Source organism: Aegilops tauschii, chromosome 7 (assembly GCF_002575655.3).
Source record: "Aegilops tauschii subsp. strangulata cultivar AL8/78 chromosome 7, Aet v6.0, whole genome shotgun sequence".
In the NCBI taxonomy this organism is placed as follows: domain Eukaryota; kingdom Viridiplantae; phylum Streptophyta; class Magnoliopsida; order Poales; family Poaceae; genus Aegilops; species Aegilops tauschii.
Genome location: NC_053041.3, coordinates 295,293,447 through 295,365,535, shown reverse-complemented (window position 1 = coordinate 295,365,535; position 72,089 = coordinate 295,293,447). Strand labels below are relative to the sequence as shown.

Below are 72,089 nucleotides of genomic sequence, written 5' to 3'. Positions count from 1 at the left end.
TGATCATGTTTTTGTAGAAGTTATCAGCAACTGGTCGGAGCCTTATGGTTGTCGCTTTATTGTATGAAATGCAATCGCCATGAAATTGCTTTACTTTATCACCATGCAATAGCGATAGTCGTAGAAGCAATAGTTGGCGTGACGACAATGACGCTGCGATGGAGATCAAGGTGTCAAGCCAGTGACGATGGAGATCATGACGGTGCTTTGGAGATGGAGATCAAAGGCATAAGATGATGATGGCCATATCATGTCACATATTTTGATTGCATGTGATGTTTATCTTTTATGCACCTTATTTTGCTTAGTACGGCGGTAGCATTATAAGATGATCCCTCACTAAATTTCAAGGTATAAGTGTTCTCCCTCAGTATGCACCGTTGCTACAGTTCGTCGTGCCGAGACACCACGTGATGATCGGGTGTGATAAGCTCTACGTTCACATACAACGGGTGCAAGCCAGTTTTGCACATGCAGAATACTTGGGTTAAACTTGACTAGCCTAGCATATGCAGATATGGCCTCGGAACACTGAGACCGAAAGGTCGAACGTGAATCATATAGTAGATATGATCAACATAGAGATGTTCACCATTGAAAACTACTCCATCTCACGTGATGATCGGACATGGTTTAGTTGATTTGGATCACGTATCATTTAGATGACTTGAGGGATGTCTATCTAAGTGGGAGTTCTTAAGTAATATGATTAATTGAACTTAATTTATCATGAACATAGTCCTGATAGTATTTGCATATCTATGTTGTAGATCAATAGCTTGCGATGTATCTCCCCGTTTATTTTTGATATGTTCCTAGAGAAAAATAAAAATATGATAGTAGCAATGATGCGGAGTGGGTCTGTGATCTGAGGATTATACTCATTGCTGCACAGAAGAATTATGTCCTTGATGCACCGCTAGGTGACAGACCTATTGCAGGAGCAGATGCAGACGTTATGAACATTTGGCAAGCTCGGTATGATGACTACTTGATAGTTTAGTGCGCCATGCTTTACGGCTCAGAACCGGGACTTCAAAACAAATTTGAACGCCACGGAGCATATGAGATGTTCCGAGAGTTGAAATTGGTATTTCAGGCTCATGTCCATGTCGAGAGGTATGAGACCTCTGACAAGTACTTTGCCTACAAGATGGAGGAGAATAGCTCAACCAGTGAGCATGTGCTCAAAATGTCTGAGTACTACAATCGCTTGAATCAAGTGGGAGTTAATCTTCCACTTAAGATAGTGATTGACAGAGTTCTCTAGTCACTATCACCAAGTTACTGGAACTTCGTGATGAACTATAATATGCAAGGGATGACAAAAACGATTCCTGAGCTCTTCGCGATGCTAAAATCGGCGAAGGTAGAAATCAAGAAAGAGTATCAAGTGTTGATGGTTAACAAGACCACTAGTTTCAAGAAAAGGGGCAAAAGGAAAGAAAGAGAACTTCAAGAAAGAATGGCAGGTAAGTTGCCACTCCCGTGAAGAAACCCAAAGCTAGACCTAAGCCTGAAACTGAGTGCTTCTACTGCAAAGGGAATGGTCACTGGAAGCGGAACTACCCCAAATACTTGGAAGATAAGAAGGATGGCAAAGTGAACAAAGGTATATGTGATATACATGTTATTGATGTGTACTTTACTAGTGTTCATAGTAACCCCAGGGTATTTGATACCGGTTCAGTAGCTAAGATTAGTAACTCGAAATAGGAGTTGCAAAATGAACAGAGACTAATTAAGGGCGAGGTGACGATGTGTATTGGTAATGATTCCAAGGTTGGTAAGATCGCCATCGCATACTCCCTCTACCTTCGTAGATACATCCCACACAGTTGATAAAATCATTTCCAGACGTAAGTATATCCCACACAGTCAGTCACCGCTAAATGTTTTCATTCGTATATACATCCCATACAGTCGCTCCAAGGAAAACGTTTCTGTTCGGAAGTACATCACACACAATTTTCCCCGTTAAATCGTTTGTGATAGTGTTTCCATTGCACACGGTATTAACAATTTTATCTTTTGTGTTATTGAATGCATCACACACGGTGCGTAGAAGAAACTGTGTGACAAGGGTTGTCCATCACACATAGTTTTTATGTGGTAAACATTTGCGCCAGGTGGCCTAACACAAACAGTTTTCAAGAGGATGTCGTGTGTGATTGTTCATTAATCTAACATGGTTTATTCCTAGAAACTATGTGCGTTATTGAATGCATCGCACACGGTGTTTTCTCAATAACCGTTTGCAATAGAAAAACCTAATTAGTAGGCTAATTATCTAATTATTAATAATCCATTAATTAATCTAATTGACATTTCATATTAAGCACACAATATATTTCATTTTCATTACTGAAATACATCAGAGTACAACATCATATAGCTTCAACACTCAGCTACCCCATTACAAACTACACCAACACCAAGTTTCACATGCAACATATGTAACCTTTCGAAATTAGCATCATAGACGGTACATAGACAGATGTATCTCATCTGGAAAACTGCTGAAGCAGAAGGCGAATATTGAGCGTTCATTGATGTTGAAGGTCTTTGTAACTTTAGGCCAGTGCCTGTGGATGATTGACTGTCCATCCTTCATCACCTCCTGACCATATAGGTGGTTTGAGAGGTAATCATCAGTGAACTGCTTTGGAAAGGCCTGAAAACAAGGATGTGCATAAATATCTTCTCTATATTGGAAATGGGGCAAACGACTAAAAAGGCAAGGTATAATAGTTAGTACCATCCTGTAGTGAACTGATGTCTTCTTCATTGTGCAGACAAAGATCTTGTTGTTTTTTGTCACTAATTTCTTTATCCTAACAATCTTTCTGAGTTTCTTGACTTGACTAATATTCATGGACAACTCATTTCCCCATATGCAAAAAGGGTGGAACAGTAGGTCAAAACCTCTTACAGCAGGACCTACATGTGCAAGACCAAATTGTTAAAAACCTAAATATTAGAATGGTTCCTGCAATTACACAATAATGTGCTATTAGACAAAGGACCATGCACGTGCTAACCTAGATTGTAAACCTCGGTGCTTCCCATTGTTTCCCTGCAACACATATAAGGTGGTTTGTCATCAAGTTAAGTAAGGGTTCGCATGCTATCAATAAAATATGTTGTGAAAAAAAAGCATATTGCAGATTCATCAGATTAACTCAAGCCACATGGAAACCCCATTTATCCAAACCAAGCATGATTAAGAACTAGGAAATATAGCACTTGTATATGTTTCTCATGTATTAAGTGCAGCCAAATTCGAGTTATTCCTCACATGCACAACAATATGAAATTCTACCCACGACAATTGGACATCGCATTGCAGAATTGAACCAAGCAGTTAACTAAACACCATAACAAATGAACCAAACATTAACTGAGCACCACATTGCACAATATAACATACTCCTAATAGAAGATCAGACAGTCCAAACCAAGCATGCTTAACAACTTGGAAATATAGCAATTGTATTTGTTTCTCATGTATTTACTACAGCCAAATTCAATTTATTCCTCACATGGTATACAATAACAGAATGCACCCACAACTATTGAACATCACATTGCAGAATTGAACCAAACAGTTAACTAAGCACCACAACACAAATGAACCAAACGTTAATTGAGCACCACATTGCACAATGTATGACCAAACCAAGCATGCTTGACAACTTGGAAATATAGCAATTGTATTCGTTTCTCATGTATTTTGTAAAGATAAATTCGATTTATTTCTCACATGGAAGACAATACAAAATTGCAGCCTGAAGAATTGAACATCACATTTGCAGAATTGAACCAAACAGTTAACTCAAGACGACAACTAATTAACAAAATAGTTAATAAGTGAGCACTACACTGCACGACATATAGAACATATACACTAGAGCAACAGATTGCATGGTAAAATTAGATAGCACAATTCACTAGAATTTGTGAAGGAAAGGCAGCAGCAGCACACGCAACGGGTAAACCGAGCATGCTTAACCAGCGTAGCTAGCAAATGGCAAGGTGCTCCTCCAAGATCTGGGGTTGGCACGAATGGCAGCCATCGCGACCTCATCCATGCGTGCGGCCGCAATTTGCTTATTCGCTGCCAAATGCTCCTTGAGATCCTGGCTATACTGCGTGCACCATGGCTTAGGGCGGCGCTTATTTGTTGGAGGGGTCGGTGATTTGGGTCGAAGGTGTCGCACTCGCACCGGCGGTCGGGGCATGTGGGATGTGGAAGGAGGAGGATGGGGGTCGGGTGTGGATTACCTGCCTGGATAGGCGAGGCCGGGCAGCGTGAAGGAGGGTCACCGGCGAGGAGGTGGCGCTGCAAGCAAGGAGTGAAGGTTTCAACTTGGAAAGGAAGGCAAAAACAGGGGAAATGTGGCTTTTGGTAAGGGGGAGGGGGCGGGGAGGTAGATATTTCCGCGGAAGCCGAAAATTTGGAATCGCTTCAGCGAAAAAACTGGTGCGCAAAGTGTCATCAGACACGGTCCCTTATTCAGAACTGTGTACGATATGTGAACATCACAAATGATTCAGATAGCTTAACCCGTGTGTGATGAGTTTGAACGTCAAAAATTTTGGTTCGAAGTGGTCATCCACGTCATTGCATAATTTGGGTACACAAAGGAGACTACAGCACACCCACACTTCTTAATCGAGCAAGTTCAGCAATTACACAGAGCTAGCTGACCTAAACATTACTCTACCAAATTAAAGACCGGCGCTCTTAATTAAACAAAACAAAGAGTACTACTATGGCTGGTGCTCGTCGATCACCGCCGCTGCCTCCATGTCCAGCTCGCGCCCGACGGTCTCCTGGGGAAGGGGCTCCATGGCATCAATTGCACCATACTCCACAAGCATCTCGCCATCCGCGTCCGCCATATTTTTGGAATAGACCGCCACGAGCTGGGCATGGGCGGCTACGATTGGGGCTTTGGCGGGCTCCGTCGTGGCAAGGTATGCCGCGCAGGAACGGACGGCTGATCGAACTCTCTCGGTGATTGCCAACTCTTCGGTCGTGGGTTGTCGACCGTTGTCAGAGAAGCTTCGTTCGATTTGTGTGGTGACCGCCACGAGCTGGGCATGGATGGCCTCGACATGGTCATGCGCGGCCTCCATCAGGGCTAAGGTCGCCGCTGTGGAACGGACAGCTGTTGTGCCACTCTCGCCAGTTGCTATCCCCGAGGCAGATGCTGCTGCAGCCGCCTGAGAAGCAACAGCGGCCGTTTGGGCTGCCTTTGACGCGCGGACGCAGATTGCGGTCGCCCTCACGAAACTTGTTCACACGCGCCTGGCGGCTGCGGCCACGCTCTCGCCAGAGTGGGCCGCCGAATTTGCCCTCACGATGCGGGTCCACATCCCCATCTTTCACCGGCGACGATTGAACAGTGAAATGATATTTTGAGGAGCGGGCTAGTGTGCTTGACACTCCGACGGTGCTCCAAGATATTTTGTGCTGCATCTCACACGGTTGGTGATAATAAACTGTCTGCGATCTTCTTGATTTTTTGTCTTGATTTGAATTACGTAATGGGGTCACAACTGCAAAGGATAGTGTTTGAATTGCTAGAACTTTTATCTGCAGTGAACATGCAACTATAGGTGTGCCATCAAAAAAATTGGAATTATTCAGGGTTCGTTTGGACGTTTTTATACATTAACTTGGTTTTGTAGGCATTTCAGGTGCATAATTCAAATTTGAACTACATGCACATGCTCCAGTGCATATAAACTGGTTGAAAAATCAAATATGTGTCCTTGGTTGCATGCTTAGGTCCCATGCAAGAAATGGGAATGAATGTCAAACACCCTGCCATCGTCACTCGGCCGCAAACATTGAGATACTTGGTTTTTAAATTCTAGTAAATCCAGAACTCCTCAGAAATTCATGAAATTTGGCATGCTATCATGGAGCGGCATCAACATGCCGTGGTAAAAAATTTGTCCCATTTGGGGCAGGTTTGGGTATTACCTTCTCCCAAACCAGAGCTTCTCACAACAACTGTGATGGTTTCGGTAGGGAACGTGCCACCTTTGGGGACGAAACAATATCTGTTGCCTCTTATTGCTTCCAAAAAATTTCTAGTGTCAACATAGAACAACAGGAGTGTTGTGTTTAATTTTGGAATTTTTCGGGGTTCGTTTGGACATTTTTATAAATTAATTGGGTTTTCTAGGCATTTTATGTGCACAATTCAAATTTGAACTACATGCACATGCTCCAGTGCATATAAATTGGTTGAAAAATCAAATCTGTGTCCTTCGATGCATGCTTAGGTCCCATGCAAGAAATGGGAATGAATTTCAAACACCCTGCCACCGTCACTCGGCCGCAAACATTGAGATTCTTGCTTTTTAAATTCTAGTAAATCCAAAACTCGTCCGAAATTCATGAAACTTGGCATGCTATCATGGAGCAGCATCAACATGCCATGGTAAATTTTTTGTCCCATTTGGGGCAGGTTTGGGTATAAGCGTCTCACAAACCAGAGCTTGTTAGAACAAGCGTGATGGTTTCGGTAGGGAACGTGCCACCTTTGGGGACGAAACGATATCCATTGCCTCTTATTGCTTTCAAAAAAAATCTAGTGTCAACATAGAACAACAGGAATGTTGTGTTTAATTTTTGAATTTTTCGGGGTTCGTTGGGACATTTTTATACATTAACTTGGTTTTGTAGGCATTTCAGGTGCATAATTCAAATTTGAACTACATGCACATGCTCCAGTGCATATAAACTGGTTGACAAATCAAATATGTGTCCTTGGTTGCATGCTTTGGTCCCATGCAAGAAATGGGAATGAATTTCAAACACCCTGCCACCGTCACTTGGCTACAAATATTGAGATACCTGATTTTTAAATTCTAGTAAATCCAAAACTCGTCTAAAATTCATGAAACTTGGCATGCTATCATGGAGCGGCATCAACATGCCGTGGTAAAAAAAATTGTCCCATTTGGGGCAGGTTTGGGTATAAGCGTCTCACAAACCAGAGCTTCTCACAATAAGCGTGATGGTTTTGGTAGGGAACGTGCCACCTTTGGGGACAAAACAATATATGTTGCCTCTTATTGCTTTCAAAAAATTTCTAGTGTCAACATAGAACAACAGGAGTGTTGTGTTTAATTTTTGAATTTTTCGGGGTTCTTTGGACATTTTTATACATTAACTTGGTTTTGTAGGCATTTCAGGTGCATAATTCAAATTTGAACTACACGCACATGCTCCAGTGCATATAAACTGGTTGAAAAATCAAATCTGTGTCCTTGGTTCCATGCTTAGGTCCCATGCAGGAAATGGGAATGAATTTCAAACACCCTGCCACGGTCACTCGGCCGCAAACATTGAGATACCTGGTTTTTAAATTCTAGTAAATCCAAAACTCGTCTAAAATTCATGAAACTTGGCATGCTATCATGGAGCGTCATCAACATGCTGTGGTAAAAATTTTGTCCCATTTGGGGCAGGTTTGGGTATAAGCGTCTCACAAACCAGAGCTTCTCACAAGAAGCGTGATGGTTTCGGTAGGGAACGTGCCACCTTTGGGGACGAAAAGATATCCCGTGCCTCTTATTGCTTTGAAACTTTTTGTAGTGTCAACATAGAATAACAGGAGTGTTGTGTTTAATTTTGGAGTTTTTCGGGGTTCGTTTGGACATTTTTATACATTAACTTGGTTTTGTAGGCATTTCAGGTGCATAATTCAAATTTGAACTACATGCACATGCTCCAGTGCATATAAATTGGTTAAAAAATCAAATATGTGTCCTTGGTTGCATTCTTAGGTCCCATGCAAGAAATGGGAATGAATTTCAAACACCCTGTCACCGTCACTCGACCGCAAACATTGAGATACTTGGTTTTTAAATTCTAGTAAGTCCAAAACTCGTCTGAAATTCATGAAACTTGGCATGCTATCATGGAGCGGCATCAACATGCCGTGGTTAAAGTTTTGTCCCATTTGGGGCAGGTTTGGCAATAAGCGTCTCACAAACCAGAGCTTCTCACAACAAGCGTGATGGTTTCGGTAGGGAACGTGCCACCTTTGGGGACGAAACGATATCCATTGCCTCTTATTGCTTTCAAAAAAAATCTAGTATCAACATAGAACAACAGGAGTGTTTTGTTTAATTTTGGAATTTTTCAGGGTTTGTTTGGACATTTTTATACATTAACTGGGTTTTCTAGGCATTTTATGTGCATAATTCAAATATGAACTACATGCGCATGCTCCAGTGCATATAAATTGTGTGCGTGTGTTAACCATTCACGTGACACCACACCTCACTCTTTTAATGGCTAGGAGGTGTCGTGCGGACAGGTGCTTGAGTGCTTGACTAAACGGGAGGCGTGCGAGCTGTACTCCAATGCGGAGGCTCACCGGGAAGCGTGCGAGCTGTACGCCACTTAGGCTCACCGGAAAGTGAGCCCTTTGACTCCCATGGCCGCCCACCTTGCTCGCATCCTCTCCATTAATGGCGCCCAAGCCGCAGTTTAATTCGGTTTTTAAATATAAAACACTCATCGCAAACATTTTAGTTAGAACACCCGTATGCAAAACCGACAACTTCCCCAGGAAGCCAAGTGAAAATGTGCCTAGCGGGATTTGTGCAGCTCTTGATCGCAAACGTTTTAGTTAGAACACCTGTATGCAAACCGACAGCTTCCCCAAGAAAATGTGCCGAGCAGGATTTCTGCAGCTCTTGATCACAAATGTTTTAGATAGAGCACCCGTATGTAAAGTGAGAGCTATGGTCTTCCCCCTTAAGTCGAGGGAAGATTCACAGCGCAGGATTTGTGCATCCCTTCAATGCAAACGGTTGTTTTGGATGACCCGTGTGCAACCACGTACAAACAATTTGGTAAGATTTGCATCTGTCATATTGGGTATGTTGCCATTTGTCAAACTGGAAAGATTGGCATTTGTTGATCTAGTAACATTGTCATTTGGCAATCCTTGTAACACTGCGATTTGTCAAAATATGCAGCTAAAATCACTAGCACTATCTAATTTTTGCAACTAAAATTCAGTAATTAAGCATAGATTACATTCATAGATTAAGGAGTCGTTCTTAATTTATACAAACAGTTCAACTCGACAGTTGAACCGACCAAAATTTTCCCCAATTGTTGCCAACCACGTACTGAAATAGCTAGTTCAACTATATATACTAGTTAATTTTAAGTACGTTGTACAGTTCCACCACACATCTATAGTCAGATAAACTGAACAAAATAGCCCCTAAATACTACTACTACGGAGGGGCTTTGTGCTACTTCCAGCGGCCTCTCCTCTTCTGAGCGCGCTGAGTAAGAGGCAGAGGAGGAGGAGGAGCCTACCGATGAGCTGGACAAATGCAATACGGTGCCTGCCACTGCTGCACGTTCAGCGACGCACGCCAGCTCGAACGCCCACTGCCGCTCCAGACGATCCCTCTCGAAGCGGCCTTACTGCTCGTAGATTTCCTGATTCCTCACCTCTGCGTCGGCGTGTGCTGCAGCCACGGCTGCGGTAAGGGTCTTTGCATGCTTGACGAGGTGCTCCTCCTACTCCCGCAGGAACTTGATGTAGCGTGCAAGGTCATTGACGCACGTGTGGGCCTCCACCTCCGCCTCCCTCCTTCGGGCGGTGGTGGCGGAGCGGGTGATGATCCCGGCGGTCGACGGTGGGCCGACGGTCGACGATGGGGTGGCGGCCACGACCACCACCTCCCGCCTTCGGGTCGCGGTGGCGGAGCGGCTGATGGCCACGGTGGCCGGCAGTGGGGTGGCGGCCACGACGGCCCCCTCCCGCCTTCGGTTCGTGATACGTCTCCAATGTATCTATAATTTTTTATTGTTCCATGCTATTATATTATCAATCTTGGATGTTTTATAATCACTTTATATTCATTTTATATCATTTTTTGGTACTAACCTATTGACATAGTGCCAAGTGCCAGCTGTTTTTTCCATGTTTTTTACATCGCGGAAAATCAATATCAGACGGAGTCCAAATGCCACAAAACTCCACAGAGAATTTTTATGGGCCAGAAGGAACACAACGGGCCCTGGCTGCGCCTGGGGGTGCCCCGAGGGGGCACAACCCACCAGGGCACGCCAGGAGGCCCAGGCGCGCCCTGGTGGATTGTGCCCACCTCAGGTGCCCCCCGGACCGCCTCTTTGCTCTATAAATACCCCAATATTCCAGAAACCCTAGGGGAGTCGACGAAATATTCATCCAACAGCCACATAGTCCCGAACCACCAGATCTAATCTAGACACCATCTCAGATTGGGTTCACCACCTCCATTGGCGCCTCTCCGATGATGCGTGAGTAGTTCTTTGTAGACCTTCGGGTCTGTAGTTAGTAGCTAGATGGCTTCCTCTCTCTCGCTGAATTCTCAATACAATGGTCTCTTGGAGATCCATATGATGTAACTCTTTTGCGGTGCGTTTGTTGGGATCGATGAACTTTGAGTTTATGATCAGATCTATCTTTTTATATCCATGAAAGTTATTTGAGTTTCTTTGATCTCTTATATGCATGATTACTTATAGCCTCGTATTTCTTCTCCGATATTTGGATTTTGTTTGGCCAACTTGATCTATTTATCTTGCAATGGGAAGAGGTGCTTTGTAGTGGGTTCGATCTTACGGTGCTTCATCCCAGTGACAAAAAGGGAAACGACACGTGTGTATAGTTGCTACTAAGGATAAAACGATTGGTTCTATCTCTACATAGATAGATCTTGTCTACGTCATGTCATCGTTCTTATAGCATTACTCCATTTTTCCATGAACTTAATACCCTAGATGCATGCTGGATAGCGGTCGATGTGTGGAGTAATAGTAGTAGATGCAGGCAGGAGTCGGTCTACTAATCTTGGACGTGATGCCTATATAATGATCATTGCCTGGATATCGTCATGATTATTTGAAGTTCTATCAATTGCCCAACAGTAATTTGTTCACCCACCATTTTCTATTTTTCTCGAGAGAAGCCACTAGTGAAACCTACGGCCCCGGGGTCTTCTTTCTCATATATTTGCCTTTGTGATCTACTTTTTCCTTTGCATTTATTTTCAGATCTATTAAACCAAAAATACAAAAATACCTTGCTGCGTATTATTTCTATTTATTTTATTTGGCGTTCGATCTATCAATCTACTACAAATTTACCTCACGTCCTTTGCCTATCTTGAGGCGCCGTACCCCAGAAGGGATTGACAACCCCTTTAACACGTCGGGTTGCGAGGATTTGTTATCTGTGTGCAGGGGCTGTTTACGTTGTGTTGCTTGGTTCTCCTACCGGTTTGATAAACTTGGTTTCATATCTGAGGGAAATACCTACCGCCGCTGTGCTGCATCATCCCTTCCTCTTTGGGAAAATACCGACGTAGCTTCAAGCGACATCAAAAGGAATTTCTGGCGCCATTGCCAGGGAGGATCTTCAACGTATACCAGGTTCCTAATCACAAATCTCATCTCCTTGCAATTTACATTATTTGCCATCTGCCTCTCATTTTCCTCTCCCCCACTTCACAAATATTTGCCGTTTTATTCGCCTCTCTTTTCCGTTCGCCATTTTCTTGCCGGATCTGTTTTTGAGTGCAATCTTGTTGTGTGGTCATCATGACTCAAGAGAACACCAAGTTACGTGATTTCTCAAATACCAACAACAATGATTTTATTGGCACTCCGCTTGCTCCTCCCGCCACTAGTGCGGAGTCTTGTGGTATTAATATCGCTTTGCTGAATCTTGTTATGAAAGATCAATTTTCTGGTACTCCTAATGAGGATGCCGCGTCCCATCTTAATACATTCATGGAATTATGCGATATGCAAAAGAAAAAAGATGTGGACAATGATGTGGTGAAGATGAAATTATTTCCGTTTTCTTTGTGTGATTCTGCAAAAATTTGGTTCTCTTCTTTGCCTCGCAATAGTATCAATTCTTGGAATAAGTGCAAAGATGCTTTTATCACTAAGTATTTTCCTCCTGCAAAAATTATTTCCCTTAAAACCCAGATCATGAATTTCAAGCAAATTGAACATGAGCATGTTGCACAATCTTGGGAAAGGATGAAAATGATTCTAAGGAATTGCCCAACTCACGGGTTCAATCTTTGGATGATCATACAAAAATTTTATGCGGTGTTGAATTTTGTTTCTCGTAATATTTTAGGTTCCGCCGCGGGTGGTACTTTTATGGAAATTACTTTTGGTGAAGCCACCAAATTGCTTGGTAATATCATGGCAAATTATTCACAATGGCATACCGAAAGAGCTCCTACTAGTAAAAGAGTTAATTCGGTTGAAGAAATTTCTTCTTTCAGTGAAAAAGTTGATGCTCTTATGAAATTGGTTGCTAGTAAAAATTCTTCTATTTATTTTAATGATATGCCTTTGTCCACTTTGATTGAGCAAAATAGTGATGCCATAGATGTGAATTTTATCTCTCGAAATAATTTCAACAACAATGCTTATATAGGTAATTTTAATCCTAGGCCTTTTCCTAGTAATTCCTCTAATAATTATGGTAATTCCTATGGAAATCGATCTTATAATAATAATAGGAACACCTCTGATCTTGAGAATAATATTAAAGAATTTATCAACACACAAAAAGTTTTCAACACCTCCATAGAAGAAAAGTTGAATAAGATTGATGATTTGTCTAGAAGTGTTGATAGAATTGCTCTTGATGTGGAAAATCTCAAGATGACAATTTTTGTGCCTAAATTAGATGAATCAATTATAGCTCTTCATGTTTCTATGGATGAAAGTATGAAGAGAACCACTATGCTTAGAGCTAAAAGAGAATTTTTGGAAAAAGCATTTTCTAGTGATTTCTTTCGCAAAAGTGATGAAGATCTTAAAATGATTGGTGTTTCCTCATTTGATTCCTTGTTTAGTAAAGTTAAGATTGATGAAAAAGGGACTGGAGAAGAGTCAACTTTAGGTAGAAGGCGTCCCAATATTTCGGAGGGTGAAAATCTTGTTAAGAAAATTGATGAAAGTGGGTTTGGAGAGGTTAAAACATTAGCTAGTGATGTGCCCACTCTTTTGGATTACAAAGACTTTAATTATGATAGTTTCTCTTTGATTGATTGTATTTCTTTGTTGCAATCCATGATAAATTCACCCCATGCCTATGAACAAAATAAAGCTTTTACTAAACATATTGTTGATGCTATGATGAAAGCTTTTGAAGAAAAATTGGAATTAGAATTATCTATTACTAGAAAATTGCATGATGAATGGGAACCTACTATCAAAATAAAGATTAAAAATTATGAGTGTTTTGCTTTGTGTGACTTGGGTGCTAGTGTTTCTACAATTTCAAAATCTTTATGTGATGTGCTTGGTCTTACTAATCTTGAAGAATGTTCTTTGAATTTGCACTTGGCGGATTCTACTATTAAAAAGCCTATGGGAAGAATTAATGATGTTCTTATTCTTGAAAATAGGAATTATGTGCCCATATATTTTATTGTTCTTGATATTGATTGCAATCCGTCTTGTCCAATTACTCTTGGTAAACAGTTTTTACGCACTATCGGTGCCGTGATTGATATGAAAGAAGGCAATATTAAGTTCCAGTTTCCTTTGATGAAGGGTATGGAACACTTTCCTAGAACAATAATTAAGACACCTTATGAATCAATCATGAGGGCATCTTATGGATCTCGAACCAAGGAAGACAAAACTTAGATCCTTGCTTTATGCCTAGCTAAGGGCGTAAAATTATAGCGCTTGTTGGGAGGCAACCCAATGAATAAATTTTATTTTTGCTTTTTGCTTTCTGTTCTTGAGTGTTAAAAAAATTATGCTACTGCTATGATTGTGTTTTTTGTGTTTTAGTTAGTGTTTGTGCCAAGTAGAACCAATAGGATCTTCTTGGGTGATAGTTGTTTGATCTTGCTGAAAAAGACATAAACTTTGCGCTCACGAAAATAATTATCATTTTTTATCAGAAAGAGATTTTGCCCTGATTCTTTTTGCACAAGATTAATATACAAATTACCCAGTACTTCCTAGTTTTTCAGAATTTTTGGAGTTACAGAAGTATTCGAACAAATCAGATTGCTACATATTGTTCTGTTTTGACAGATTCTGTTTTCTTTGTGTTGTGTGCTTATTTTGATGGCTCTAGTGTTTTCTTTGATGAGTTTTTGCCATAGAAAAGTTGGAATACAGTAGATATAATACAAAAACAAAATATGAATTGGTTTGATACAGCACTTATAGTAGTGATTTATTTTTCTTACACTAACGGATCTCACGAAGGTTTTGTTGAGTTTTATGTGATTGAAGTTTTCAAGTTTTGGGTTATCTTACGATGGATGAAGGAAGGATAGAAGAGCCTAAGCTTGGGGATGCCCCAGATCCCAAGCTATTATCCAAAAATGATCAACCAACTAAGCTCGGGGATGCCCCCGAGTGGCATCCCCTCTTTCTTCCAACAACTATCGGTATTTTACTCGAAGCTATATTTTTATCCGTCACATGATATGTGTTTTGCTTGGAGCGTCTTGTATGATATGAGTCTTTGCTTGTTTTATTTTGTGTTTTAAGTCATCAATCCTTGCTGGACACACTTATTTGGGAGAGCCAAAATTATGTCATGACTTGTTAGAATTGCTCTCTATGCTTCACTTAAATCTTTTATGAGCAATAGGACTTGCTCTAGTGCTTCACTTATATCTTTTTTAGCATGGTGTGCTTAGTATTTTTTGAAGAAATGCTCTATTGCTTCACTTAGATTTATTTGAGAGTTAGTAAAATTTTCAAGAAATTATCTCTTGCTTCACTTAAATTATTTTGAGAGAAAGAAGAAAAATTATGCTCATGATCTTCACTTATATTTGTTGAGCTTATGAAAAGCAACACATGAAAACTAGTCCCAAATTGATAGATATCCAAGTAGGATATAATAAAGCTTTCATGAAGATATTGGACAAAATAAACTTGGTTCTTAGTAATAGTTTTGAGATATGATGATGTGATATGTGAGTTATGTTGATGAGTAATTATGCTTTAGTAAGAATATTGGTGTTAAGGTTTGTGATTCCCTATGCAAGTACGAAAGTCAATAGTCATGCAATAAAATTATATCCTACTTGTGGTGCATTATTTGATGTTATTTATGCTTAATGCTTGCTTATGAGATTATCCGTTTCTTGGTTGGTCGCTTCTCAATCTTTTGCTAGCCTTCATTTTGCACCAAGTATGATCTCTACTTGTGCATCCAAAATCCTTTAAACTAGTTTTGCCACATGAGTCCACTATATCTACCTATATGCGGTATTCTTTTGCCGTTCTAAGAAAATTTGCATGTGCCATCTCTAATTTTCAAAATAAACTTCTCTTTTGTGTGTTTGTTTCGCTCGCGGAGCGGTGAGGGGTGCCTAATATTTTCCATGTTGGATGTGTTATTCTCACGATGAGTGTTTATTCACTTGTCATTGCATGAGAGTAAGGCAAAGGTTTTAGGGATGCCCAGTCCCGAAATGCAAAAATGAATTTACTTTATGTTGTCAAATAATAAATTCCTTGAAAGTGTTGGTATGGAGGGCACCCGTGGATACAGTTAGCCATGGAAAGTGAAAGTATGGTGGAAAAAGGAATAAACTTTATTTTATGTTTGGGAACCGCCTATGGCATATCTAGCATGGCAAGTGTTGGGAACTCTAAGTCGTTTTCGTTGGTGGGATGGATACACCTCCCAAAATGTTTGTATCTCTAATTTTTTCGCTTTGAGCTCTGGCACCTCTACAAATCCCTACTTCCCTCTGCGAAGGGCCTTTCTTTTACTTTATGCAATTTTTATTTTGAATTTGAGTCTCCATCTTCTCTCATAAAAAGCACCAACTAGGAGGCACTATGATCGTACTTAAGTATTGGGTGTAGCTAATATTCGAGTGTGTTTCATGAATGGATCAATGGTTGAGCATGATGGGCTAGGGATAACTTATTTTAGAGTTGATATTTTGAAAGACATGGTTGCTTGTTGATATCCTTGTGTCGGTGTGGAACGACACCTATGGGATCACAAGAATCCCTACTACGGTTGCCGGGGCGCAGGGTTGCGAGAAGAGCAGGATTAGTAGTCAGCACAAGGATCGTTTACCCAGGTTCGGGCCGCGAGGATGCGTAAAACCCTAGTCCTGCTTTGGTGGATGTATTTCAGAGAGTTCTTGAGCTCTCGAACTAGCTATGGTGGGTGCGTGGTTCCAAAGAGCCGAATCCTTCTCTAGTATGCCATGGGCCTCCTTTTATAGTCGAAAGGGGCTGCCACAGTGGCACACAGGAGGTGGAAAGGTGTACAGTACTGCGAGCTTATCGCTCGTATTATAGGACAAGACGCCTTTAATGCGCCGCTGAGGTGTCCCCTAGCTTTATCGGGGACGGGGGCGAGGCCCGTCCCGTCCGTCGCCGCTCCTCCTCGCTTCGACACGCGCCCTGGCCAGCGATGCGTGCGGCGCCATGTAGGCAGGCAGGCAGCTGAGGTGGCGTGGTGGTGGAGACTTCACGAAGATCTGCATGCCGCCACGCAGGCGCTTGATGAGTTGGCCTGGGAGCTGCATGTTGCCACGCAGGTGCCTGCTCAGCTGGTTGAGCCGGCAGCTGCATGCGAACAGCGGCGGAGACTTGGTTGGTGCGGGTCTGGCAGTGGCCCTGCTGGCGTCCTCGGTGAGGGCCTCGTCGGGTTGCCCGGCCAGGGTCTTGCCGTGGCGCGCTGTCGACCCCGGCAAGGATCTTGCCGGGGGTCTTGTGGCTTTCTTCGGCAAAGATCTCGCTGAGGGCCGTTGTCCTTTAATCCTCATCTGATCTTGAATATTCCTTGTCTTCACAAAGATCTGCATGCCACCATGGAGGTGCCTCTCGAGCCCTAGTTCCAACGTGGTTGGTTGAGTTGGAACCAGTGGGCTCGAGGGTGGCTCACTCCGCTGGTGTGGGCCAGCCGCCCCGGCAAGGGTCTTGCCGGGGCCGCTGAGGCTGCCCCCAGCAAGGATCTTGCCGGGGGAACCCGCTTCGCCTCTCTGCTTCTTTGTGTTCTCGGTCTTGGCGTTGCTCTGGCTGTCTTGGGCTTGGGTTTTACCTTGGTTCACCTCCTCCGCTCTGCTTGGTGCGGCCGTGGGCGCGGCTCCGACTGTCCGTGCATAGGTAAAGGGGTACAAAGGTGCGCCCCCTCTTTTGTACACCGACAGGAGCCCCCGGGCCTGGGCCACACATAAGCGTGACACATTGTTGGGCCAGGCCCAAAACGGTGCGCGGGCAGGCGGGGCGGTTTTTACCGCGGTAAAACTTTTCGCGCGCTGCGCTTCCCATGACCCGCGTTGAATGCGCGACGTGGAGGGGCGTGCATGACGTGGGCGGCATGCGTGGGGCGGTTTCCGCACGCATGCGTCACATCATGGTTAATGGGAAAGGAGGCGGCCCGCGCCTTCCCCGTAAAAAGGAATAACTGCGGGCGCGCTTCTCACATTACCCCTTCTGCGCCTTCTTCTAATCTCAGAGCCGCCGCTCCCTTCTCCTTCCTCCCTAAGCTTCGTCCTTGTTCGCCGCCGTCGCATTCCCACCGTCCTCTGTCTCTTGCCCCCTCCCCCCAGCCGCCATGGTGCCAAAATCCACCAAGGGCAAGGGATTGGCCAAGGACACCGGAGCGACGGAGCCGCCGGAGAGTGCGCTGGCGGTGCAGTGGACGCAATCCGCCTTCTTCCCCTCGACAGTGGATGTGTTCAAGCTCCGGGAGGCCTTCAAACCCTTGTGGGGGGTGAAGACAGGGGGAGAGAAGACGGGGCACCCAGCCACGTGCGTCATCCCTGCCAACTGCGCTGAGGCCGCGCCGAATCAGTACCCCTTCTTTGTCGACTATTTCTCTTGCGGGCTTTGTCCTCCCTTCTCCGACTCCTTCAGCAACATCATGCATACCTTTGGCTTCTGCCTTTTGGATTTCACCCCGAATGCTGTGGCATGCATGGCCCTTTTCGTGCACCTCTGCGAAGGTTTCGCCGGGGTGCACCCCAACACGGCGCTCTTCCGCCATTAGTTCTTCCCTCGGATCCAAACGGGAGGCGCCATTTCTAGTTGCATCACCTGGATCCCAAGGTCCAAGGGAGCGTACCTGGATGGTGCCATGAAGGATAGGTGGGAAGAATGGCGGGGCCGGTGGTGCTGGATCAAAGAGAAGGACCCGCCGGCGTTCTGCGAAGTTCGCCGGGCGCCGCCGGTCCGCAGAGGCGATTGGAGCGACGTCAATGCCGACGACGAGAAGCTCACGATCGCGACCACCAGGATCCTTCGGCTCACCGAGGTTGGGCTCACCCTCGAGATGATCAGGGCGGACTACATCCGCCGCCAGATCGCTCCACTGCACAACAAGGGGAGGCCGGCCTGGCTCTTCACGAACCCCGCCGACATCATGCGGCTTCGCCCCGGCCTCGACAATAATTTCACAGTGATGGGGCATGCCCATTTCTGCCAGCGACTCTTCCAGCTTGATGTGGCCCGCGACGGCGAGGTCGAGCGAACCGGCAAGGTTGCGAGGGCCGCCGCAAAGGCCGACAAGGTCTTCAAGGGGCCCTTGTTCAAGTTGCCGGTGGGAGTGGTCCCGCTGTGCAATAATTCACGCCGGACCGAGATCATCACCATGATGCCGGACTGCAACACGCATGGCCCTGACCCGAGCTGGAAGGAGCCAGAGGACATCAAGGTGCAGCAGTTCTTTGACACTCTGCACGAGGGGTACATCAACGCCGACACCGAGCGGCTACTCGTCCAGGACACCACCCAGGCGGAACTGGACTACATCGCCACCAGGGCGAGGGAGGCGCAGCTTGCCGAGGAGGCCGGCTGTGCTGGTGGTGTGGAGGACAAGGATGCGACGGCCGTGGAGGAGGAGGAGCTCACCCGGTGGGCGGCGGCCGCCGGGGAAGCCAGCAGCGCCGGCACCGAGGCTCCTCTGGTTGAGGATGCGGCCGACGAGTCGTCGGAGGAGGAAGCCGGGGCTGTTGACCCTCCGGCCACAGGGAGAGGGCGAGTCCTGCGGCGGGCCACTTCTGGCGAGCCGGTATGGCCCGTCAGGGCCGCACGGCGGCCAAAGTCTCCGGAGGAGTCCGCGCGTCAGACGAGGGCCGCGGCGGTGAAGAGAGTGGTGAAGGCCGCGACGGCGAAGAAGAGAACGTCTGCCTCCTCTTCGCCCAAGCGCGCCCAGACTCCGCCCTCCTCCCCTCCTCCGGCGGATGCTGACCCGGGGGTCACCTTCGACTTCGGATCCCTTAGCCCGAGGAGGAAGAGGAAAACAGCAGAGGAGGAGGTGGACGACGAGTAAGTATCTGGCTTCTTCCCGTCATCTCTGCCTCCTCAACCTGTGTCACTTGTCTTGACTTGCTTTCATCTTTGCAAGGACGCGGAGACGCTGGCCCAGAGGGTGAAAAGGGCCAAGACCTCGGTGGGCAGCCAGCCCCCGGCTGGTACTTCAAGGGCGCCACTGGTGATGTTGAGCAGCCCGGACAGCAGCCCCCGGCGCAGCCCCCAGCATAAGTCCTCCGCTCGCTCCTCGTCGATATGTGTCATGGGTAGGATACTTTGGCGCTGACCTTGTCTCATATGCAGGATGAGAGCAGCAACGGGAGGAGCCACAGAGGGCTACTCCCACCACGCCGCGCCCATCAACCACACCGCCCCGAGGGGCGTCCCCGGCAAGAGCGCCAAGCACCGAGCCCACGCACATGGAGGAGGAGGAGGAGAACTTGGGCGCCGGTGGCTTCGCCTCGGCGCCAGATGCTGGCGGGGAGGGGACTTCTGCTTCCCAGCCCGGGATCAGTAAGTCTCTGGCCTTTTGTCCCTGCTTTTTCTCTTCTTTTTGAATCTTTGATCTTGGCTCTACCCCACCCTCTTCTTGATATCCAGATCCTCTCCCGGCGGACTGGGAGGACCTGGACACCGTCATCGAGGACGTGGCCAAGGACGCCGCGGCGGAGGCCGAGAAGACCGCTGCCGAGGAGGCCGCCAGGGGCGCCGCGGAGGAAGCCGCCAAAGGGCCCGTCGGGGAGGCCGGCAAGGGGCCTGCCGGAGAGGCTGGCAAGGCTGCTGCCGAGGAGGAGGTGGTCGATGACTAGCCCTCCTCCTCCGCTGCCTCCGGCTCCGGCAGGTACCTGAAGGCGAGCGACTATCAACTGGCCTCTAGCCCGCCAGCCTTAGTTATATTTTGTCAGGACCCCGATTCCAAGTCACATCGATCTAGCCGGTAACACCTCATATCACTTTGGGGCCTCACGCACGGTATTCCCACGGGTGTCGCCTTACCATGGCCCGGGACCGTTTGCGCCTTTTGGCTTGCGTATATGATAGTGTCGCTAGCATCCATATGACAAAGAACCTGGGCCGACATGACTAGTCGTGAACCCAAAGTGGCACTAACTTACGGGGACAGGCATACATGAATCAACATCGAGCATGTCGGTCAGCAGCGTGCGAATCCGGGCTATAGCACTGGGCTAACGGGACTCCGGTGAACCGGGCTATAGCAGGCTAGGCAGGACTCCGGATGTCACCGCGTGACATTTCCCCGAAGGGACACACACAGGAATGAAGTGAATCACATGTCGGCCAGTCAAGTGTTCCGAAGCAGTAGTGCTGGGCTAGCAGGACTCCGGATGAGCCGGGCTGTAGCGGACTACAATGGCTCATGGAAGCACAAGACTACATTTCCCCATAAGAGAGGCTACCAAGGATAAACAACTAGGTTGTCGGATCCCACACATACCAAGCATTTCAATCATACACACAATATGCTCGATATGTGTAAATACAACATGGCATCACAACAAAACTCTATGACTCAAAGTATTTATTCATTAGGCTCCGAGGAGCGAGATATTACAAGCATGGGTCTCATGACCCAACATTCCGAGCATACAAGTCAAAGCACATGCGGAAGCTTAACATGTCTGAGTACAGACATCTACAAATGGAAAAGGCTGAGAAGCCTGACTATCTACCAGATCCTGCCGGGGGCACAAGATCGTAGCTGAGGTATCAAGCTAAACATCGAAGTCCACACGGAACTACTAGCAAGACTGACATCCCTCTGCAAAACATAAAATAGGCAAATGTGAGTACAAATGTACTCAGCAAGACTTACATCAGAACTAGCTACATATGCATCGGTATCAACAAAGGGGGTGGTGGAGTTTAACTGCGGCAAGCCAGCTTTGACTCGGTGGCTATCCTAAACTACGACTTCAAGTAACTCTTTTGAGGTGGCGCACACGAGTCCACATATTCACCATATCAATACACCACTATGGATCGGCTCCCATCTCCCTACGAGAAGTCCATCCATAGCACCCACGCTTATCTTGCGAGTTTTAGAGTATCCACTTTCACTTGTCTATGAACAGTTATAGGCAACCCACAAGTCCTTTACCGCGGACACGGCTATTCGAATAGATCATTTATAACCCTGCAGGGGTGTACTTCTTCACACACGCTTTCACCACTTATTGTCGTTTACACGACATGTACTCGGCAACCTTCAAGCGGAAGCCCAGCGAGGGTGTCGGCCACGACCTGACTAACCACACAAGTCTCTAGTCCAGGTTTATCGCCTATTCAGGTTCCATCCGCGAGATCCGGCCGGGGTTTCGCTCACAGCCCCAAACGATGTGTGCAGGGTTCCCGAGACACCAAACGGGCACCCGGTACACCGTGCCATGGTGTATCTACCGCATCATAGCCCACCCCTAGGGTCAGCGCTACGCACGGCCTCCAACACATATCCTACAAACACCAGAAAATAGTTGCAACTCCTGGACAGAGATCAAGGCGATTAATAAGTCAAGAGGGTCCATTGATTTTGGGCCCAACGCGTGGTAGTAGCTGTTCATGGATCACAAACACAGAACTCAGTTCCTGAGGACGGTTTCAATGAGACAACCCACCATGTACTCCTACATGGCCTCTCACCGCTACCTTTACCAAATCATGTTCACACATAGTAGGACATGTTCACACACTACCAATTCATCCCCGATGAATCGGACCTGACTCAACTCTAAGCAGTAGCAGGCATGAAAAACAAGCATGAATGAGTAGGCACATCAAGGCTCAAACAACTCCTACCCATGCTAGTGGGTTTCATCTATTTACTGTGGCAATGACAGGTCATGCAGAGGAAAGGGTTCAACTACCGCAGCATGTAACAGATGAATCGTTGTTGTCCTAATGCAGTAAAAGAGAGCAGGAGCGAGAGAGTGGGATTGTATCGGAATGAACAAGGGGGCTTTGCTTGCCTGGCACTTCTGAAGATGATATAGCTCTACATCGGTGTCATCGAACTCATCGTCGGAGCATACGTCTACCGAGGGGGAACAACCGCCGGCAAACACAGAAAGAACACAATTAATGCAATGCACAATATGATGCATGATCATGACATGTCAATATGCTGTGATTTGAGCTGATGCAGCTAAGAACAGAAGGGTTTGAGTTGATTTGAACCAAAGGTTCAAATTCAAACTAAGAACTTATAAAGTGCATTATCATGTTTTGATCTAAACAGCAAGGTTAAGTTGTTTAAACATGCATGAAAATGGCACAGATGGGTAGATTGGATTTTTCTGATCATTTTTCATATATAAATCTTTTCATTTGGAGTTACAGATTAATTTCTATGATGTTTTTGAAGTTTATAGCATTTTCTGGAATTTCCTGAATAAACTTAAATCCAGAAAATGCTTTACTGCGTCAGCATTGCGCAAGGCTGATGTCAGCAGGTCAACTGGGACGGTCCAGGTCAAACCTGACCAGTGGGTCCCACACGTGAGTGTAATAGGGCAGGGACAGAGGCTAACCAGTGGGTACGGGTCAACGTTGACGTGGCATGGTCAAAATGACATGTGGGGTCGGCTATATTAACCTAAAGTAAACAGGGAATAAATCATGGGGTTAATTAAGGCATGGGCCCCATAGTCAGTGGAGAGGAGGTTAGTTAGTTGGGTCATTAGTGGCTAATGACAGCGCCACGTCGGCGTCACCGGAGTTACGCCGGCGGCGACCAAAAACGCGGCGGAGGCACACTGGAGAGGCTCGGGTTTCGCCTACGGTGGACCGTTCGGTGCGCCCTTTGGCCCTACGGAGAGCTGGCGCGATGGCGCGTCAGATGGTGGTGGTCTCCGGGCCTAGGGTGGCCGGAGTCAACGGCGGTGAGCTCGATTGCGGCCGCCGGAGTTCGGGCGCGAGCGGGGACGCGGTTGCGGTGGTCGTGGCGATGTGCATTTAGCACCTACGGCATCTACATGGTGCGGTGAGTTCGATGGGCGCATGCCCGGGACCAAATGGTCACCGGAGCATCACGGGAGACAAGCGCGGGCGGCGGCGCATTCGGTTGCAGGCGAGGCGACGGCTACGACGCATGAGGGGAAAAACGGAGAGGGGGAGCAGGAGCAGGGGCTCACGGTGGGTGCAGCGAGCTGCTCAGCGGGCTCGAGGGAGGTCAGAAGCGAGCGGGGCGACGGAGGCGATCTCGTCGTCAGGAGGTCGAAGACGAGCTCGGTGAAGACGTTCTGGGGCCTCCGGCGGGGCATGGCTCGGTGAGGCGGTCGAGAAAGAAGTGGCTGAGCTTCTGGGCGTGTCGGCGAGGCGTGGGGAGGCAATGGCCGCGGTGGTGGCGAGCGGCGGCGACGAACCCGTTCGGGTAGGTGAGAGAGAGAGGTCCAGGGGAGGGGATGAGCACGGGGGAGAGCGGGAGGGGGTCGAGGGGAGCGCGTGGCGTCTCCGGGGACGTCCAGGGAGAAGCGGCAAGCAGGAGCTGGCCGGGGCGCGTGGTCGCGCGCGTCGGGCACGCGCCCAGCGTCCTCCTGGCGCGATGGAGACGACAACTGGCAGCGCCAGTCAGCTGGGCCGGTGCAGATGGGCCGCCAGGTAAGTGGCCCAGGTAGCTTCTCTCTCTCTCGTTTTTCTATTTATTAATGTTTTCTATTTTCTGCAGTTGGTTTTGATTTGATTTAAAACATCAAATCATTTTTTGAACTTTCTGTAATTGTTATGTGAGCTCAGGAACTAGTACAAGGTCACAGGCAACTTACAAAAATATTTGAACTTTATTTCTTATATAACAGAAATAAATTCAACTCAAATATGTCATTTATTTAAGTCAAAGGCCCAAAATAAATATTTCTGTGATTCCAAAAATATTGGTTTGAATTTTACCTCTTACCAATATTTTCATAGAGTAACAGGAACATTTCTTTGGACTCATTTGATGGGAATTAAATGTTGATTATTTTCAAAAGGTTTCTGAGGCTTTGAAAATTCCCTCAATTCAAATTTCAGAATTTAGACATGATGATCATGCAAGGACAAGCAAAGGCTAAACTAGGGTTGTGACAACTCACCCCCACTAAACAAGAATCTCGTCCCGAGATTCAAGATGTGAGGTAAGAAGACAGAGGGGGTGCAAGACCAACACAATCTTCGCGATCCAGGTTGCACCTCATAAGGTTGTTGATTCGTTGCATACGTTGATCTTGACATCCTCGCTTTTGAGATCTTCATCCACGCAATGACAACGGAAAGAAACTCTACTAGGATTGATCTTCTCGAAGATCGAGCTATACAAGATCAACTCGCGGAATGAGATGTTGAAACATCTCGAGTTGAGACACAAAACACATCGAGAGGGATGGAAGAACAAACGACGAGGTTTGATTTGGTGGGCAACAATTCCACGCTTAGAGAGATGGTGGATGGTGTTGAGGTGGCGAGGAAATAATTGCCATGATCCCATAACGGGGCACCTTGGGGGAGGTGACTCGTAGAGTTATTCCCTTAAATGGCAAAAAGAATTACTTTTGATATCTAGATCATTGAAACTCTTTATACCGGCCTAAGGCAATCACAATCGATCGTTTGGCGGAGTTCAAAGGAATGGCATATCCGGATTCGAATGGATGATGTGGACTACCTTGTTGAAGACAATGCGATGGATGGTTTTGCTTATCATCGGGAATGGATGGGACCCATGGTAGGACCACTTTTGAAGATGATCCTAAACAACAATTACCGAGAGGGCAGCCCATGGAAATTGGCACAATGGCAGTGCAGGCTGGGAACCAAATGTAGATGTTGGGAATGTTCCAACCATCATATCTGCCTGAGATTCAGATCTGGTTGGTGTCAGGATATTCCAGACTTATCCAGTCTAGAGAGAAAAATGAAAGATTGCAACACAAATCGATGAGATGGCATTGCGAGATTCTCGGGAGATGAACTACGATAGCAAGCTCCAAAACATGAGCTGGTTCTGCTACATACATGTGAACACGTTGTCCAAGACAAGCATGACCACATAGTAGTCTTACAACGCAACACTACCGAGTTCCGATTGGGAACCATCATTGCGGAGAGCGAAGTCCTGTGCATGTACCTTTGGGTCCTTAAGGATTAGCACTTAAGAACTTCTTTTCCTTCAACAAATCAATCAGTGGCTTGGTGTGCTAGGGATTACATATGGAATGTAGATGATCAGTCTATCAGACCATAGAATACTTCGCACGGGCATGACTGACTTGGGATGATTCCAAAGGAAGCAAAAACAAACTTACTCGCATTCACGGCGGCAACTTACATCTAATGCACATGAATTCGAGGAAGTCACTTCTTCCATCCAAGCATAAGCTTCATGAACAGAACACGAAGGCATTGCTTACGAAGTTTTCAACACTAGGTTGATGTTCAACATGAATCATGGGGGAGACAAAATTTTGCTGATGGGCTCAATAGCAACTCATCGAAATTTCCATATCACTGGACTTCCACCATCATGTGAACACGGTGATAGCATTGGTCAGACCAAAAGATGTAATGGTGTATGCTCGAGGGATCAATCACGAGTAAGACAACATTACGAACATCGTTGGTTCTGATTTAACTTGACGATAGCCCATACTCAAGTCAAAGTTTTGACAAGACAATAGATCCAACAACTGATCACGAGGACCAATCGATGGAAATATCATCTTTCTTCAACACACACACACGCGCACACAAAAAGATATCCCTTAACATGAACTAGTTCAGACAAGCTTTTATCTTCCAACTCTCCAAGTTGTTGTTTGGCTTAACCAACTAGCTCAGGGGTATCCCACACAGATTCCTGGAGAATGGGGGGTTTGGAGGAAAACCAACATGATCACGAACTCAACATAGCGGTCAGGTGACAACCTGGTAATACTTCCGAGAAGATATTCGGAACATCACGAACCACCGATATGTTACTAAGCTCGAGAACAATCTTGCTTTTCAGAGCAAGACGGTATGATCAAATAAGCGAGGGATTGAATAATCCTAACTCATTGATCAAAGAGTGCACCAGAAATAAGGACGAGGTAGCACAATCAATCTTAGAATGATGATTCAATAACCAACACGCTAAGAATGAGAATATTGTCCATTTACTACCAAGTAACTAGTTGCTAGTAGTATTGATTTCACACATTACGGTTCACTTGTCAGTATTACGGTTGCAACAACACGGAACCGAGGAGCGAATGATGATGGCGAGAAGTATCACTGCATCAAGAATTCTTAAGAGTTGGTGTGCAATTCCCATGACATTCTTGATATAAAGATGGTAATATCCCAGGGTAGAATAGATCAAAGGCTGGATTGGCAATTTGATCTGCGGAATACAATTGCTTTGACCCAATCCTAGATATGGATGAGGTACTGGAGTTTGTTTCTCCTAGTCATTCTGAAATAGAAGGGCTCGACGGACCATAAGAATAGTAGGCATCGATGAATGAATGCACGCATACTCTTGACTATCAATTGATAGATGGAGGTCAGAAAACAACTAAAGAGGGACAATTCAAAGGAACATATGTTTTTCTGAGTTGTGGATGCATAGATTAGTATGTCGAGCGAAGCTCAACATTTCTTCCGGATAACCCATGCGGAAAGGGTAGAACTGGCAGATTTACAATATAGAATGGAGAACTCATCAAGAGCACTCTGGTCGTGACCTTTTGGTTCAAAAGAACTCCTGGCAAGAATGGTTCATGGTAATTGGAAGAAGGATGTACCACGAACCTCGAGGACTATCGCAAAGGTTACTAATATCCTAAAGGTACGAGCAACACTATCAACACGAGGTAAGTAGAGTGAATCTTGGGTCAAGAACCCAGGAGTAGAATACCTACTACTAAATGGCATCACGGGATTCTTTCGAGAATGAGTGCCAGAATCATCACACTGGGAACAAAAAGCATTGCTAGATTACTCGGTGACTTTCCAGGATGCCTAGGGTCGTAATACTAGCTCCATCTTATATGTCGAGGCAGTAGAGTACCTCAACAAACCGTTTAGTGTGCTTAATCTGTCCCAAAAGGAACTTCGGAATGGTAGGAAGGAATTTGCAAATGCATCAGACTATTTAGAAACCTGGGATGACTCGGACAGCATAACGGCTGTAAATGCTCAAAAAGATTTGAGACATCCTGCAAAATAGTGGCGTAACCACTTAACATCATCCTATCAAGGTTCTGGTTCAACTGACAACATACTAAAAGTAGTAGAAACTGAATTGAGGCCTGGAACCAACAATCCTATGTCTCTATCATAGTAACTCGTCATCCCAATAGATAGATGAGAAGGCCTAGTTCTTAATCCTCGTAGAAAAGAAGAGGTTGACTTAGATTAGAAGGGCATAAGGTAAAGGAGTAAAAAGAGCCTTACGTTCCCTTCCACAATCAATTCCCCTATATATAACTAAAGCATTTCTAGACTCAACTTCGACCAGTTTGGCTTGGTAATCCTACAGGCAGTCAGGCTCTGATACCAAAGCTATCAGGACCCCGATTCCAAGTCACATCAATCTAGCCGGTAACGCCTCATATCACTTTGCGGCCTCACGCACGGTATTCCACGGGTGTCGCCTTACCATGGCCCGGGACTGTTTGCGCCTTTTGGCTCGCGTATATGATAGTGTCGCTAGCATCCATATGACAGAGAACCAGGGCTGACATGACTAGTCGTGAACCCAAAGTGGCACTAACTTACGGGGACAGGCATACATGAATCAACATCGAGCATGTCGGTCAGCGGCGTGCGAATCTGGGCTGTAGCACTGGGCTAACAGGACTCCGGTGAACCGGGCTGTAGCAGGCTAGGCAGGACTCCGGATGTCACCGCGTGACATTTCCCCGAAGGGACAGACACAGGAACGAAGTGAATCACATGCCGGCCAGTCAAGTGTTCCGGAGCAGTAGTGCTGGGCTAGCAGGACTCCGGATGAACCGGGCTGTAGCAGACTACTATAGCTCGTGGAAGCACAAGACTACATTTCCGCATAAGAGAGGCTACCAAGGATAAACAACTAGGTTGTCGGATCCCACACATACCAAGCATTTCCATCATACACACAATATGCTCGATATGTGTAAATACAACATGGCATCACAACAAACCTCTACAACTCAAAGTATTTATTCATTAGGCTCCGAGGAGCGAGATATTACAAACATGGGTGACCCAACATTCAGAGCATACAAGTCAAAGCACATGCGGAAGCTTAACATGTCTGAGTACAGACATCTACAAATGGAAAATGCTGAGAAGCCTGACTATCTACCAGATCCTGCCGGGGGCACAAGATTGTAGCTTAGGTATCAAGCTAAACGTCGAAGTCCACACGGAACTACTAGCGAGACTGGCGTCTCTCTACAAAACATAAAATAGGCAAACGTGCAAATGTACCCAGCAAGACTTACATCAGAACTAGCTACATATGCATCGGTATCAACAAAGGGGGTGGTGGAGTTTAACTGCAGCAAGCCAGCTTTGACTCGGTGGCTATCCTGAACTATGACCGCAAGTAACTCTTTCGAGGTGGCGCACATGAGTCCACATATTCACCATATCAATACACCACTATGGATCCACTCCCGTCTCCCTATGAGAAGGCCATCCATAGCACCCACGCTTATCTTGCAAGTTTTAGAGTATCCACTTTCACTTGTCTATGATTTGTTATAGGCAACCCAGAAGTCCTTTACCGCGGACACGGCTATTCGAATAGATCATTTATAACCCTGCAGGGGTGTACTTCTTCGCACACGCTTTCACCACTTATCGCCGTTTACACGACATGTACTCAGCAACCTTCAAGCGGAAGCCCAGTGAAGGTGTCGGCCACGACCTGACTAACCACACAAGTCTCTAGTCCAGGTTTATCGCCTATTCGGGTTCCATCCGCGAGGAGATCCGGCCGGGGTTTCGCTCACAGCCCCAAACGATGTGTGCAGGGTTCCCGAGACACCAAACGGGCGCCCGGTACACCGTGTCATGGTGTATCTACCACATCATAGCCCACCCCTAGGGTCAGCGCTACGCACGGCCTCCAACACATATCCTACAAACACTAGAAACTAGTTGCAACTCCTGGACAGATATCAAGGCGATTAATATGTCGAGAGGGTCCATTGGTTTCGGGCCCAACGCGTGGTAGTAGCTGTTCATGGATCACAAACACAGAACTCAGTTCCTGAGGACGGTTTCAATGAGACAACCCACCATGTACTCCTACATGGCCTCTCACCGCTACCTTTACCAAATCGTGTTCACACACTTAGCTCACACACAGTAGGACATGTTCACACACTTCCAATTCATACCCGATGAATCGGACCTGACTCAACTCTAAGCAGTAGCAGGCATGACAAACAAGCATGAATGAGTGGGCACATCAGGGCTCAAACAACTCCTACTCATGCTAGTGCGTTTCATCTATTTACTGTGGCAATGACAGGTCATGCAGAGGTAAGGGTTCAACTACCGCAGCATGTAACAGATGAATCGTTGTTGTCCTAATGCAGTAAAAGAGAGCAGGAGCGAGAGAGTGGGATTGTATTAGAATGAACAAGGGGGTTTTGCTTGCCTGGCACTTCTGCAGATGATATAGCTCTTCATCGGTGTCATCGAACTCATCGTCGGAGCATACGTCTACCGAGGGGGAACAACCACCGGCAAACACAGAAAGAACACAATTAATGCAATGCACAATATGATGCATGATCATGACATGTCAATATGCTGTGATTTGAGCTGATGCAGCTAAGAACAGAAGGGTTTGAGTTGATTTGAACCAAAGGTTCAAATTCAAACTAAGAACTTATAAAGTGCATTATCATGTTTTGATCTAAACAGCAAGGTTAAGTTGTTTAAACATGCATGAAAATGGCACATATGGATAGATTGGATTTTTCTGATCATTTTTCATATATAAATCTTTTCATTTGGAGTTACAGATTAATTTCTATGATTTTTTTGAAGTTTATAGCATTTTCTGGAATTTCCTGAATAAACTTAAATCCAGAAAATGCTTTACTGCGTCAGCATTGCGCAAGGCTGATGTCAGCAGGTCAACTGGGATGGTCCAGGTCAAACCTGACCAGTGGGTCCCACACATGAGTGTAATAGGGCAGGGACAGAGGCTGACCAGTGGGTCCGGGTCAACGTTGACGTGGCATGGTCGAAATGACATGTGGGGCCGGCTATATTTGCCTAAAGTAAACAGGGAATAAATCACGGGGTTAATTAAGGCGTGGGGCCCATAGTCAGTGGAGAGGAGGTTAGTTAGTTGGGTCATTAGTGGCTAATGACAGCGCCACGTCGGCGTCACCGGAGTTACGTCGGCGGCGACCAAAAACGCGGCAGAGGCACACTGGAGAGGCTCGGGTTTCGCCTACGGTGGTCCGTTCGGTGCGCCCTTTGGCCCTACGGAGAGCTCGCGTGATGGCGCGTCAGATGGTGGTGGTCTCTGGGCCTGGGGTGGCCGGAGTCAACGGCGGCGAGCTCGGTTGCGGCCGCCGGAGTTCGGGCGCGAGCGGGGACGTGGTTGCGGTGGCCGTGGCGATGTGCGTTTAGCACCTACGGCGTCTACGTGGTGCGGTGAGTTCGATGGGCGCATGCCCGGGACCAAATGGTCACCGGAGCATCACCGGAGACGAGCGCGGGCGGCGGCGCGTTCGGTTGCAGGCGAGGCGACGGCTCCGGCGCATGAGGGGAAAACAGAGAGGGGGAGCAGGAGCAGGGTCTCACGGTGGGTGCGGCGAGCTGCTCAGCGGGCTCGGGGGAGGTCAGAAGCGAGCGGGGCGGCGGAGGAGATCTCGTCGTCAGGAGGTCAAAGACGAGCTCGGTGAAGATGTTCGGGGGCCTCCGGCGGGGCGTGGCTCGGTGAGGCGGTCGAGGAAGAAGTGGCGGAGCTTCTGGGCGCGTCGGCGAGGCGTGGGGGAGGCGGTGGCCGCAGTGGTGGCGAGCGGCGGCGACGAACCCGTTCTGGTAGGTGAGAGAGAGAGGTCCAAGGGAGGGGATGAGCACGGGGGAGAGCGGGAGGGGTCGAGGGGAGCGTGTGGCGTCTCCGGGGACGTCCAGGGAGAAGCGGCAAGCAGGAGGTGGCCGGGTCGCGCGCGTCGGGCACGCACCCAGCGTCCTCCTGGCACGGTGGAGACGACGACTAGCAGCGCCAGTCAGCTGGGCCGGTGCAGATGGGCCGCCAGGTAAGTGGCCCAGGTAGGCTCTCTCTCTCTCTTTGGTTTTTCTATTTATTAATGTTTTCTATTTTCTGCAATTGGTTGTGATTTGATTTAAAACATCAAATCATTTTTTGAACTTTCTGTAAATTGTTATGTGAGCTTAGGAACTAGTCCAAGGTCACAAGCAACTTACAAAAATATTTGAACTTTATTTCTTATATAACAGAAATAAATTCAACTCAAATATGTCATTGATTTAAGTCAAAGGCCCAAAATAAATATTTCTGTGATTCCAAAAATATTGGTTTGAATTTTACCTCTTACCAATATTTTCACAGAGTAACAGGAACATTTCTTTGGACTCATTTGATGGGAATTAAATGTTGATTATTTTTAAAAGGTTTATGAGGCTTTGAAAATTCCCTCAATTCAAATTTCAGAATTTAGACGTGATGATCATGCAAGGACAAGCAAAGGCTAAACTAGGGTTGTGACATATTTTCTCTTAGAACATCTGCAGGCAATTTTTTTACTGAAGAAAATGCACAGCCCAGTTCTATTTTCATCTAAAAACGCCATGTCCTACTTCGTTTTCTAATCTCCACCTATAGTTTCACTAGTTCACATACATATATTATTATATTGGAAAAACATAAAGTTCCCTTTTCACCTTTACATCCCTATTTTTTATTGTTGTTTTCCCTCCCAGCGTTGATCTTTTTACCACTGGTTTTCCCTAAAACCAACTCAATTGTCCCACGTCTTATTAGATTACGAAAATAAAAACAATATTTTATTTGGAAAATCAATAAGTTCTTACAAAATAAATGTTTATCATTATAAGTTGGCAGGTTAATCATGTTGATTACATTCAGAAAACATTACAAAATGTGTAAAGATTTTACGGACCAATTTAATCATAGACGTGCAATGACGTCTCAATGTACTAGAATGTTTATGCTCCCGTCGCAACTCACGCACAAATTATCTACCTTCATAATAAACTGCCCGGACTAGGTTCATTTTAACAATACTCCGTCTAGTCGTGCTGGGCTACAAATTATTTATTTATTTGCAATTTTTCTGAAAATGGGATCTAATAAGTAATATGAAATGGGTTGTAATAAGTATTAACAAATGAGCTATAAATATAAAAAAGCAAACTGACAATTACCCCTTAAAAAAGCAATCTCGCAATTACTTTCAAATTTTGTTTTTTATTCCAATTTTTACATTTTAAATATCATTAGATTTTAAGCTAATTGTTACTTCATTTGTTTGTTTCTCACTAGAAATTTCTGGATTAAAATAGTTCGGACTCCACCGAAATATGCATAATTAGGTTGAATTTTTTGACCGTGATCCTGGGCAGAAAATGGGATATAATAAATTTTTTAAGAATTAGCAAATGGGCTGCAAATTATTAAAAAAAAAGTAGCAAATGGGTTTTATGTTGTCTGCCACAGATTTGGAGGCTGACTTGTGGGTCTACTAAGTTGATGCATACACAAGGTTTCTCAAAAAAGAAACTAAGTCAACAATCGACTCTACCAGTGTGAGACCGTTAGATGTCAATCCAACGGCAATCGTGCTTCTTCAGTCTTAGATCTTCCTGCTCCAGCCGCCCAAACCAGCGCCGGTGGAACCGCCTGCTCCCGCCTCCCGTGGCTAACTGTGCTGCTAGGCAGGCCTCACGGCCCTACCCTACTCGCATCGCCGGCCTGGCCATCCCTCTACTCACCCACACCACCTGTTATTCTCCGGCGACAGCAGCCTCACACTGCAGCCAAACCAGTAAACCCTCATAACCCCCCCCCCCTCCACATGGGAAAAACCTATCAAGGCTTCCTCAGCTCCGGGGCGTTCCCTTCCTAGGCCTCGCCGCCGTCCACAGCCTTGGTGCTCTCTGCGCGGCGTGGTCAACGTGGTCAAATGAACGCATCCATCGGAAGAGGATTGCACGTGGAGAGGCAGACAGCTGGGTCCACGGCCGCACATAATGAAGTGCCTCCTTATTACGCACAAAATATTGATTCCTCCACCTGACAGCGGGGACCCACTGGAAGGGCCTCCATGTTTCACAAAAAAATGTTCCCCACGCTGAAAGCTGGGACCCATGATACGTCTCCAACGTATCTATAATTTATGAAGTATTCATGCTATTATATTATCCATCTTAGATGTTTTATATGCATTTATATGCTATTTTATATGATTTTTGGGACTAACCTATTAATCTAGAGCCCAGTGCCAGTTTTTGTTTTTTCCTTGTTTTTGAGTTTTACAGAAAAGGAATACCAAATGGAGTCCAATTGACGTGCCAATTTTTGATGATTTTTATGGACCAAAAGAAGCCCCTAGAGTAAAAGAGTTGGGCCAGAAGAGTCCCGGGTTGTCCACGAGGGTGGGGGCGCGCCCACCCCCCTAGGCGTGGGCCCCTATCTCGTCGACGATTTGGAGACCCCCCTGACGTGAGACCTACGCCAAAAATTCCTATAAATACAGAAACCTCCAGAAAATAAGCTAGATCGGAAGTTCCGCCGCCGCAAGCCTCTGTAGCCACAAGAAATCAATCTAGGCCCTCTCTGGCACCCTGCCGGAGAGGGCCATCATCACCGGAGGCCATGGAGGAGGATCCCGAAGGGGCCATCATCGCCATGAAGGCCAAGGACCAGAGGGAGAACCTCTCCTCATCTAGGGGGGAGGCCATGGAGGAGGAAGCACAAGGGGGAGAACCTCTCCTCCTCTCTCCCGGTGGCGCCGGAGTGCCATCAGGAGGGGAATCATCGCCGCGGTGATCGTCTTCATCAACATCACCATCCTCATCTATTTTACGCGGTCCACTCTCCCACACCCCGCTGTAATCCCTACTTGAACATGGTGCTTTATGCCACATATTATGATCCAACGATGTGTTGCCATCCTATGATGTTTTGAGTAGATATCCTTTGTCTTTGGGTTGATTGATGATCTAGATTGGTACGAGTTGTATGTTTTATTTTGGTGATGTCCTATTGTGCCCTCCGTGTCGCGCAAGCATGAGGGATTCCCGCTGCAGGGTGTTGCAATACGTTCATGATTCGCTTATAGTGGGTTGCTTGAGTGACAGAAGCATAAACCCGAGTAAGGGGGTTGTTGCGTATGGGATAAAGGGGACTTGATATGTTAATGCTATGGTTGGGTTTTACCTTAATGATCTTTAGTAGTTGCGGATGCTTGCTAGAGTTCCAATCATAAGTGCATATGATCCAAGAAGAGAAAGTATGTTAGCTTATGCCTCTCCCTCATATGAAATTGCAATGACGACTACCGGTCTTGTTAACAATTGCCTAGGATAATTCCGCACACCGACCCATCATTATTCCACACTCGCTATTTATAATACTTAAGTAATACATTCTAACTTTATGATAACAGCACCTAGTTTTATATTTTAGCTCTCTGATACCATGCAAAGTTATCCTCTTCATACCCACAACGTAGTTTTATTTCTCGTTTCTAGTTGGAAGCAAACGTTCGGTGTACGTAGAGTCATATCAGTGGCAGATAGGACTTGAGAGAATATTGATCTTACCTTTAGCTCATTGTGGGTTCGACACTCCATACTTATCACTTCCACCTTTGGGAATTGCTACGATGATTCCCTGCACTTGGGGATTATCAACCCACTAGCTATATCTTCACACACAAGGAAGTGCTTCCTTATTACGCGCAAAAAATTGATTCCTCCCCCTGCTAGCTGGGACCCACCAGATTTGGAGGATGACTTACTAAGTTGACGCGGCCGCAGGGCTTTCTCAACATAGCCAATATAAACGATTCTAGCTGCAGTGACCGTAGGATGTAAGTCCAATAGTCATGATGCTTCTTCAACCTCTAGTGTTCTTGCTCCAGCCGCCCAAACCAGCGCCGGCCATACCGCCTGCTCATGCCTCCCATGGCCGGCTGTGCTGCCGTGTAGGCCTAACCGCCCCACCCAACTCCCATCGCTGGCCTGGCCATCCCTCTACTCACCCACACTTCCTATTATTCTTCGACGACGGCAAACAAACCAGTAAACCCTCATACTCCCCTCCATGTGGAAAACAACTATCGAGTCTTCTCCGGCTCCGGGTCGTTCCCTTCCTAGGCCTCGCCATCGTCCAACGTCCTGGTGCTCTGGGCGCGGCATGGTCAACGTGGTCAACAAATGACATCCATCGGAAGAGGACTGTACGTGGGGAGGATGGCAGTTGGGTCCACGGCCGATGCAAGGAAGTGTCTCCTTATTATGCGCAAAATAATGAATCCTCCACCTAACAGCGGGGACCATCGGAAGGGCCTCTATATTTCACGAAAAAAGTTTCCTCCCTGACAGTTGGGACCCACTAGCTACATCCTTGCACGGAAGGAAGTGCCTCCTTACCGCGTGGTCGCGAACGTGTATGTACATAGGAGTCGATCGGACTCTGTTGCAGCGATGAACCGTGGTCGAGTAAGGAGTGACACTTTTCGTAGTAGAACAACTGACGTAGCATGCCACGCAGTCCCGTCTATATCATGTACACGTACGTACAACCATGATGCAAGAAAGTAAATATGGCTACGTACGTACATACGGGCAGGGTCTCGAACAAGTACAGTGACGGCGTCATGTTCAGCGGCAACCAACCGGTTGGGTCGGAACGGAGGAAACAGCGTCATGTTCATTGGGACGCAACCGACTGGGTTGGAATATGTCCTGTTCATCGGGAGCCAGCCGGCTTGGACGAAACAGCCGAAACGAGGTCCGGCATACCGCAGAACGGAGGAAACGGCCTTCTGCTCGACCGCATACGGTCAAAACAGTGTCCTGTTCATAAGGAAGGGTCTGGTGTACCACAGCATACAGGAAGCGGACTTCTGTTCGAGTTCCTACGGTTGAAACAGGGTCCTGTTGATCGGGAGGGGTCTGGCGTACCACAAAATGGAGGAAACGGACTTCTGTTCGAGCGCCTAAGGTCGAAACGGGGTCCTACTCATCCATCGTCTATTGCCTTGCTCCAGCCTCCACGGGCTACTGTTCATCCACCGTCGACTTCCTCCAGCCTCCACCTGCTACTGTTCATCCACCGTCGACTTCCTCCAGCCTCCACTTGCTACTGTTCATCCACCGTCGACTTCCTCCAGGCTCCACCTGCTACTGTTCATCCACCGCGACTTCCTCCAGCCTCCGCCGGCTATTGTTCATCCAGCCTCCACCGACTACTGTTCATCCAGTCTCCACGGGTCCTGTTCATCCACCCCCAACTAGCTGGGGTGCGGCGGCCTCCTCAGGGTCCTGTTCAGCGGCAACCGCCTACTACAACGGGGTCTTGTTCATCCCACCCCCACAGGGAACTGTGCATCCATTGCCAACCAACCGGCTCAACTCACCACATCTTGACTCGTTCTACATATCGCCCGCTCGGTAGCAATGGTCACTGTTCATTGAGAGGCAACCCAACACCGGATCGCTGCGTCTCACACGGGGCTCGATCGGCTTCAGTAAGCAGCAGCAACAATCAATCGCTCGGGTTCAGTTAGCAGCAACAGCGAAGGAATTGCTCGGGTTCAGTCAGTACCGAAGGAATCGCTAGGGTTCAATAACAGCCTCGATCTATCGCTCGGGATTAGTAATGTAGCTAGTGCAATCGCTCAGGTTCATTAAGCGAACGCCTCGCTCGGGTTCAGTTAGAGCTAAACCCTCGCGCACACACGCATATGTCCAAGAGAGAAACGCGCAAACCATAGTGCATCGCTCGGCCTTGACCACCCACCATAACTGGGAACTCCTCGACATTTTCCTTGCCCTCACTTCTACCACGATTTTGTCATAGACGGCCCAAAGATTGTCATGCAGGTGAGTCTCCGGCCCGCCCAGGATGAAAACCCAATTTCTGTCATAGAAGTAGGAGCCCACCACATCTATGATGATACGTGTTTCTGTCACAATTATCATCATATAAGTGTATAACCATGACAAAAAAGTTTTTATTCAGGCCATAATGTCATGGATGTGTCTTTTCTTTGTAGTGTCTGGTATTCCAGAACTGAAACGATATCAACTATAACGAGAAAACCTTGGAGCTCAACTCCCCGGGTCCAATCCATACAATCAGCAGGCACCAAGACAGAATTATCACACTGATATAGCAACGATTCCAACAATACCCATGTGATCCTAAAATAATTGAGTGAGAAGAGTAGTAGCATCAAAACACCTACGTCACAAATCCTCACAGGAGCGACGAAGGGGATAAGGAGTAAAAAGAGTTCCTACTCTCCGATATATAGCTAGACATAGTTTTTTTCTAGACTCGACAAGGTTTGATCAATCAAGGGGGCTCCTACGGTCGGTAAGGCTCTGATACCAACTTGTAGTGCCCAAGGTGCAATTCTATCCCGATCACGTGACGAATTCTTGATTGGGCAGAATCACATTTTGAGCGCTTAGCAAGGTGGATATCATTACAACATACCATGTACTGAAAACATGAGAATACCAGATAAAGGCTTACACTCGCCACAAGCTACATCATGAATACATCAATGCATAGCAATCAGCATACAGAAGAGCAGGATCTGACTATGGATGAAATCAAACGAAAAAGAAGAATGGCATCCACCTTGCTATTCTCAAGCTCCCAACCGGAGGAAGAAGCAGGAGAACTCCAAAAACAAACATGCATCGCTCTCACATCAAAGCATCGCTTTACCTGTACCTGCACCTGTTGTTGTAGTAATATGTGAGCCACAAGGACTCAATAATCCCATTACCATGGGTATCAAGACTAGCAAAGCTTAATGGGTATGGAATGGTTAAGTGGTGAGGTTGCAGCAAGCACTAAGCATTTGTATGGTGGCTAACTTACGAGTAAAAGAATAAGAAGAGTAATCTATGCATAACAGCGGCAAACTAGTAATGATCAATAAGTGATCTTGAACTACCTACGAGGCAAACATAACCCCACCATGTTCTCTTCCATAACTCCCTCGAAAAGATACGGTCATGGTTACGCACGCGGTTGGTGTGTTTTAATTATAAATTAGTGTCAAGTTCTCTACAACCGGATATTATAAATTTCCAAGTCGTCACATAACCATGGGCACGGCTCTCAAAAATATTTAGCCCTGCAGGGGTCCTCCAAGTAGTCCATTATAAATTACCACACGCATCCGATGGAACATCCTCACACCATGATAACACGATGCTTACGATAAGGAATCCCGGTGGACAAGTCACTCATCAACGATGCAACTAAACCAGCAAGACCACCCGGTGTGTCATCACCCTGATAAGAGCCACACGTATCTCGTTCTTAGGACACAACCGTCTATGCAAAGTGGACGATAGCCAAGTGACCTTGAATTGCGCCGAGGTGGCACCGCCGACTGCTAGGTAGGTGGGCCAACACTCATTAGGAGCACTGGCCCGATTTGTTGATTAATTATCCACGGGGTCCAGAAAGTCCTATGCAAGTTTTAGTTGTTATTAGGCAAATGTAAAAGCAAAGTTGGGCCTTGCTGGAAGAATTAAACCTAAGCAAATGATCAGGGGGGTCCCCATAAAACCCCACACATGTTAGGAGCGCTCATCAAGGAACATAACACTGGTATGACAGAAACTAGGGCGGCAGGAGTGGAATGAAACACCAAGGAAAAGGCTGATCCTTTCACCCTTTACTAAGTATATAGATGCATTAATAAAATAAGAGATATTGTGATATCCCATGATATCCATGTCCCAACATGGAACAACCTGCAACTAGCAACACTATAAGAGGGGCTGAGAAAAGCAGTAACATAGCCAATCAACGCTTTGCCATGATGATGGAGGTTAGAGGCTTATCATGGCATATTGGGAGGTTTGACAAACAAGTGGTAGGTAGCGAGACATAGAGATAGCATTGAGACAAGTAGCAAGGAAAGATAGTAGTGATATCCAAGGTAATGGTCATCTTGCATGGAATCCCGCTAGGAAGAAGATCGAATCCATGAAGAAGACGAACGGGCGTAGTCGAACGAATCCTCATACTCGCAACGATATCGGAACTATCGAGAAGAAGCACGGCCGGAAAGAAGCAAACAACACGGTAAACCAACAAGCATAATCATGGAATGATGCACATCCAAGTATGATGCATGTCTGGTTTAAGGAGGCATGGGATGGCAAAGTGCAACATACAATACTACAAATTAACTGAAGCTCAATATGCAACGAGTTGCATATTGACGAAACTCCACGTTCAAATCATTTAGTTCACTTCGTTTAGGTACTCATCAATATTAAATGTTGGTTAACATGGCAAGAGGTGAAGCATAATTAATCTACCTATCTAGGCAATTTAAATGATGTCGGAAACAACATATAACAATTCTGGAACTTCCCCATATGCAATTTTCGAATTTGGTACTGTTCTTCCTAAAACACAGTTTTGAAGTTATTAAACATGCAAAGTAAGTGCACCATGTTAATCTACACATTTTTTCTAGATAAGTTACATATATAATTTATTTATTTCGAAGCTATGGTTATTTGGTTATGAAATAAACCATTTTAGCATGTCATCTATGCAAATTAATGCAAACAAACATTTTTAACATGGATGAAAATTGGATACTGTGAAACTACATGAAATTGTAAGCATTTTACATATAAAGTTTGTTTAGTTCCGATGCATGGTTGTGGAGTTATTAAATGCATGAAACTTGGGGGGGGGGGGTTCTACAAAACTGGTTTTTGGTGGGTAATACAGAAATTCGCCAAATGAAAAAAAACACTACATGGAACAAATATGAGGTGGACTAGGCCTCACCAGAGGGGCTCAGCCCATGCGGTGGAAAGGAAGGCCGGCAGGACAGCGGTTGGGCCATGGCTGCTCAACGGGCTGGCGGGGCAGATGCGGGAAGCGGACTAGGCCAGCGTGGCTTGCAGGCCACATGCGCGAGGAGGCTGTAACACCCCGCATGTAACTTGCCATATTTGTAACTCCGACTCATGGTTTAAGCAGGAAGGCTTATTGCAACAGCTTAATTCTCAAGCCTTTCCAACCGAATCTTTGTGAAGCTTTCCGCAAGCTGAATCTCCAAGTTGTTCCTCAAGGCTTTCTTGCCAACCTCATAGTATCTCCTACTTTGGAAGATCAAATTCGTGAGGCACAACTCCTTGATGCCATGGTGAAGAAGGTGAAACGTGGTATCGACAAGGGTCTTTCCAAATACAAGTGCTATCGCATTGATGACAGAGACACTTTGTTCTTCGAGGACCGGATTGTGGTTCCTAAAGGTGATCTAAGGAAAGTCATAATGAACGAGGCGCACAATTCTCTCCTATCCATTCATCCTGGAAGTACGAAGATGTATCATGACCTCAAGCAGTCGTATTGGTGGACTCGAATGAAGCGAGAAATTGCTCAATTCGTGAATGAATGTGATGTCTGCCGAAGAGTGAAAGCAGAACACCAACGACCAGCTGGTCTCCTCCAACCTCTTGCTATTCCGGAATGGAAGTTTGATCATATCGAAATGGACTTCGTGACTGGATTTCCAAAGTCCAAGCGCGGAAATGATGCTATCTTCGTTGTCATCGACAAGCTCTCTAAAGTGGCTCATTTCCTTCCTATCAAAGAATCCATCACAGCAGCTCAGCTGGCAGAGCTATACACCTCCAGAATTGTGTCCTTGCACGGCATTCCACAATTGATTTCTTCAGATCGTGGAAGCATCTTCACCTCTAAGTTCTGGGACTCCTTCCAGAAGGCCATGGGCACAAACATTCGCTTCAGCACAGCTTTCCACCCTCAAACTAGTGGCCAAGTCGAGCGAGTCAATCAAATTCTTGAAGATATGCTCAGGGCTTGTGTCATTTCCTTTGGCATGAAATGGGAAGATTGTCTTCCATATGCTGAATTCTCCTATCACAACAGCTTCCAAGCGAGTTCGGGCAAGGCCCCATTCGAGATTCTCTATGGCAGAAAGTGCCGTACTCCTCTCAATTGGTCAGAGACTGGTGAACGCCAACTTCTTGGCAATGACTTAATCACTGAAGCTGAAGAAATGTGTAAAGTCATCCGTGATAATCTCAAAGCCGCGCAATCGCGCCAGAAGAGCTACTATGATAGTAAGCATCGTGATTTGGCTTTCGAGATCGGAGACCATGTCTACCTCCGCATCTCTCCAATGAAAGGCACTCGTCGCTTCGGTATCAAAGGGAAGCTTGCCCCTAGATACGTGGGTCCTTTCAAGATCATTGGCAAAAGAGGCGACCTCGCCTATCAACTTGAGCTTCCTTCCAACTTCGCGAACGTGCACGATGTGTTCCACGTGTCACAGCTCCGCAAGTGCTTCAAGACGCCTGAGCACACTATCGACTTCGAAGAGATTGACCTCCAAGAAGATTTGTCTTATCATGAGCACCCCGTTGTTATTCTTGAAGAAACTGAGCGCAAGACTCGCAACAAGTCTATCAAATTCCTGAAAGTGAAGTGGTCGCACCATTCCGACCGGGAAGCCACCTGGGAACGCGAGGACCATCTCCGTTCCGAATATCCGGAGTTCTTTCAGTCATAGATCTCGGACGAGATCCTCTCGTAGTGGTGGAGTGTTGTAACACCCCGCATGTAACTTGCCATATTTGTAACTCCGACTCTTGCCATTTTCGGCTATGTGCTATGTTATTCCCTCCGTTGTCGGGTTTTGTCTTTCGTTTTGTATTTTGTCATGTCATGCATTTTCATATCATGTCATCATGTGCATTGCATTCGCATACGTGTTCGTCTCATGCATCCGAGCATTTTCCCCGTTGTCCGTTTTCCAATCCGGCGCTCCTATCTCCTTCGGTGCACCCCTCTAGTTTTCTTTCGTGTGCGTGTGTCAAACTTTCTCGGAATGGACCGAGGCTTGTCAAGTGGCCTTAATATACCACCCGGAGACTACCGGTCAAGTTTCGTTCCATTCGGAGGTCGTTTGGTACTCCAACGGTTAACCGGGCATCCGCAAAGTCCATTTGAGTGTCCAGCAAAAAACCCCTCCAAAACCAGCCCAAAACCCACCAAACTCTCTTCCATGCTCTAGGTCGTTCGATCACGATCGTGTGGGCGAAAACCGCACCTCATTTGGAGCCTCCTAGCTCCCTCTACCTATTTATATGTGGGCATCCCGAAAAACGGAATCGCAAACGAACCCTAGAAATTTTCCCTCCGCGCCGCCGGACGCGTCCGCCGCCGCAACCAGCCAGTCCGGAGCCGCCACGTCATCGCCGTCCTCGCCCCGCCGCCGGCCCGCAGGCCCATCACCGGCCCCCGCGAGCCCGCGCCGCCACCGCGCCGCCGCGGCCTCCCCGCCGCCTCGCCGGCACCGGCCGCCGCCGCCACCGCGCGCTCGCCGCCCGCCGCCGACCGCCTCCCCCGCCGGCGCCGCGCCATCTCCGGCCTCCCTCTCCTCCTTCGGCCTACCTCGCCGCCGCCCTCCTTCCTCCCCGCTGGCGAGCAGCCATCGACCGAGCCTCGAGCTCGAGGAGCCCCGATCTGGATCCGTTTTCGGTAGCGTCCGTTGACTTTCTCTCGCCCTAATTTTCTCTCCAAGTCTTGAGATTTCATCAGCATCTTGCTCTGTTCATAGCTCCGTAACTCTGTGCATGTAGCTCCGATTTGCGCGTGTAATATGTCAAATTGTTCGCCTCGTGATGCTCTTCATTTTGTTCAATTGCACCATGTTCATTAGAGGTCATCTTGATGCCCAAATCTTCGTTGGAAGAGGGCTAGTTGCTGTTATTCTCTATTTCTTGACAGAACTTGGAGATTTGTCATTTTTGTATCATTTAATCTGTGCATCTTTTGAGCATGAGATCTACATATGTTTTGAAGTATGCCATGCCATCTTTCCAATGGTGTAGTCCATGTATTTGTGTGATCTCTGTGGTGACTAGCACAAGCATGCAAAGTAGGTCCCGTAATATTTCTGATTTCAGGGACTTAGTGATTTCTTTAAGTCCTTGTCTGCTGTAATTTTGTTGCCGTGTAAACTTGATGCTACAGAGAGATCCATGCATATTTTGGAGATGTTCAGTAAGGATGTTTTGTAGCTATAGTTGAAATTGATCCATTCCTGCAATTGTTTGCAATTATGGAGTGCCATAGCATGACTCGATCTTGCTATACTTTTGCTATAAAATATTTCTGGCAGATTCTTACCATGAGATGCATTTTTGCCAAGCTTATTGTAGTTGATCCATGCATGCTATGCTATTGTTCTTGCCATGATTAGCTTCATAAACATGCCATCTTGCTGTAAGTATGCTTGGTTTGTCATGCGTTGCTCTGTAGTGAGTGCATCAAGCTCACAAAGAGGCCTACATATTAATATTTCTACCATGCTCTGTTTTCTGCCAAGTCTGAAACCTGATAACGAAACTTGCTATGTTTACATGCTTGCCATCATATCTTCGGCTCCTTTTTGGCTTATGGTCAGTAAGAGACTTTTGTCATGTGCATTTAGTAGAACACTTCCATGCATTGTTTTGCTATGTTAAGTTCTGTAGCATGTTGATTTCGTGCTCTGAACATAGCTACCTGATGCTGTTTTCTGCCATGTCCAGTTTTTCACTAAGTCTGTGAACCTGTAATCTTTTGCACTTTTGCCATGCTTGTTTGAGCTTGATGTGTTGTGAACTAGCCGTAGCTCAGTGTTCATCTTTTGTCAAGCATCTCCTGTAGAGTACTTCCATGTGCTTTGTTGCTATGTTGGGGTGCTGTAGCATTGTTGCTTGTTGCATTTTAAGTGCGATCTTGCTGTTTATCGCAGATTAGTGTCATTCTTGTTTTGCTTGCCATTTGCAAACCGTGCATCCGATTCCGGTGATCTTTATATAGATTTCGACCGAAATCATCTCATCTTTCCAGTGGCATGCTTGGTTTGCCAAGTTACTGCCATGTTCATCATTTTCCTTCCGGAGCACGCATACGCATCGCATATCATATCTTGCATATCATACATGTTTTGCATCATGTTGCTTGCGCATTTCTCGTTGTTGATTGTGGTTCCGTTTGTTTGTGTTCTTGTCTTGGGTAGAGCCGGGAGACGAGTTCGTGAACGAGGAACCTGTCGAGTACGCTTACGAAGATCAAGCTTTCGACAACTCTGAGAATCTTGCAGGCAAGATGACCACCCCTCGAAATCACTTCTATCTTTGCTATGCTAGTTGTTCGCTCTATTGCCATGCTCCGCTACCTATCACTTGCTATATCATGTCTCCCATTTTAGCCATGTCAGCCTCTAACCATCCTCTCCTAGCAAACCGTTGTTTGGCTAAGTTACCGCTTTTGCTCAGGCCTTCTTATAGCGTTGCTAGTTGCAGGTGAAGTTGAAGTTTGTTCCATGTCGGAACATGGATATGTTGGGATATCACAATATCTCTTATTTAATTAATGCATCTATATATTTTGGTAAAGGGTGGAAGGCTCGGCCTTTTGCCTGGTGTTTTGTTCCACTCTTGCCGCCCTAGTTACTATTATACCGGGATTATGTTCCTTGAGTTTGCGTTCCTTACACGGTCGGGTGATTTATGGGACCCCCTTGACAGTTCGCCTTGAATAAAACTCCTCCAGCAAGGCCCAACCTTGGTTTTACCATTTGCTACCTAAGCCTTTTCCCCCGGGTTTTCGCGAGCCCGAGGGTCATCTTATTTTAACCCCCCCCCCCCCCGGGCCAGTGCTCCTTGGAGTGTTGGTCCGAACCGAGCAGCCTGCGGGGCCACCTCGGGGAAACTCGAGGTCTGGTTTTACTCGTAGCTTGACTTATCCGGTGTGCCCTGAGAACGAGATATGTACAGCTCCTACCGGGATTTGTCGGCACATTCGGGCGGCTTTGCTGGTCTTGTTTTACCATTGTCGAGATGTCTTGTAAACCAGGATTCCGAGACTGATCGGGTCTTTCCGGGAGAAGGTTTATCCTTCGTTGACCGTGAGAGCTTATGATGGGCTAAGTTGGGAGACCCCTGCAGGGTATTATCTTTCGAAAGCCGTGCCCGCGGTTATGAGGCAGATGGGAATTTGCTAATGTCCGGTTGTAGATAACTTGTCACTTGACCCAATTAAAATACATCAACTGCGTGTGTAGCCGTGATGGTCTCTTCTCGGCGGTGTCCGGGAAGTGAACACGGTCTGTGTTATGAATGACGTAAGTAGGTGTTCAGGATCACTTCTTGGTCATGGCTAGATGACGTCTGTTCCGTTGCTTCTCTTCTCGCTCTCATTTGCGCAAGTTAGCCACCATATATGCTTTTGCCGCTGCAGCTCCACCTCTTTGCACCACCTTTTCCTACAAGCTTAAATAGTCTTGATCTCGCGGGTGTGAGATTGCTGAGTCCCCGTGACTCACAGATTTCTACCAAAACAGTTGCAGGTGCCGACGATGCCAGTGCAGATGATGGCGTCGATCTCAAGTGGGAGTTCGACGAGGAACGTGGTCGTTACTACGTGTCTTTTCCTGATGATCAGTAGTGGAGCCCAGTTGGGACGATCGGGGATCTAGCATTTGGGGTTGTCTTATTTTCATCTAGACTTTGACCGTAGTCGGTCTATATGCTTGTATTTTGGATGATGTATGATGATATTTATGTATTGTGTGAAGTGGCGATTGTAAGCCAACTCTTTATCCCATTCTTGTTCATTACATGGGATTGTGTGAAGATGACCCTTCTTGCGACAAAACCACTATGCGGTTATGCCTCTAAGTCGTGCCTCGACACGTGGGAGATATAGCCGCATCGTGGGCGTTACAGAGGCGGCCCAAGCAATCTGACGAGGCAAGGGGTGCACGGGACCGTCTATGCAGGGGCTCGTGCTCCTGCTCGAGCACGGGGACGCGAAGTTTAGTGGGGGTGCAGGGGAAGCCCGGCTGGTCGAAATCCGGTCGCGGAGACGCGCCGGCGTCGAGATGTGGTGGCGCCGGCGACATCTGACGGGGACACGTGCGAGGGAAATCTCTGGTTCAAACAGGGACATGGTCCTCTCTGTCCACGGAAGAAAAGAGAGAGGAAAAACAAGGTGAGGTTGGGAGGAAAAGCAAGGAAGGGAAGAAAGGAAAAAAGGAGCAGAGGAGGAGCGATGGCGTGATCTTGGTGGTCACCGAAGGTGGCACTGGGTGAGCGTTGGCCGGCGGGGCATGGGGTGCCGCGGGCATGGTCGAAGGCGACAGTGAGGTGGGGCTTTAGGGGCGATGCAAATCATCGGGAGGAGGCGGGCGACTGTGAGGTGCTCCTCCCAAGCAAGGTAGGGAGTCAGGGAGCTCCGGCGACGACTTGAGCGACAACTGGTTGGTTCTGCAGAAGGGCAGCAGCCATGGCTCCTGTCGGCAGAAGACAGAGGGAGAGAGAGAGAGATCTGAGAGAAATTAGGGACCTAGAGAAGAAACGGAGCAGGTAGGGGCGCGCGACGGCGCTGCTGACCTGGCCAGCGAGGCGGACCGGGTGGTCGGCGGCGGTGTCGGTCGCCGAGGTGGTGGGGAGGCTCTCGATCAGGAACTCATGAGCTCCTCGCTCTCGGGAACGAGAGGAGCGGGAGGCTGCCGTGATAGATGGCTGACCAGTGGTCGTTGGATCAAAGATCTGACGGTCTAGAGGGGATTGATTGGATCTGAGTGGCTAGGTGGATCTGAAGAGGGGTGGGAGGAGGCTGCGGGATTGAGGGAGAGGAGGTTGCAGTTGGCTTGGCACAGAAATTGAGGGAGGAAGGTGGCGGCGGCTGAGGGGATGGATGGTACAGGAGGCCTAGATTTTAGGGTTTGGTCTGAAATTGGACTAGGTGGTCTATATATATAGATAAAGGAAAAGGTTTGGGGTCCCTTCGATTTAGATCGGACGATCAGGAAAAATAGGCTAGGGGAGTCAAATGAAGAAACCGAAGATATATGGGGATGCTCGGGGATGATCTGAACCCAGCGGTCATGACCGAGCGGTTCATGTTCACGAACATTTCGAACTAGGTTGTGAGGGGTCTGTGCACTGTGCAAAGAGATTATGTGGCTAGATAAGAGGGAAGCAAAACCCGGTCGGTCTGAGAAAGGACACTGAGACAAAAGGAGAAGCGGCAACTACGAACGAATGCAAGTCTTGAAAAATGACGACACATGAGTGCTGATGCAATGCGAATGATGCGATGATGAATGCGACAAAGAAATAAAACACACGGTGATAACAAAAACATGGAAGGCATCTAGAGCGTCGGTCTCAGGCTGTTACAAGTTCACCCTCGGGGCTAAGGGTATGTGCCAGTAGCTATGCGCTTGACATCTCTCTCTCTCTATCTCTATCTCTCTCTCGCTCTCTCTCTATCTTTCTCTCTCTCTCTCTATGTTCTTGATTTGGCACGACCTTGATGTATCATGATCTTTGTTAATATAGTTGGATCATATGAAGTTTTTCCCCTCTATCTCTTTTGTGGTGAATTTAGTATTACTCACTTAGGTCTTTTTATTATCGGATTGAATACTTTGGATTTCATATCACTTGATGTATATGTCTTGCTTGTGGATACCCGTGGTGACAATGGGGTGACCTATTGAGATCACTTGATGTATTTTTTGGTAATCAACTTGCGAATTCCCGTGGTGACATTGGGGTAATATAGGCATAAAGGTCGATACACGTTGATGTAGGGCAAAGCCCTTGCTAGTGATCTTTCATGAATTGGAGGTGGAAACCTCGAAGAACACAAAGAATACAAGGAAGAACGCGGAGAAATCACAAGAGGAACAATCAAGAACAAGTCCAATCACACATCCACTAGACTCACAACCACATAAGATCCACAAGGTACATGAACAACGAAGGGAAACAAGGATACATGGTAAGGATCATCCCAAATCCCATGGGGAGTTGAGGTCTTGAATCCAAGATAGATCTTCCCTATAAGGGGTCTTGATACCACTAGGGGGTCTTCTCACATGGAGGCCTTGATCTCCATGGGAGATAGGTAGATGACCAAAGCTCTCTCTCTCTCTAATCTGAGCTATCATTTTGCTAGCCCTAAGAAGATGGAGGATAAGGTCTATTTATTGTCTAGGCGAAGTGGGGGTGAGAGGGGGTTACATGGGCTCTTGGCCCGCAGCTGCATGCAGGCGCCGGATGTCCGGCCCGACTTGGGGCACCGGATGTCCGGGGTTCGGCCGGATGTTCGGCCGGTCGCATCAAAGTCATATGTAGTGGGGTCACCCATCTCACTCACGTGGTGGTGTCTTTCCTCACATGGCAATTGGGGCATCTCATCATATGTGGGTGTCAGAGCGACGTAGGTGCAAACGTCTCCAAACTCAACTCCTTTCGCCGACTTGGTTATGGGAGTAGTCCCATGCTCAACCTCCTCATCCATAACCCCTCCGAAGATGAATGTCGTAGGATGTGGCAACTCATCGCTCTCCTCCGAGACCAAAAGGAATGTCCCATGCGCGTTCTTGGTGCTTGACTCCGAGTATGAGTCCCATATGGCCATCATCTTCATGTTGTCGAAGAGGTTCACGCTCGTTGCCTTGGTCGAAGGGAATGGCCCATGCTCGACCGCCTTGTTGCCGTCTCCTTGTATGAGGTATGTAATGTGGCACCTCGTTGCTCGCCTCCATGACTGAAGGGAATTTACCATGCTCGGCCATAGTCCTTGGGGTGCTTCCGGAGATGGAAAGTTCACCTGTGCGTGTATGTGGTCACCTTGAAGGTGGCGTCGAAGCTTCTTCTTGGTGGCATTCGGTGCGCGATCTTCTCTTGTGCTCCTCTCGAGCGTCTTTATCGTGTGACATTATCGTGCTTGAACTTGTAGTCGATGGCGCTCTTCTTCTTCGCACACTTGTTTCTTGTAGGTTACTTACCCTTCATGACGATGTGGATCACGAACGTGACGGTGGTCATCACGAAGATGAGGACATGGATGAATTTCTCTTGCCTCGGATGGGCGCTCCAAAGTTTTGCAACTTGAGTGCCTCCGCCTTGAAGATGACGAAGGGGAAGAAGACTTGTAGTTGGCCAACATGTCTCGTATGTGATACATGTGTTCGTCCAACTTGTCGTCGAGGTAGTCTATTTTCTTTCCTTCGGAGTCACGGATGTCGATGGTGAGTCGCTCAATGCGGTCACGCAATGTATCTTGTCCATTGTGCATTGCTCGTTGTAGTCCGATGTGGTGAGTTTGGTTGATGTAGTTGTTCACACTGTCGTTGTCGTCGGAGACCGAAGATGATGTGCATTGCCTATCCATCGCAAGACTCGAGAAAAAGTGAGTAGGAAATGAGACATACAATACCAAGTTACCCTTTTCCCAAAGTTGAGGGTGTATCTCGTGTCACTGGATGTGAATTGAGAGAATAGTGGAATTGGTACCGGACTTGTTCACTCACACCTACAAAGTAAAGCTTATCGAGTGGCTTAGTTAGGACAAGTGGCACAAATTCAAGCAAGTGTTAGTCCAGGATATTGATAGTGTTGAGGAAGATTCGCAAAATTGCAATGTAAAGCAAATACATCAATAGCTATGGTGGCACAAGGAACACACACACGGATAGATAAGTGGGATCTGCGCAACTAAGGAATGAGCACAAAATGTGTTACCACGGAGAAAGCTCGTATTGCACGGATACTAGAGAGACAATAGCTCGATTGCTCAAATGGGCTAGATACGCTTGTGCACCAACCTATGAGAGTAAATGTGCCATCTTCAATCCCAAATATGCTATGTATGTATGATCCAATATGATGTACTACACAAAATGTCTCAATGCTATTTCTATTGCTTACAAGCTCTTTTGTATCTCCTCTTTTGCTTAAAAGTTTTTCCTCTTTTTTTGTATATATGCTTCCTTTACGACTATGCTTGATGCTTGAGCCAAGATATGAGACAAGTATGTAAGATATGCACGGGAGAGACTTAATGGCACAATGATGATAGCAAGATGATTACACGCTAAAAGTAGCTATGCGGAGTAAGCGTGTCACTAAGGTGCACAAGTAGCGTGGCCCGGTAATTCTCAACTCGCTAGTCTCGATAGGCAAGTGACACAATAGGCTCGGGTGATCAATGCAATGGCAAGGAAATGTACAATGATATCGTCAAAGTTATTGGCCTTGATTACGGTCGCGGTGTCGAAAGGTGAAGTGGTTGTTGTCGATGTAGAGTCCGTGGCGCTGATGAGTGGCGGTGTTGTTGATGTTGAACTGTTCCTAACTAGCCGAAACATCTTAGGAAACGGAAATTGCAAACTCAAAATCTAAAATTTGAAACGGTCAAACCTTTTGGTGGTTGCGGAAGGTGGGTGGTATTGCGGAAGAAATGGTGGGAAAAAATCTCAAAATTGTGTTATGGTGGCAGAAGAGTATGGTGGGAAAGGGTGTGCGGAAGTTACGGTGGAGGGCTAGGCAAAGATGCCAATTATGAAAAAATTATGACAGAGTCAAATGGTGGTGGAACCTATCTAGATGGATAGTGGATGTCAATAGCTACCCAACGAGCTAAAGAACGCCAAAATCGAACTTCGGATTTGAAAATAGTGGTCAAAAACGATGGAGCACGGGAGGCTGAAACCTACATGGGTCGGACGTCCGGGGGTAAACCAGATTTCCGTGGCTCTGTGTCCAGAAACTCGTCTGTTTTTATGCTCCAGGTGCCGGATGTCCGGCCGGGGGCCTAGAAGGCCGACCGGACAATTCCAGATCTCGATATGGATCTCGAACCTCGATGTGGGGGCGGAATTTCATGGTTTGGGGGTGAAAATTGATGAGGAAAAGAAATTTTTGGTATAGATTTCGTAGTGGGAAGGTGAGGAAAGCCAAGATCCACTTGCCAAACAACAAAATAGTGGATCAAACACAACAAAATCTCGCAAGAACCAACAAAATGCAAAAAAAAATGGTGAGGTTATTTTTGTGGGGATTTTCAAATTGGGACAAAAACAAACAAAATTAGGCTAGAAAACGAAGGGGAGGGCTCCAAATTTGTGTCACCCAAAGCTCTGATACAAAGATTGTGTAGGGCCAAGCCCTTGCTAGTGATATTTCACGTATTGGAGGGGAAATCCTCAAAGAACACGGAGAAGAACGGTGAGAAATCACAAGAGGAACACTCAAGAACAAGTCCAATCACACATCCACTAGACTCACAACCACATAAGATCCACAAGGTACATGAACAACAAAGGGAAACAAGGATACATGGTAAGGATCATCCCAAATCCCATGGGGAGTTGAGGTCTTATGGATCTTCCCTATAAGGGGTCTTGATACCCACTAGGGGGTCTTCTCACATGGAGGCCTTGATCTCCATGGGAGAGGGGTAGATGAGCAAAGCTCTCTCTCTCTCTCATTTGAGCTATCACTTTGCTAGCCCTAGCAAGAGGGAGGAGAAGGTCTATCTATAGTCTAGGCGAACTGGGGTGAGAGGGGGGTTACATGGGCTCTTGGCCCGTAGCTGCATGCACGCGCCGGATGTCTAGCTCGACTTGAGGCAGCGGATGTCCGGGGTCGGCCGGATGTCCAGCCGGTCGCTGGCCCGATTTGACATAGTTGTTGTACTCCTCGGGTCGGGTCGGCCCCTGAAGCTTCTTCAGGCAGTGTTCCTTGGCGTTTGGCTTGGACTTGGTGGCATCGGATGTCTGGCCGCTGTAGCGTCTCGCTCTTCTTCCTTCTCATTGCTTCGCTCCTGCTCAAGCTTGGCCTTGGTTCTTGGGTTCTCCATGGTCACCTTGGGTGTACCTGAGTATACACAAGGTTCGCTCTTGAGGTAGCATCCATGTCTCGAGTGAATTGAATGAGAGTTCAATGGGGAAAGAAGTCACCTTGGTTCCATTAGTTTGTCTACATGCTCTTGTCATCTGTCCACTTGGTGGTTGAGGTGATGGAGGCATGCCCATGGGGATGACCGTAGGATGCTCCGCATCACACGTTGTCATCCTACTTTCTCCCACAAGACTTGAGACTTTGGAGTGATTCTTTGCTGCACTTTGAGGGATTATTATATGATTCAATTATGTTAGTGTTGTTGAGAGATTGCAAGTGAAAGTATGAACCCTATGCCTTATTTCCAAGCATCGAAATACAATTTGTGCTCGCTTTTATCACTTGCTACCTTGTTATTTTTATTATTTTAGATTACAGAAACCTATATCTACTATCCATACTACACTTGTATCACCATCTCTTCGCCGAATTAATGCACCTATACAATTTACCATTGTACTAGATGTGTTGGAGACGCAAGAGATTTCTTGTATTTGATTGCAGGGTTGTTTGAGAGAGAGAATCGTCATCCTACACCTCCCACGGATTGATAAACCTTACGCCATCCAGTTGAGAAAATTTTGCTATTGTCCTGCGAAACTCTGCGGTTGAAGGCCCAACAGAGTCTACAAGAATAAAGTTGCGTAGTAGACATCACTTCCCTAGTCTAACCTCATGCCAATGGCGATGAGGCAAGCCACGGAGCAACCAAGCCACATCACAACCAACACCGAGACCTCTACAACAAGACCAAGACCCAAGGCCAACGTACTGCCACCCATTGCGCCAAGAGGAAGTCAGCAAATGAACAGCAGGGCCTGGGCGGACATAGGGAAGGTGTCGTTGAGAGAGCACCGGAGATGGCGTACATTGTGCCTAGGAGGCCCATGCACAGAGGAGGAGCCGACATCGACTCAAGCCGCACCATCGAGACTCCTCGAGCAACAAGGCCGTGCCTTCAAGAAGGTAACGACGTCATGACGCCGCCGCCCGATCCGGAGGCCAGACCGAGGGTTTCCCCTGAACTCCAGGAAGGGAGGCCGATCAGGGCCAAAACAATGCCTCTAGGGAGGGAACGGCGCCCGCGGGCGTCACCGTTGTCAGCCTCATCTCGAAGCAAGGATTGCTCCCAACTCAGATTGTAGAACCCAATGCTCACCAAAGTTGCAAGAGCAGACCAACCACCGCATCTGGAAGAGTCGCATTTCGCATTAGAGTAACCTCCACAACCTCCACCACCACCTCGCCCAGAGGACAACAGCAGTGCAACAAGGCTGGTCTGGGCAGAGCCGAAACCATCCATGTCGAACTTGGTGGCACACAGGCCCTTCCCTCCACGTCGGCCCACCTTCTGCATATCCACCTCTACCACATCCACCTCCAATCACCCCGCCACCTCGCCTACCGAACCCAACTCTGGCCGCTAGGTACTAGGCAGGGCGCCAACGGAGCAGGCCAGCCACGCACCGCACACCCACGGCCAAGGGTGGCCCTGATGCACCTATGCCCAGGGGCGGGATTCCGGAACCAGGGGGATCTGGCCCACCCCACACCACCGCGCGGCCACCACCCAACACCGCCCAGATGCAGCCTTGCGGGGGAGAGGGACGCCTCGCCCGACGCCATACCACAGCGCTCCACCGGGACCGTCGCTCATCATGCTCCATCTGGACAATCGTTCGTCGCGCTCCACTGGGACCGTCGTCCTCTGCCCAAGGCCATTGGGCCAAACCGAAAGAGAAAATGCCCCGTCGCCACCCTCCTAGGGCACGCACAGTTTCGTCGATGCCGCTATGGTGGCGGCGTGGTGGGGAGGGGGTTGGAGGTGACCCCCGACGGCGGCTAGGGTTTACCCCGTGTTACCAGAGGAGGGCGACACAAGGGGGTAGCCGCAGGATCGAGGTAGGTCGGTGGAAGTCTTTTGTTTGTAATCTCCCTTTATAGTGTCAATGACCTTTAAATTGTGAGAGTTAATAATGAGGCGATTGCATCCCTCCCTTTGCGCAAGATGCGCAAGGGATAGACTGATCTGAGAACCAAAGGTTCAGCCGTGAGGACATCCACACCAGTCAATCTTCCCATTCCCCCAACAATGAATTTGCTTTTATCGTCCCACAGGACCGCCCTGACTGTGCCCCTAAACAAATCTTGATCAAAAGATGCATCAACATTAAGCTTGAAAAACTCAAAGGGGGTTGAATCCATCCCTCCTCTCTTCATGGTCGCATTTGGAATTTGAGATAGGAAGCAACAACAAAGTTAGTCGTAAGAGCATGAATCACCATAGAAATCTGATAAGCACTTTGAACTGTCTCCTCAAGAACCAGCTTATGTCTTTCCCACAACAAATACCATGCAATAATGGCAATTATCAGTTAAGCATTTTGAAGACTCATAATAGACAAATCCTGATGTTGTAAAAGAAGTAAGAATTGCATAACCGCTTCGCCAGCACAATCAACTTCACAGGCTCTATTAATAATTTCGTCCATGCCCAGCCTTCTCCAAATATCCTTTGCTTTATTGCAAAGAAATAACATATGCTTTGTATCTTCTGCATCAGAAGAACAAGAAGGACGTTGTGGCGAGACTTTCAGATGTCTATTGACTACCGTAACATGACACGGGACTGTGTCATGCAATGTGCGCCAAATAAAAAAATTGTTTTGCCAGACACGATAGCTTCCACATATTACACCAAATAGGATTAACAGTGGTTTGTCCCGTACCATTAATATGTCAGAATTTGCTTCCATGTTGATGATCTCATTCCACAAAATAGGCTGACTGAACCGAAAACATTCTATTTTTCTTACAACTCTTAAGCGATAAATCTTGCATGTCATGTTGGGGAAGAGGGATAGTGAGGACCGATGTGCATCAAAACGCCACAAAATTTGTCTAACTAAATGATCATCCCAGTTATTAGAAACCTGATCAATAGAATCCGCCACTCCCGATAGCAGATGACCCCCTTTCGCACTGATAACTTTCCTATTATCACAATTTGGAATCCAATCATCATCCAAAATATCAATATTCCGACCATTTTCAACTCGCCATATATGACCATGTTTCAAATAATTCTCGCTGCCATAATACTTTGCCAACTAAACGAGGAGCCTTTTTAACTTTGTATTCAGTAAATCGACATTAGGAAAGTACTTAACTCTCAAAACAGTAGCACATAAAGACTCAGGGTTCTCGAGAAGGCATAAAGCCTGTTTGCCAGCATAGCCGGGCTGAGACAATGAATATCATAAAAAAGCCATGCCTCCTTGATTCGTTGGGACACATATTTTTTACCAAGCCATCCAATGAATCCTCCTTCGGTTGTCCTCATCTCCCCAAAAAAAATGCAACATCGCATCAATAATTTCTTTATAAATCTTTTTAGGAATTTTAAAGACCGATAATTTCTTTATAAATCTTTTTAGGAATTTTAAAGACCGACACTACATACGTAGGAATAGCTTGAACACCAGACTTGAGGAGAATTTTCTTCCCTCCAACGGATAATAATTTTTCCTTCCAACCATTTGTTTTCATGATAATACTATCAATCAAATGCTAAAAACAAACAATTTTATCCAACCCAACACTAGCTGGCAATCCTAAATATCTACCATTGGCCTCGGTAATGATATTCAAAACGGGACACATTTGTTTTACAATCTCGACCCTCGTATTAGGACTAAAAAAGATGCTACACTTATCAATACTCACCATCTACCTTGAGGCAGCACAATACGAGTCCAGAACTAACTTCAAAGCCTCAACAATGTGCTTAGCTTTCATGAGAGTCAGGTCAAATCAACAAAAGGAAGATTGGTGATAGGGCCTGTGCGCCATCAAACTTGATATGCATAAAGCTTATGATCAGACTGAGTGGCCTTTCCTCAAGGAGATTAGAGATTATACTAAAACAAGGCTCCAGGGAGAATTGGGTAAACTTTATTATGCAATGTGTTTTCATTGTTGTTAAGTTTAATGCAAAAGATAATGAGAGCTTCAAGCCTACAACGGAATTCCGAGACCCTCTCTCTCCTTGTATTTTTCTTTTATGTACGAAGGGCTCTCTTAATGCATGCGGAAGAGAATGAAAATATTTTTGAAGTAAAGGTTTGCAGACATGCCCACCCTTAAGAAACGTCTTTGGTTGTTCCCACCCTTAAGAAACGTCTTTGGTTGTTGCCCAGTTTGTGAAAATTCTGGTCCCACAAGTTCTCCCAGTTTGTGTGAATTTCCTCCGATCGGTTCATCAGACCTTAAGAAACCGAATTTCCTCCAATCGGTTCATCAGACCTTAAGAAACCACGCGTTTTGCTAACTATGGTTCCAACACACAGTAACTAACTAGTAGATGTAAAGCAGTAGTCCTATGTTATTTTTGATGATTAAGGTAAGCATATAACTTTGTAAATGACATGATTGGATTTCAGGGATTGAGTAACTTCAGGCATCTGATCTGGTCCCAGCCAAAGAGACGCGGAAAAAAAATTGCGAGTTCAATCATTGGAAAAGAAAATGAGGTGAAATTTTACGCGGTGTAAGCCACATATTTCAAACCGTAATCGTTTGCTCGGTATTTTCTACAAATATATTCTTGCTCTCGACATGGTACACCTAGTGTTGTATCTGGAAACTTCAACAAGCACTCTACAGATAACTGATTGTGTATAACTTCCGGAGTTGAAATAAAGAGATTCTGATTTTCACGCAGACTAGCGAGAAGGCTGTCATCGTCACTGTTCCTTACCATCAAGCAATGATTCACGGAATGGAGGCTGGGCCTCCTACATTAGCTGCCTCCGGACTTGAGTGCATTACTGAGCCTGCAGCAAATAATAATCGGCCGGTATCAGCAATGACTTCCATCGAATCTAACCAACACCGTTTGTTGCCCATATATTTGCGTACCGAAAGCGTAATAACCAAATCATCCATAATCTAAAAAAAACCACAAAAATGGTAGTACAATAACTTACGTAACAGCACATTTTGGATGGGTTGGTCATGACGAGCGAGGAAGAGCCAACAAGTTCCATGTACTGGGTTCGATCCCCCTTCTCCCATTATAAATCCTACTATACTATTTGTTTCTCTGTCCCACCGACAGATGGGCCACAATGATGGACAGAGATAGCATAACGCCAGATATAATCGTACGCCACAGGGAAACAAATGGCCTCCGTCAAATTTGATTAATATCTGCTGTTATGTAAGTTGTACCATTTTTATGGGGGTTTTGAGATTATGCGTGGTTTTGTTATTTTGCTGCAAGTTGGTGTACTCTGGGTGTAAGTAATTCTTTAGGGAATGCATAAGCATGTCGCTATCTTATTAGAGGTCCGGTGATAAGACACTAAAAGTTTTTAGACAGTAACAAGTAACAACTAACAAGGGAAAACAGTCCTTTCTTATGTGAAATGAAATCATCTAGTCATTATCCATGTCTAACAAGATTATTGGGCATGGGCATTTTCTAATGATTTGAAGAGGGGATACAGGATTTGCAGTCCCCTGCCGTACCGCCACAAACAAAAAATAGATTGAAAATATAGAAAAGAGCAAGTATTCATCTAGTCACTTTAGAAAGGAATGTTTCATTGAACTTACCAGTTCAAGCCTTCAAAAAGCCCCTCCCCTTTTATAGCAGATGTTTTGAAAATTGCCCATTGGCGGCTCTTAATCTTGTGAAGTTCTAATGATTCAGTTATGGCAGCATCATCAAGTGCACCTGGAAGGTCCTGGATAAGAAAAGACATCACAATAATGAATTAGGTAAGATAGCATATCAAACAGGATGCGCAACAGCCTGCATCCAAAAGGTATTCAGACATGTAAATTCACCTAGAAGCATTTATTTCCTTCTAATAAAAAAGGAGCAGCCAATGAACGATGATAGTTAAAGTAATTTCATGGAAACTCGTAAAGGCAGGTGCCTTGTTAGTCGACAATAGAGCCAAAAATGTACTGCAGAAATAAGAAGAGACTGCAGGTATAGTGCAAATCATGAATTATTACGAGAACTTTGTTGTTAGTTCTGAGAACAGTTGCAATGTCCAAGTAACTATACAAATTTCAAAACCGTATATAAGAAATCAAATATGTCTGTTTCTTCACCTGTTTATTCGCATATACAAGGACAACCGCACCTTTCAGCTCATCCTCCTGCCAGTACAATGCACACAATGAGGTAACATATGCAATCAGACAATTATCTTGAAAAAATACATCCTGGCCACTGAATACATCTGGCTCAAAAGACCCTACCGTCAAATGGAAGAAATTGCACTAGGTAAGTTGTTTATGTGGGCAACATGCATTGCCAAATCACACATCACCTTTCAACATGCAATTTTTTGTGATCTAAAGGCTCCAGGTCCGGATGGCATGCCGGCAGTTTTTTATAAGTTTCGGCATTTGGTCGGGACCCGAGATTCAAGAGGTGGTCCTAAGAGTTCTAAATGGTGCAGTAATGCCGGAGGGATGGAATGAGACAACGATTGTGTTGATTCCAAAGGTAAAGAACCCGGAGTCTCTTATGCAATACCAGCCAATCAGTCCATGTAATGTGTTTTTTAAGCTGACCGCCAAGGTTTTAGCAAACCGCTTGAAGGTGATTCTTCCGGAGTTAATATCCCCAACCCAATCAGCTTTTGTTCCCGGACAGGTGATTACAGATAATGTTGTTTTAGCTTAACCCACCTGATGCACAAGAAGAAAGGGGGTAGACAAGGGCTAGTGGCAGTAAAGCTTAACATGAGCAAAGCATATCGCCAGGTGGAGTGGAGTTTTCTGGAGGGTATGATGAATGCTTTGGGTTTTTCGGCTGCACGGTTGAATGTGATCATGACTTCTGTTCGATTGGTTTCCTATCACGTCAAGTTCAATAGGAAATTAACTGACACTTTCCACCCACAGCGAGGCTTGTGCCAAGGAGATCCACCATCACCGTACTTGTTCATTTTGTGCGCGGAGGGTTTCTCAGTCTTGCAGCAGCGTGCTGAATTGGACCAATCCATTGAAGGGGTACAAATCTGTCCAGGAGAATAGATCAACTATTTTTCGCAGACGATTTGCTGATTGTGATGAAGGCTACAGCTGCTAGTGCAAATCAGCTGCAGGAGCTACCGGCCCTGTGCGAGTCCCAGTCGGGGCAAAAGATCAACAGAGAATCCTCAGCGTTCTTCATTAAAGGAACAAGTATGGCGAAGAAACATCAAGTTCTTCAGGCTCTCGGTATACCCCGAGAATCCAAGAACAAGCGATACTTGGGTTTGCCTGTACATCTCAGAGCAGCGAAGAGTAAAGAGTTTGAGTACATCAAAGAAAACATTTGGAAGAGGATGCAAGGGTTGCTAGAAAAGCTCCTACGTAGGAAAGGAAATGTTGGTTAAGGCCGTCGCCCAGGCCATACCGACGTGCACGATGTCCTGCTTTGATCTGACCAAAAGCATATGTGAGCAAATCAGAGGCATGATTCCAAAGGTATTGGTGGAGTCAGCAGGACGGCAATGAAAAATGTCACTGGATAGGCTGGGAAAGGTAAAAGGTTGATGAAGTCAAAGAGAACTGGAGGCCTAGGGTTTAGAGACTTGCGCATATTTAATATGGCCATGTTAACTCGTCAGAGCTGGCATTTTTGCAGAACCCAGAGTCCCTCTGTGCGGTGGTGCTGAAGGCGAAATACCATCCGAATTGTACGATTATGGAAGCAACAGAATAGCCAGGCATGTCTTATACCTGGTGTAGCATCCACAGGGGCCGGGAGAGGGAGTGATTTGGCGCATAGGAGATGGTTCACAAAGTGAATGTGTGGTCTGATCCGTGGCTGCCAAGAGGGACGACAAGAAGGCCTTATTCGCACCCAAGGGCAGACGATAATCACAAAAGTAAATGAATTGATCAACGCGATTACGGAATCGTGGGATACAGAATTAGTACAAGAGCTGTTCTCTCCGGAGGACTCAAAGGTCATCCTTGGGATCCCACTCAGATCAGGTACGGAAGATTTCTTGGCATGGCATCACATAGAAAGGGTGTGTTCTCGGTAAAATGGGCCTATCATCTAGGGGTCAGTGTAAAGGAAGCGGAGAGGAGCCAAAATGCTGAGTCTTCCAGTGGCCAGAGCCAAGTTATGGAGAAATGGAAGCATATTTGGCAGCTGCAGGTGCCTGGTAAGTTAAGCATGTTCCTTTGGAGATTGGTGCATAACACCTTACCCACAAGAATGAATATAAAGAGGAAAAGGATTGATTTGGACACTAGATGCCGGCTTGATGAGCATAGTGGTCATTTGTCTTTGAAGACCAAAAAAGTAAAAGCTGTCTGGAGGGAGCAAGGACTTTGAGGATGTGTGCTTGCAACTCTGAATGAACGGACTCTCAAAATCTGATGCATCAGGTCTGCTTGCTGCCTGTAGAGAAGAAAATGAGAGTGGCGGTTCTTCTATGGGATTGGTGGGCAACACAGAATAAAACCAATGCGGGTACGAAGCAGAAGACGATTGAGGAAGCGAGTATGCTTATAAATAAACATCTGCTGGAATTCTCAAGCATGAAACTATCACCATCTCCACAGCCTGCTTGTCAGGAATCCCGGAAACCTCCCGAGGCGGATCGTAAAGATAAACATTGACGCAGCATTCAGAGAAATGTCCGAGGCCAGAGCTTGGGGATGTGGCGCGTGATGAAACGGGGTCGTTCATAGCGGCGGCTGCCGGGAAAATGGAACATGTCCGGAGCTCACTGCAAACTGAGACGACTGCGTGTCTTAGGGCGATTGAAGGTGCAGATGATCTGGGAGCACAAAGAGTCATCTTCGAGTCAGATTGCCAAACAATGATTGGTGCACTGAAAGGACGCAACTACGATGCTGCGGACCTGGGAGTTCTATACCGTGAAGCTAAAAGGTTATGCCATGCCTCCTTTGTGTTCTATGATTTTATGTTCTGCCGTAGAGAATGTAATAAGGTCGCACACACGTTGGCGCAGTTCAGTTTAGAGGAGGATGTGCCTCTCACCACGTGGACTTTTGATGCCCCTGATTTTTTTTCGGGTATTGTGGCGAGAGAGTCGGCTGTGCACCAAGTTTAAGTGGAATACAAGTTATTCCTTTCAAAAGAAAATCATGCAATGGTAGTTGCTATTTACAGTGTACTTGATGTCAAAATCATCCAGTAGATCAAAAGCAGAACGGGAATCCAAACAGATAACTAGCAAATAGTCTTTTAACCACATCAATTTTGTGTAAAGCGTTAAAATCGATCACATATCTAGTTGATCACTTCAAAGTAACATTCCCATGCTCCCGTAGTGCAATTAGCATTGACAATCAACATTATTTTGTGAGAAATATCTGAACCCTTGTATTACCAATGTGCATTGTAGGAGAAGCACATCCAATTGTGATATAAATCAGAGGCTTCATTCATTGTGATGCATACCTCAAGGATGGAATGAAATTCTTCTTTTGCAGTTACCAGCCTATCAGTATCACTTGAATCAACAACATATATGATAGCCTGAGTGTTTGGAAAGTAGCATCTCCAGTATGGCCTAGGAACACACACAAGAAAGAGCATACTCAGTAGTACATCTCAGATTTACAGTCTATATAATGGTAGAATTTGCAAGTGGTTCATGACAGGCATTTCACATTCTGGGTAAAGGGATGCAGGGCAGATACCAGAATTATTAGCTCCAGCTGAACAGCATACTCACTAGTACAGTACATCTTAGATCTACAGTTTTATATAATGAAAGTGGCCTGAATTAAGCTTTAAGAGATTACATGCCAGGTCTTTATTGAACAATCTCCCGAATCGAAGAATGAAAACAAGAAAATGAAGCCATTTCTCAACACGTCAACAAAGGTTGATCAGATAAACTACAGTAGAGTAACTAGAGTTATAAGCTTCAGATGTCAAAAACTACATTAGTGACAATACTTTTAAATTTATCTATAAGGTCTTCTAAGATTCAGGCCTTGAAATAGTAACTACCATTGCAACATGATGATATGCCTTCCGGAGACAGCAAATTGTGATACGTTCATCTTCTCTCAAAAAAAAGGACATCATAGACACCAATACTTAAATGACTGGCAAAAAGGTCAATTATGTTGGAGTTAATTAACCTTGTTGTATAGGTAATTAGATCATGTTTATTTCTGACTTAGGCATGCATTGAAGCTGAGGTAGTGTGTGCACGTCAGAGGTGTGTTTCACGTGTGCACACAGTGCAAAGCTAAATTTGTTTAATTAGTAGTGTCAGTTAGGTGCATGCCTAGTTAGTAGGATGAGTGATTCACATGCATGCATGGATAGAGTTTGTTAGAAAGGCTTAGTTGTGGACCTGGTAATCACCAACGTTGTGCAGAGAGCACATCTCCAGGTGCAAGGAGAAAGGCCGAAACTGAGAGTGGTCAGAGAGGTGGTTATTAGTTGTTGTTTCTACCGGCTAGTGTGTGTACATCTAAAATGCATTGTAACGAAGTTCAGTTGTGTGAAAGAGTGAACAAGAGAAAAGGCACACTAGCTAAAAGGAATTGTAACCAAGTTCAGTTGTGTGAAAGAGTGAACAAGAGAAAGGGCACACTAGCTAAAAGGCATTGTAACCAAGTTCAGTTGTGTGAAAGAGTGAACGAGAGAAAAGGCACAAGTTGTGCGGCGCCAAAGCCTCTCTGTGTGCTTGCGTGAGGCTCTTCTTCTAACTTGAGCTAGTGTGTGTATCTCCTGGGCAACTCCAACAAATTACTGTGGGAAGGCATTACTCCAAAATGGCTATAAGTTGAATAAAATAGTTACATCATAATGACCGATTTTGGATATGGATACTCGCTGTAAAGAATGTACCTGATGCTTGTTTGACCACCTGTTGAGAATAAAATTCATGTTAAAATCCCAAGGTGGATATTCTGAAAGAGCAGGCATAACATAACATACTAGCATAGCACTAATCAAAAATGAAGGACACCAGCTTTTCTCCAGAAAGAATAATATTAATGCAAAACTTGGCAATCAAAAGAAAATCTCACCACAGCTTAAAAAATTCACTTAAAATGCATAACCATTAAACACATTACAACCAAATATTTCATGAAGGGTAGATGAATGTGCTTCATATTTGGGTAATCACCCACATAAGCAAGAGTATACAGGCATAATAACCTTCACAGCAGATTTCAAAATCTCAATCCATAATGTAGATCTTATGTCACAATGAGAAGGAGAGTCATTCAGGTTAAAACAACAGTTATAAGTTATAAGTTATCACTTTTAAGTGATATTATCTTTGAAGGTGGTGTACTACAACAAGCATTTGTAGAGATGGTGCGTTATTAGTTAAAACCCCGGGTGAATGACTACGGTAAATAAACAACAATTTAAGACATCAAAGCGTTGTTATTTTGGTTGTCTATAGTTTTCCTTATGCTAGATTAGCCAGCTCTAACAATCATGGACCCATCAATCACAACCAAATGGGCGAACAAGCAGAGCAAGTTTTTGTCTACAAGGCAAATCTATTTGACACAAAAGAATGTTAAGTTAAATTTCCACATCATGCATTGGAGATAAAAAAAAAAGTTCAGGATTGTTGAGTATTAATCTAAACGAAGCAATGAGGATATGGCCACGCGTCACCCCAGCCTGCAGCCTGCAGAACCAACTAGGCTCCACGGTGGCGGCTCTGCGGGTGAGTCGGTGCTTCATGTGAGAAAGGAGGAAACCTGGAAACGGTGAGGAAAGAAAAAATGGAGAGATGGGAGAGGGATGCGTTGGCTCAAATCACTTTAGTGTGTAGCGCTCGGGGACGACGATGATGCCGGGATGAGGAGCTCCGGCTATGGCGACGCTATGAATATGGGTTAGGTGGCGGCCAGGACTTTTTCCATGGCGGGGGTACGGAGCGCCATCCATGATGTGTGATGTCAGGTCCAACAACAACTGGGCTTTTTCTGTGGCGCAGAGCATGAGTTCGACTGTACGTGGGGAGCCAAATATGGTCGGAGGGCTCCAAACCTGGATGCACCACCCCCCTGATACAGCCCAAAGTGACAAGGATTCAATTATTACTATAAGTTTTCATTGGCTCAGGTTCATATTACGTGCAGATTGCAGATTAGAATCCGTTTTAGAGTCAGATTGTATTTCCTTTTGAGCCGGTTTGTAAGCCAAGGTATCCCTACTATATATTGGGCCTCTCCCACGATCAATAAAGCATCAAAATTCACAGTATTACTTCCTATTAGAACTAGGATAATTAGAGTTTCTTCAATCTGGTATCAATTGGTGGACGATGACAAAGCCAACGACATCAACCTCATGCTCAAGGAGCTACCGGCCCAGTTAAAGGAAGTGATGGTGAAACGGACAACCAAGCGCCTTCGTGGAGGGCCTCGTCCTATGCCTCAACGCCTCAACGCCCTGGAGCGGCGCTTTACCACCTCCCGCCTTTGTCGACCCTCGAGCCTGGGCGCTAAGCGTCACCGACCCGCACGTGGCGTTTCAACCGGCAGCCAGCGGCTCCTCCACCACCTCCTCCATGTCGGTCCATGCCTCCACCACTCTCGAAATCATGTCGGCCTAGAGTAATTAGAGTTTGTTTCATCGGTTGGGATCGAGAGGACGAATTTGGAGGAGAATTTTGGGTGAAGGGGAGAGATTCGGGAAGGATTTGAGGCAATTTTTTGGAAAGAGAGACTCTGGGAATTATCTGGGGGAGAATATACAAATAGAATGGGAATATTCTGGAGATGGTGGGCCCCAGTGAAGTGCTGGCCTGAGGGTTAAAAACTAACTGATTGCCGCCTTTTACATCTATGTGGATGCAGGGGGCAGCACCTTGGTGCTGGTTCCTTTGCTCCTGCCCTAAGTATGCTTTACTCTAGTGAGTCCTGCTAGGCAAATTGGTTATAGGTTTTGCTTCCTTTGCTCCTGCCCTAATTATGCTTTACCCCACTGATTTAGGCATCACATCAATTACCTAAACCTAATTTAATTGAAATACCTAAACCTCATTCAATTGAAATACCTAAACCTCATTCAATTGAAATACCTAAACCTCATTCAATTGAAATAAACATAAGGAAGACTCCAAGATGGTATTCAAAGGGTGAGAACACATTGGCAACATACAGCAAATCGTCCAACATGATCCAATTTTTCACATAAGTATCAAAATTGTATGTCAAATCCTGATAAACTTCAACCTGTGTAGTGCTCTGTGTTAGTTAGTTATGGCTATGAATAATACAAAGATTGTGCTTTGGATATATATCTATGTGATTCGTTAGGTTTTTTTTGCGAATAATGTGATTCGTTAGTTCTAACACTAACATTCAAATGAGGGGCGAGGATACGCGTCACTTACCGAGATCCCAAACTTGGAACTTGATGTTATTGTACTGCACCGTCTCCACGTTGAACCCGATCGCTGCAGCAAGACACACACGGACACAACACCACCTCACATCAAATCTAAGCTCGATCCATACACATCAAAAGAAATGCACACACTAGTTGAGCACCAGAACAGGAAACCCACTTGGGATCGTGGAAACGACCTCCCCCATCTGCAGCCGATCTGCAAGCCACACCACATGAATCAGAATTCAGAAACACGAACAAACAGAACCGCAGATCCAAGGAGGAACCACGGAAGATTCGGGGCGAGGGAGATCGGGCTCACTTACAGAGGATAGTAGTCTTGCCGGCATTGTCGAGGCCGAGGACGAGGATGCGGGCCTCGCGGTTTCCGAATACCGACGAGAAGAGCCGCGTGAACACGATGCCCATGGCGGCGCCCCTACGCGGCGGAGGGGCGCGAGCTAGGGTTTCGTTGGGGGCGTGGCGGCTTGGGGTCGTGAGATCTACGATGGTAAGGGAAGATCTGGAGCGAATGAGCTTGCGCGCGCGAGTGCTGAAGACGAAGATCTCCCCCACTTCTTCTCGCCGATAGGAGAGAGTAGCTTCGGCGATTTGGAGCGGTTGGCTGTGTTTGGTACGGAGGTCGGGAGGACAAAATGTCAGGCACGGCCCGGTTCACTTCTCACTTAAAAAAAACTTCAAATCTATTCACCATCGATCGTGCAGTACGAGCAAACTATAAATAATAAAAATTACATTTAGATCCGTACATCATCTAGCGACGACTACAAGCACTGAAGAGAGTCGAAGACGCGCCGCCGTCATCGCCCCTCCCTCACTGAAGCCGGGCAAAACTTGTTGTAATAGACAGTCGGCGACGGTGTTCTGTACTACGGGATGCTAACCACATCGGCCTGCCAGTCATGAGACAGTCCGAGAACCCAGACAACCGAAGAATGGGTCATATCATCATGCCTCCCGGCGTGCTCAAGATGGAATCCTCCGAAGACTTGTCACGCATTTCAAGGCATGTTTAAATCATCGGCAAGCTTATCCATAGATGTAACCAATCTACGTGTAACCCTATGTACTCTCAGCCCTTATATAAGCCCAGTGGTTTTGGTCCATAGGGTAGAGTTTTTTTAGAGACATTCTACGGTCTCAAGATAGATCATCTTGTACTTTGTACCCATGTCATATCAATACAATCAAAGCACATGTATTTCAAGAGAGTCCGAACCTGAGTAAACATCATGTCCCTCTTGTGTCATGTTACCATCAAGCTAAGATCCACAGCTCAGGACCCCCTACCCGAGATCCGCTGGATTCAACCCCGACATTGGTGGCTCATACACATTCCATTGTGTGGTCAAAACAGCTCGATGGCTCATCTTTAGATCGAGGGCAACATTGGTTGCGGGAAGACCTTCCCCAAACAACTGTGTTCGGCGGCGTCACGCCAATTCTACTGGTCACCTCGGCCAGATCGAGTATTTTGCTCCAGGCCAAACCATCAGGTCTGAAAACATGGCATACGCTACGGATGCCCGCGACAGACTCGCGTTTTCGGGTTGGTGTCAGACCAGACCGAGGACCTCGCCGATGCCAACACGTCGATCTCAGATCAATCTTGGATCAGGACCACGACGCGATCACTCATCGGATTTAGCTTCGAGCTCGGAACTGAACAATGCCTCGTCGGATCAGACGTCAAGTTTGACCAATGAAATTCCCGAGGCATTGTTAGATGAAACCTCGGCAAAACTTCAGCTAAACCCGGTATTCGGTTAAGATATGGGCGAGGCCGACAAGGCACTTCTGAACAAGATGTTAGATCGGATTCAAGCCTCGCTATCTCGGACATTCAGACCTCGGTCTACGATCAGATCTGGGAAAAGTCTAGAGGAGTTGGAATTTTTAACCCGCCCTCCACCCACTTAGCCGCTATCGTCGAACACTTCAACGATGTCCTAGCATACGCCTCCGAGGAGGCAACCGATATGGATGGAGATATCGACGAGATGTCAGATACTACCTCGTCGCCTACCACCACTAATCCCGGCAAGTGGGTAGCTACCTCCACCTACGACGCCTAGATGGTGGATACCCCTAAGGACGCAGGAGGAAGCATAAAAAACCAAACGTCGATGTAGGGGTCGTCGTAATGGAGGCACGGTAATGGCGAGACGAGCAATGGCAGCACCAGAAAATGGTAATACCGCCAACGATAATGCCGTTATAGACGGTAGCTGACGGGGTCCTGTACCAAGGGTGGCTAACACCCAGGAGCCTAACCTTGACAACCGCAAAGGGGGCCCAGCAGGCCCAAGACGCGGGGCAAACCCTAGGAGGCAAGAAGACCTTCTTGACGCCCAAGACTGGAGGGCGGCAACACCCCAGATCGCACCTCACATGTAAACCCTAGGCCTCTCCTGTCTATATAAAGGGAGGTCTAGAGTTCCCCTTGATCATCAATCCTCATATAGGAGAACTCTCACTAGCAATCTCATACACCATTGTAACCCCTTGCACGAGGTATCCCTCTATTATGAATCATCAAAACCAGCAAGACGTAGGGTATTACTCTCTGGAGGACCAAACCTGGATAAACCCCTAGTGCGACCTCCGATCCATGACTTCCAGCTGTGCTTGGACCCCTACTGAGGGATCTAATGAGAATTTGCTCCGTCAGGTGGCGTGTCAGGCATTGGCGGCGTCGGCTGGAGACCGATCATGGATCAGATCTTCTTCCAATCCCGACGGCCTACCGCCGGGAGAAAGCCTGACCTTTGGCTCCCTGACATTCACCGTGGATGAGGTGTGCCGGGTCGACGTCAACCCACTAGCTCGCCCCACACGCACCATCTACATTGGCAACGTCGCCTTCATCACCAACGCACACGGCAACCTCCGACTATGTCTACCACCCGTCCGACCCGGGGCGCATGACGAGCTTCCGATCCCGACGGCCTCGACGACCAACCTCGCCGATCGTTTCCCGTTCGGACTAAGGAACGTGGGGGTTGTGTACCAGCACGAGCTCCGCCAACAACTCCTAAAGAAAGTGCAGCTCATTGATACGTCTCCAATATATCTATAATTTTTTATTGTTCCATACTATTATAGTATCAATCTTGGATGTTTTATATGCAAATATCATTTTTGGGACTAACCTATTAACCTAATGTCCAGTGCCAGTTGTTGGTTTTTGCTTGTTTTTGGCTTTTCAGAAAATCAATATCAAATAGAGTCCAAGTGGAGAAAAAACTTTGGATTATTTTTTCTGCACGAGAAGGGACCCTAGAAGGTTCTAGAGAAGACCTGGGGAGTCACAAGGAAGCGACAAGCCCAGGGGCGCCCCCTTCGGGCTCGTGAGCCCCTCATGGCACCTCTTGACTTAATTCCACCTCTATAAATTTCCAAATATTCCCAATACATCAGAGAGCCACCCAAAATACTTTTTTCGCCGCCGCAAGTTTATGTTCTTCCACGATCCCATCTTGTAAGTGCATCTAGTGCCACCCCTAGTTGGTTTTGGAGTATTGATGACAAACTTGGTTAAGGGACTAATGTGTTTGTGAAAATTGCAGGATAACACAGGTAGTAGTCCCTTATTGATTCGGTTTACCTATCAGAGGTGACCCCTAAAAATGTGTGAAGACATTGAAGACAATGGTGGTTCGTGAAGACATTCACGATGAAGATAATGACATGTGAAGACATTCACTTGAAGACTATGGAGTGCGAAGACATAGTTGTTTCGTAGTTTCCTTTTCTTCTTTATTGAGTCATAGGAACCATCGTACTGTTAAGTGGGGTCCAAGTGAACAAAGTCTGAGTGATTGATGTGATGCTCAACCAAAATCCTTTGTCTTCGAGCGAAGACAATGAGAGAAAATCTTATCCAGAGCTGGATGAGTCAGCTTTACTTGTAGCCCAAGTAAAGTTGTCGCGTGTGTTTGAAATTCGACCGTTGGACACGTGTCGGTTCCTTAGTGACCCAGGGTCATTTCGGACATATCATGTCAGGTCGCCTCCTGGCTATAAATAGCCCACCCCCTACACCATAAATTGGTGGCTGCTCAGAGTTAGTGCACGGCTTTTGTCGTTTGAGAGCAACCCACCTCCGAAGCCTTTGAGAGAGATCCTTGCGAGGACAAAGCCCAAAACACCCAAAGCCAAAGAGTGTTAGGCATCACCGAAGTCTTTATGTCCGCGTGACCTGAAGACTTGTTACACTCGAGGACTATGAATCCTCCAGCCGGTTAGGCGTTGCGTTTTGAGCATCCAAGAGCCATTGTGGATCGCCAGTGAACGAAGTCTGTGAAGGTTTGGAAGTCTACCTTGAAGACTTACCAGAGTGATTGGGCGAGGACTGGGTGTCCTTAGCTCAAGGGGAATAAGGTGAAGACGCGGTCTTTTGAGTTTAATCTCAGCCTCCCTAACCAGACGTACAGTTGTCACATCAACTAGAACTGGTCTACCAAATCCTTGTCTTCACCAAGCAACTGGTTCTATCCCCAACTTCCTTTACTTTTCAGTCTGTCTTCGTGAAGTCATTGCTTGTCTGTCTGATCTGATTGACTTCACTGTGTGAAGACTATTACCTGTTTGGCTTCATACTGTCTTCCATTCTGATCCATTCTACCTAGCTGCTGATAGTCTTCGTACTTTCACTGTATTGCTTACTTGACTCTGGCTTGTCTAGTGTAGTCTATCTTCCGCTGCATATCAATAGGTTCATTCCATTTGTTTGTCTTCAAAAGACCTCATGTTTTGAAGACTTCTATAAAAATCGCCTATTTACCCCCCTCTAGTCAATAACTAGCACTTCCAATTGGTATCAGAGTAAGGCGCTCCCTTGTTCTGTGTGGTTCGGTTTAACCACCTGGAGTTTTAGCTATGTCAACTGTAGGGATAATCAAGGTGTCTGCTACGTGCACAGTCTTCGATGGCACTGATTACCCCTACTGGAAGAATAAGATGTGCATGCATCTTGAAGCCATTGACGTTGACCTCTGGTATGTCATCAAGACAGGCGTTCCCAAGGTCGGTGAAGGTGTCACCGCTGCTGATGTCAAGAGGTTCGCTCAACTGGACTCGACTGCCAAGAACATCATCTGTGGTCGTCTGACCAAAGGACAGTATGGCCGTGTGAGTGCACTGGAAACTGTGAAGCTAGTCTGGGATTGGCTGTCGAAGGTCAACGAATGCGCCTCAACTCAGAGAGACTCAAGGATTGATGTTCTTCGCAACCTGTTGTAGGGTGAAACCCTAGAGGGGATCTTTTCACACTTGGAGGGGGGAAGAGGAAGAACACTCAAGAACACAAGGCACAAAACACTCAAACAAACCCAAATATCACATCCACTAGAGTAGCATACATGAGATCCACAAGATTACAATATCAATCCAAGGAAACAAGCACTAGGTAAAGTTCTTCCCACTCCTAGAGGAGGTGAGGTCTTGATGATGATCTACTCCCTTGGGAGGTCTTGCAATCCACAAGGATTCTTCCCAAGAGGGGTCTTGATCTCCAAGAGGAGGGGATACAAGGAGCAAAGCTCTTAATGTTTTATCTAATACTTTGCTATCCTCCAAATGAGCTAGGGAAAGAGTATTTGTAAGTCTAGGGACAAAGTTGGGGGAGGTAGTGCTACAAAAGACCAAAAGACCTCAACACGAAAACAAGACGGGGCAGGCCGGGCACCCGGGGCGGTCCGGGCCGGCGCTGGGAGGGAGGCCGGGCACCCGAGCCAAAGTGCCGGGCACCCGGGATGGTGCTGGGCTAGCGCGGGGGGGGGGGTGGCCCGGGCACCCGGTGCCAAGGGGCCGGGCACCCGGTCGGGGCTGGAGCGGCACGGGTGGGTGGCCGGGCACCCGGGAGTGGCTGGGGCGAGGCCCGGGCCGGGGCCGGGCACCCAGGGCCAAGATGGCCGGGCACCCGGGGTGTCCAGGGGGTTTGCCCCTCCCGCGTCTTCGAGTCCGGGCACCCAGGGTCCTTCCGTCCGGGCACCCGGGGTGTCTAGGAACTTCTCTCCTTCATCCTTCTTGACCTCTCCTTCCTTCTCTTGCTCCATGGATGCTCGAATCTTCACCTTCTCCTTCTCCGATCATCTCCTTGGTGTCCTAGAATGCATAACATGTCTTTATGAGGTAGAACCCAATTCTCATGCGAATCCGACCGAAACTCGAAGAGGAGAGAGTCAACCTCGTTCCCGATGGCGCGTGCACGTGCTCTTGTCATTGGTCCTTTCGGTGCTTGTGGTGGTGATGGAGTGTCGTCGTGGGTAGTCGAGGGATGCTCCGCATCATCTCCCCCCCTTGGGAGAGATTTGTCCACGGATCGTGCTCTTCATCACCATGGTACTTGGCCAAGTCTTTGATGTTGAAGATATCGCTTACGTTGTACTT

General features: G+C 46.5%; 1 protein-coding gene across 1 annotated transcript; it reads right to left on the bottom strand.

Annotated features, from left to right (window-relative positions):
• Positions 1–56,838: 56,838 nt before the first annotated feature.
• On the bottom strand, positions 56,839–66,329 carry LOC109782416 (ADP-ribosylation factor 3). The gene is made up of 8 exons (XM_020341039.4): positions 66,002–66,329; positions 65,854–65,892; positions 65,680–65,742; positions 63,162–63,180; positions 61,752–61,863; positions 58,427–58,474; positions 57,920–58,050; positions 56,839–57,135 (listed from the first exon to the last, which is right to left on the bottom strand). The coding sequence occupies exons 1-8, from the start codon at positions 66,102–66,104 to the stop codon at positions 57,102–57,104; spliced, it is 549 nt and encodes a 182-aa protein (XP_020196628.1). The 5' UTR covers positions 66,105–66,329; the 3' UTR covers positions 56,839–57,101.
• Positions 66,330–72,089: the final 5,760 nt, after the last annotated feature.

What these genes read in the sequence shown, in the direction of transcription:
- LOC109782416 (XM_020341039.4), bottom strand. Translation starts at nt 66,104, where the DNA reads ATGGGCATCGTGTTCACGCGGCTCTTCTCGTCGGTATTCGGAAACCGC. An exon ending in GGTCGTTTCCACGATCCCAA is followed by an intron (nt 65,743 to 65,853) that starts GTGGGTTTCCTG and finishes GTCTTGCTGCAG; the next exon opens with CGATCGGGTTCAACGTGGAG. An exon ending in AATTTCATTCCATCCTTGAG is followed by an intron (nt 58,475 to 61,751) that starts GTATGCATCACA and finishes TTGTACTGGCAG; the next exon opens with GAGGATGAGCTGAAAGGTGC.